At 34.2% G+C, this 72,089-nt stretch overlaps 2 long non-coding RNA genes and 1 other non-coding gene across 4 annotated transcripts in view; all 3 read right to left on the bottom strand.

Annotated features, from left to right (window-relative positions):
* Nucleotides 1-30,761: 30,761 nt before the first annotated feature.
* Nucleotides 30,762-57,306, bottom strand: LOC122213412. 2 transcript variants are annotated; one of them, XR_006199499.1, is made up of 4 exons: nt 57,193-57,306; nt 32,714-32,871; nt 32,542-32,627; nt 30,762-31,124 (listed from the first exon to the last, which is right to left on the bottom strand). It is a non-coding gene; the product is annotated as an uncharacterized LOC122213412 (long non-coding RNA). The 2 variants fall into 2 exon arrangements; XR_006199501.1 differs by having other exon boundaries at nt 32,801-32,871.
* Nucleotides 48,969-49,072, bottom strand: LOC122202785. The gene has a single exon (XR_006194881.1). It is a non-coding gene; the product is annotated as a U6 spliceosomal RNA (small nuclear RNA).
* A 14,635-nt stretch (nt 57,307-71,941) lies between the features above and the next one.
* Nucleotides 71,942-72,089, bottom strand: part of LOC122213422 — a 263,719-nt gene continuing 263,571 nt past the window's right edge. The window contains exon 4 of the long non-coding RNA XR_006199504.1: nt 71,942-72,009. This is a non-coding gene — a long non-coding RNA (uncharacterized LOC122213422). The remainder of the gene's footprint in view (nt 72,010-72,089) is intronic.

Raw genomic sequence — 72,089 nt, 5'->3', positions numbered from 1 at the left:
TAGAAAAAAATATGCATAAATATTAATATTATTTGTGTCTGGATGCCTAAGAAATTATAATGGCTGTCTATGGGATTAGTGACTGTGGAAACAGAAGATTTCCTTTTTTTTTCTTTTTTAAGTAGGCTTCATGCCCAGCACAGAGCCCAAGGCAAGGCTTGCACTCAAGATCCTGAGATCAAGACCTGAGCTGAGATGAAGAGTCAGATGCTTAATTGACTGAGCTACTCACGTGCTCAGAAGACTTCCTTTCAACAGGAACATCTATCTTTAGTAATTTTTACAGTTGGGAAATTTTATAATATAAATAGAATTATTTTTGAATTGTATAAAATTAGTTTAAAAGGCAACATGAACTTTTGGTGTAAATGAAGATGACTTTTAAAATATTTTTTAAAAGCTAGTGATGCTGAAATAGATGCCTACATATCTATAAGCACGTGTATATTGCTCATTTATATTAAAGGTAATAAATACAAGTTTATCATTAAAAATTGGAGCTTCAATTATTAGTAACAAATGTAAGTAGAGGTTTGGCAAGCTACACTGAACATTTCCTCTATTAACAACACCAACAAAACAAGCCCACTTTCTCACTTGCAATTTTCTAACCTATAAAACATTTTGTAAATTGAAAATTTGCATTTTACTTTATTTTTAAAATCTCAATAGGACTATGGGTTTTAACATATATTAGTGGCCCTTATAAATTTAAAAGTGTGAAAGCTAGGTCTTTATAGACTGTGGAATCTCAGGTCACAAATATTTTACCAGGATACTTTTGCCCAATTTATTTTTTACCAGTCTGTCTTTTTATGTGAATATATCAGCAATTAAAATGAGTTCTAAAAAAAATCACAATCATGATCACTGAAACTTTAATGACTATTATGCTTTAAAAATCCTCTTCTTTTTACAACTTGTTTTTCATGTAAACTCACAGAAGGGGAAAATTATTTTTTTTTAAAAAAAGTAATTTTGGTGGCTGCACTTTGCAGGTCACAGTTAATTATAGAATCAATATTCCACTCTCCAGGTGGTCAAGCTACACAAAGCCAAAAAGCTATTTTATCACATTAGTCAAAGTTACATTTCTGTGAAGCCCAAAGGAATGGAAAAGATTGAATTTACTTTATAAGATTGTAATTATAATGGAATTGCATGTTTTTATAGAAAAATACCATAATGGTTATCATGATATTGTTCTAAGCTCTTTAGGTACATTAATTCATCTAAAGTTCACAGACACTATCTTGATCATATCAATTGCATTAGTTTATATGTCTGTAACACTAAGAATATCTATTATTAATATATACATATTTAATTCAAATTGAAAGTTAATTTGAACATGTTATATACTCATTGTTATGTGTCTGTTTTCAGAAGTGTTAAATACATATTTATAGCAAGATAAATACATAGATATATAAATACTTTAAAATTTTCAGATTGAAAAAAATTAATAAGGATTTACTCAACAAACTTCTCCTGAATATTATCATTGTCGAAAAATGGCACCTATATATCATCTATACAAAATATGTTTATTTGCAATATCTTGAAAATAAGTGCTTTCCAAAATCATCTTCAATCCCACTGAAAGCAGTGCATTAGTTCAATATTTATTTATAGTATAGAAATTAATAAAATGCCGATCCCCTCATATGTATGTGAATAGATGCACACACATGCTCATGTATACACATCTACACATACACACACACACACACACATACTAAATGAGAAAGATGACGATGTCTATGGTACATACTGCGCATGTGCTATACTAATAAACGTCTATCTCTTCATTGTCAGTTGGTGGATTGTTAGATTTTTTTAGATTCGTTAATAAATTTTAATTGATAATTTTGAGTTTAAGATAAATTTAGCTTTCTTTATTTTTCTTAAAGTACATAATATGGAACTGATTTTCAAAATAGCATGTCTTGAACTTCTAGTTCTTGCAGTCCAATTCCTTTTTAGAAATCATAATAATAAAATTTGAAGATTTAGTGCTCTAGTTAAAGTCACAATTGCAAATGGTGGTAAAAAACAATGATTTTATATCAGTGGTATCCTTCAAGGACCAAAGGAAAGTAAAATATAATTTGCTGAAAACATAGCTAAGATCTTTCAATACTTGTGATGGTGGATCCCAAGTAGAATGCGACTGATGCGATTCCAAGATGTTCCATAATTCTACAATGCACAAGGAACATTTTTCAAAATAGGACTCAACCTTAAGGCAGATATTTTAAAGCCTCGTAAGTGTCAGTTTGACTCATTTTTTCTTACATCAATGTCACACTGAATGAGACATTTATGCTGTCAACAAAACAATCTGCATTTAAATTCTATTTGGTGTGTTGGTCAGGGAAAATTGTTTTTAGTTAGCTCTGGAATCTAGGAAAAAAGCAAACCTCAAATTATTTGGCTCTTTACATCCTGCACAATTAGAATTTTTGTACTTTACTCATCCATCACCTATTTGGCACCTTTGTCAGAGAATGTTCAATGATCCCTGAAGAAGATTGATAGGGCATGATTATTTAAAAGCTTACATAATTACTTAAATGTACATATTTAAATAGGCTCTTGTCTAAGCCTATACACAGCAACACAGGGAAATATGCTAATTTAAAACATAATGTAAAATATTTCATTAAAGTAGCGAAATTGCTCAAGTGTGTATTTTCTCTTTTTCTCCATTCTTTTTTTTTTAAGTTTATTTATTTATTTATTTTGAGAGAGAGAGCAAAGTGGGGGAGGGGCAGAGAGAGAATCCCAAGTAGATTCCATGCTGTCAGCACAGAGGCCAGGGCTTGAACTAACTAACTGCAAGATTGTGACCTGAGCCAAAATCAAGAGTCAGATGTGCAACGGACTGATCCACCCAGGCGGCCCTCTCCATTTTTATACTCAAGTAGAATACGATTTAACACAATAAAATGCTAAATATTTATCATGAATGCATTTTGTCTTTTGAGAAAATTTGGACTCGTGAATCTTGGCTTTGTCTACACAATGGAGTTCTTCTAATATCTCCCAGGATCCCTTTATTATTCTCCTACACGCTGGCTGTTAGTGTGATTTCCTACACCAGAGCAGCACCTGTATCTTTCTGGAGGCCTGACTTTAGCAGCTAGAATCCCCTTTTTTCTGGTGCGGAAAAACAACAACAACAACAACAACAACAACCACAACAACAACAAACTATTTATATTTCTCCATGCACAAATTTTAAACTGCTGCTAATGGTTCCCAGAATATAAAACTACAATAAACATATCCCTTATTGGGACAACTCAATGATGTCACCTAAACTGTCTAGAATTTTCCTGTGGAGTTGAACCCAAGTTACTCTCTGGGAAGCTGTGCTTGACACAGCACCTTTCATTGTCTTACTTTACTACCTTCCTAAAACTTACACCCAAATCTTCATTTTAGGGTTTGTTTTGGAGTATTCAAACTTAGACATAACCCTATTAGGTGTTTAATGATTGGCAACTTTACTTTCATAAATTTCTAGGTGGAACTATTGATCATTGCTTTCAAAAGCCCTTCTTCAACTTTCTATTAAGATCTCTATACATCTACCATTAATAAATATTATTTAATGATTTTTAAGCTTTGCTAAAATCTAACCTAGTTGTTGAGCTGGAAATTTAGATCATATATTTCTTTTTCAAATAGTCATAGTCTGCTCAATATTGATTTTCAAACTTAGGTGGAAATCAGTAATACGTGCCTGCACTCGCGGATCTTACACTTTAATGGGGAAAAAGTGAGTATATACAAATGAATCAATCTGTAAATGAGGTAATTCTTGAAAGAAAAAATGAAACAAATGACATACTAGAGTGCTGATTGCCCATTCTAGTTGTGTATTACAATCACTTGGTGACATTTTTAAAAATAATGAGGCCCTGACTTCATCCTCACATTTTTTTTTTAATTTAACTGGTCTGGGGAGTGGGTCCAGGCATAGGCTTTTTGTTGTTGATTTATTTTAAATTACCCAGGTGATGCTATTTTATAGGAATAATTGGTAACTGTGATAGAAATTATAGGGGTGGACAAGTACTTCAGATTTTCTAGTCTAGAGAAGACACGTTTATGAAAGTTGCATTTGAACAGACCATTTAATGATGATAAAAGGCCAACATGTGAAAATCATCTGAAAGAGCGTTGCAGGGAGAAGCAGAAGGTAGCTCAAGGCCTCTGAGGCAGGTAAGCCATGGAGAAAGAGAGAAATGGCTGGTACAGCTGGGACATGATGAATGCCGACAGCCTATGAGATGAGGTCAGACAGATCAGCAGCTAGGACACGAGGTCCTTGTAAGCCATGGTAACGAGTTTTGAATTTCTTCCCTATACGAGTGAAAGCCACTGGAGTGTTTTAAGTGAAGTGACATAATCTGATTTGTGTTTGAAAAGATGCTGGCAGTTATATGAAGAATGGACGGAAAAAGTCAAAAATGGAAACAAGAAGGCCATTTGGAGTATTGAGTATTCAAGAGGAGAACTACCTCTTTAAAACTACAGCCAGCATGCCAGCAATTGCCAGATGCACAATGGTACATGATAGCAATTTATAACAGAGCAGTCAGAAGGTCGTATGCGAGTGTTGCTGGCAAGTAGTAAAGTGGATGAGTGATGAGCTGGACACAAACAAGATGACATTTCTCTACTGGAAAACTCCTCTGGTTGGCCTCACCTTAAATTACTGCAGCATTCAACTGCAGGAACTCAGAAGAATAAAAAAAAAAAAAACACTGAACCACTTTGCTCAAATCTCCTCCCTTAAAATGTTTTATGCTCCTTTATCTAACAGACTCTTTGTACTAGTGAGGGTGTACTCTTTTGTGAAGTTATATCTTTGTTATATCAATCGAAGTAGAAACATCCAGTGACTTCACTTCGACAACTAAAAAGCTCAAATAGTATCACTTCCCACACTTTTTATTTCTAAGAGATCGTCATGGAAGGTATGTAGAAAATAGTAAAACATCCTGTAATGAAAATGTCATCTTTTGTTGTTCGGCTGAAGCTGAAACATAAAGTTAAGTATATGTTCAGGAACAATAGACATTGGATTTCATTAATAACGTAATAACAATAATAATTCTTTAACAACTAACATTTATGGAGTTTTTACTATTTGCTAAGTCCCTCCTATTCACTGAGCACTTTTTAAAACATTTTACATGTAGTAAGACATTTAACTTTTGTAAGTCCTTATTTGATAAGTATTCATTGTCTTCAAGGTTTGAACAACTTCCTCTATTAGAGAGAGGGAGAGAGAATGCCAGCAGTTGTAAGATACACAATGACATATTACAGGATGATGAGAAATATCACAAAATAACTACCATCTGTCACTACAATATTTATGCTTCAAAAAAGCAATATTTTTTTAAAAAGCAGTATTTATGTTTCATTAATTTATGCTTTAAAACATATACTAATAAGGCTATACTAACAAGGTTTTGAAGTATAATCTATTTGACTTCTTCTTATTTAACTATTCTTTTAAAGACACTCTCTGCCCTGGTAGGCTAATAGTTGTTTCAGTAAACAGAGTTTTGCAAGAAAACAGCAGAGATGAATTCTGAGGCATTAAGTTTATGTCAGGATCATTGAAATGAATGTTCTGGAGTGAGTCACCAGGAGATGGAGCCTATTTACAACCAAATGCAATTTCAGAAAAAGTCTTCAATTTTTAAAATAATTTCAGACACCAAAGCGATAATTGCAAGTAGGACAGCTCATATTACTAATTTGTTACAAAAGTAAGTGACAGTTCTACCTCCCCCGCTCTCCTCCCCAGGAAATGATGTTTCTACCTCCTTAACACTTGAGGAAAGGGATGTGTTGGTGATCAAGACAAAAGGGTCTTTTTGTGGCTCTTCTGTATCAGGAACATATTCATGACTTTATACAGGAGACTTATTCTTTTTGCTGCAGCATTGTCATTCACGAGAGAAGAAAAAACTATAATAATTTAAAAAAACCCTTAATACTGAAAAATATTACGTACATATAAGGCATCTGATTAATTTAAAAAAAAAAAGAATCATCATCATAATCATTATTTTTGCCATCACTAATTATTGTGAATAAAAAGTGTGTTAAGATCTCTTTTATACATTTCAGACATGTTAATTCTTTCAATTATTAACAATTATAATACTAGGGAAGAATTTAGTGTTCTCCCTATTTTGACACTGTAAAGTTTGCCAAGGTTACAGAGTCAGTGAGATGAATCTGTTCTCAACAACTAAACATTCTGCTTAGAAATGTAAGTTTGGAAAGATGACTTATGACTCTAATTCTGGATAAAAATAATGGTATGATAGAGACAGACAGAGATAAAAGAGATGTGAGTGTGACAGAGATAGAGATGTGTCATGAGATTAAAAATTTAATGGTTTATTTTGCTTTTATGAAGTTAAACATTTAAAACATTTACCCTTTGCTTTTATCATCTCAATAATAGTTACATCACACCAGACCATCTGTTGACTCAGTACATTATCTCTAATAATTATAAGAATAGTATATATTAGGGGAGAAAATAATAATCATCCTAGAACACATCAACCTTATGATATGAGTAGTCTCAAACATCATCAGCTTTCTCAGATCATACTTGGTTGTTGTAGAGAATGGGATACCCAAAAGTTTAAGGTCAAGAGTATATTCAAATGCTCACTGTTCTCTTATCTCAATAGAAGAAAAAAAAAACAAAACAAAAAACAAAACCAAACTCAGAATGCCCAGATTCTAGGATTGGATGAAATAGAGCAATGTTTTCTTGCTGAGCTATTGCAGGAGAACATAATAATGATTTCCTTTTCTAGAAAGTGAGAGTAATAATGAAGTCGTTTTTTTGTTTTTCTTTTTTTTTTTTTTTTTTTTTTGGTTTGTTTTTGTTTTTGTTTTTCTGCAGTCTTTTGAATATTGATGCTGGGCTATATATAGTTCACAAATTGAGAAGTGTTTTATTTACCACAAATTTTCAAACTCTCAGTGTTAATAGCCTTCTGTATCCACCCTGCACAGGAAAAAGGAGTTAACTCTTGGATCACTGGGTCAATAAAGTAATTTATGAGCCTTAATTAGTTTATTTATATTTTGAGTTGTCTCTGTTTACTGTATCATTCCTAATAAAGATATTAGAAATATTGAATAAGAGTATTTTAGGGGTGCCTGGGTGGCTCAGTCGTTAAGCCTCTGACTCCGGCTCAGGTCATGATCTTACGGTTCATGGGTTCAAGCCCCGGGTCGGGTTCTGTGCTGGCAGATGAGAGCCTGGAGCCTGTTTTGGATTCTGTGTCTCCCTCTCTCTCTGCCCCTCCCCCACTCTCTCTCTCTCTCTGTCTCTTTCTCTCTGTCTCAAAAATAAATAAACACGAAAAAAACCGAATATTTTATTACACTGTAAGAGAACTTCAAATCGTTTAACCCCCGTTATGTTCAGAAAATAAAAATAAATCTTGGACACAGGGGAAAAGTAAGCCATCAAGTTCACAAAAGGAGTAAATGGTAGAACCGAATTTAATTAAGACATTCAGCATTTTTCTTTAAGCCCAATATAAACTATATATATGGCTTTTTAAGACTTAGCTCTTTTTAATTAGCAGACAAGAAAACTAGTTTGAAAATAATGAAAGCTTATGTAAAATACACTTTTATATAGTTGCCGTCTTTTCAAGTGTTTTATCCTTAAAATATCAAAGCAAACTTATTTTCCACTGCATGAAAACTACTCCCAAACTTTCTTCAATACTGCTCTCATCAGTATTCTGGGAAACCAGTTTCCCAGATACAGTGTGTCCGGTGGTGACGTCATGAACCAGCCACCATACTTGGCAACCTGAGTGCATCGATAGGCTTTTTCTGCGCAAGTCATTTGTAGTAAACAACGCACCACATGCTCTTTGAGCCATTGACAGTTGCCTTGTTTCATATTTAAACGGCTTATAAAAAGCCAGCACTGTTACTGTGAACTACATCGAACTCTGAGCAAGACTAGCAAAAGCAACCAGTCTGCTGTTTGGAAAGGCATGTTTCTGAACTTCTGTTTGTGAAAGGCGTTTCTTCTCTAAACATAGATAGAAAAATATTATGTAAAAATATGGATGATGTTCTTAAGAGAACATTCATAGTTCACATTTGGTCACACATTATAGAAGACTGAATGAAGGTATAGATTATAGATTCAACAAACAGGAAGAAAACAGATCCTTTATTTAAGAAAAGCAGTATAAAAAGCATTCTGAAAAGTGATTTCCCTTAACTTTCTCCCATCCCAACTCCACCAAATAAATCAAGTCAATACATTTCTAAATAAAGGATCAACATTGACAAAATACATCAGATATTTATTTATTTATTTATTTATTTATTTATTTATTTATTTTTTATTAAATGGGCCCATTGTCTTCATTTAGAGGAAAGAAATAGTACTTTGCTGCTATGGACTGAATTGTATCCCCTCCTCCATTCATATATTGAAGTCCTAACCCTCAGTACCTCAGAATATGGCTGTATTTTGGAGATAAGATCATTACAGAGGTAGTTAAGTTAAAAATGAAGTGATTAGGGAGGGACCTAATTCCATACGGCTGGTCCTTATCTGTCCTTATCAGAAGAAGAAATCTGAACTTTGACACATACAGAGAAATATGACATGAAGACACAAAGAAAAGATGGCCAAAGAAAAGATAAGCAAAGGAGGGAGTCCTGAAATAGATCCTTCCATTAGTAACAACCCTGCCAAAACTTGATCTCAGATTTCTAGCTTCCAGAACCATGAGAAAGGAATTTTCTGTTATTCAAGCCACTCAGTCTGTGGTACTTCATTATAGCAGCCTTAGGATACTAATAAATTCACTACAAAGAAATATACCCTTGAATTAGATAGCAGATAAATTTGTGTTCCTTCATAGTTTTTAGTATTCCTCATTGCCATCACTGCATGAATGGAATCATACATCTAGATGCATATTTCACACATAGTCACAGACTGTATGGGTGTGTGTGTATTATGTACATTTAGATGTATAATTCCCTCATTTCATGCTATACATACATATCTGTATGTCTGTGCAGACCTCACAAAGCTAAGTTTATATTTGAAATCAAATTATCAATAAGAGCTCCGATTTAACTGCATCATGACTTCTACCTACTTAACATAGGAACTCAATTCCCATTCAAAGGGCCTCTCTCCCCAATCATTTTTAAAAGTTCTTTGGGGAATTTCATGCATAATAACAAATACTATTTTCATTTTTCTTATCTGTCTTCCATTTGGCCCCCTGTATGATGTCTGCTACTGACAAAAATGTTTCAAACCTGGCCTTGCCACTTTCGCTGCTGCTGCTATCCTCGTTAAGGGAGATTGAATTCCTGAGCTTGGAGGAGCCCAAGTGGCAGACCCTGTTCCTTCCACTCTGTGCAAAAATTTTAGAAATGTCCCTATGCCCTTCATACTTCTCAATTTCCCGACTGCTTATTCTCATGTCATAAACAAATAAGTTCATTCATTCATTCACTCATTCCCTGGTTAAACATAATCTTTAGGTTTTGTTCCTATAACCTCTTTCTTAAAAGCACTCAGAACGATTCTGTATAAAAGAGTGATCATGTTGACTCCTGTCTCCAAGTGCCCGTTTACTGATTTCTTCCATGCAGGCTTCATCTCTTCTAGAAAACACTGTTTATTTATATGGAACACTGAGGTCCAAACACCCACAAGTTTAGGCCTGTCCTGATATATCCCCATGCCTATTACCATTTTTAGTGTAACCAGAAATCCTACCATATGCCTGTCTCTCTATCCATCTTTCTACCTACATACATTATTATCACCAATCTGGTGGAAAGTATTGCATATTACATACAAGATATTCATAATATGAATCTAAAGACCCATATCCTAAATCACACTGTTTATAAACTAAATGAAATACAATTAAGCATTTGTACGTAAAAGAGAGCTATTTTAGTGTCTCAAACTATAAATATTGTTACTGATTGAGTTGTTTTATCCTGTTGCTAAAATGACATGACACATTTTGCACACAGTAGAAAATTACTTAATAATTCTCTCTTGAAAAGAAATAAACCATGTATATGCCTTGCCTATAAAAGTACTTTCTTTTTTCTTTTGTTAGGACTTTCAAGTTTTAGGTATTTAGGCAATATATACAGTTGATTGCCAAATAAAAATGACTATAGCAGATATAGTGCAAGACAAATTGACTGTACTTAGGTATTTTCCCTGGAGTGGTAAATAATTTTTCACTACCCTGTTTGGAGCAAAATATGATTTGTGGTTTGAATGAACTCTTGTTTCCTCTTATCTACTGAAGCTCTCCTACATTTGCATGGATATTCAAAAGACTACTGTACTCTAATTGAAAAAAAAAAAAGTTTAGTTAAAGTTCAGATCAATGTGTTTAAAAAAGACCTCCCATGGGTAGACAGGTGAAGTATCTATTTATGACTAGCCAAGAGGTGTAAATCAAAAAGGTGTTTAAATCTCAGAATCTCTTACCCTACATGAGGTGTTTCTTTGTTCATCTCTACATTCGATCTCAGTAGACTCTTTTAGCATGCTTATTGTGTGAAATCTTGACATATTTATGGCACATTCACTCAGCAATAATCCCATAAATTTTTAAGGCTTTCATTTATCCTGATTCAGATTGTTTTTTACTATCTAAATTAATTGGAAGGTGTCCTTCCATGTCAATTATGGTTTGATTAGAATCATCCTGAGACTATGATCCAAAATGGGAGATTTTATAAAATGAAAAGCTTTCCTTCCAATGGATAATGAAGGCCAAATTATTTTCACATAGTCTCCAGTTATGTTATATATAAAGATTTGGCTTTCAAATGTCAGTTCTCTCTGAAGGGAATGAGATGAAACTTACGCTTATCACATACATCTGTCTGAAAAATAATTGAGCATTTAAATGTCTGATCAATTATCTGCATTGTTAGGAGATGTCATCGATGATAAGATAAGACACTGCTGATTATAATACTAATGGTTTTATAAGATATTTGGGGACATATTTTTTCGGTAAGGCTTCAGCCTAAAACAAGTAACCTGTATAATTTAACACGATCTGGTTCTTATTATACAAGGATCTGATACTATTTAACTTATCTTATATGTAATGTGTTAAACATATACACAAATGGTTTAACCCAGGCCATCGTTTCTACTACAAAGCTTTAATTAAGGCACTAATGACACAACAGTGAACCTAGAATGCAACAGCAGAACAGCCATAGATGGTACTCAAGCATTTCCCCTCTGTGCAGAGGGTGTAGCAGGCCCTTTTATGTCAGTAGCAAAGATAATGTAAAGTCGGCATTTCAGGACACATTACATATCATATCCTATAATCAAATATGTGTCATGAACCATATTGAATTGTGATGATTTTTCTTAGATCTTATGCTTGGTAGAGGATAATCTGGAATACAACTGGAATAGAAGAGGTAGGCCCTCCAAAAAGCAATAGTTGTGGAAAAGACCTTTGGCTTACAGGCTGGCCAATCAGTTTACACTTGATCTGAGCTTATTCTTCACCATCGCCAAAGCTATTTTGGTGGCAATGTCCTCCTTCTCCACTTTTAATCTTTGCAAGTTGGCTTCTTTCAATTTGAAATGTTCACGTCGGGGATTTAAAAAAAAAAAGAAAAAATCACACTGAAATAAAAAAATAAGAAAGAAAAAAGCCAGAAGCATGCCAGCTATAAAATGTTCTGGTGAAAAGCACAAGTTGCAAATGTCTCTATTTTAGAGTATCCTTAGAAGTGCATCAAATCTTGAATTCTTTAGTGGCAGCTCCTTCTATTCTGTCTATATAACCTTATATTTGAATGTAACCAAGGATACAGTTGTGTCTCAACCTTAGGTAAAATGTATTAACATATTGAGCTCCCAGAAAGGCATTGAGCTCTACAAGAGAGTACAACAGGATCCCAAACAGACCCAATCATTTGATTGAGTGCTTTTAGAATTTTCAACTAATTTAAAAGACAGAATCAAAGAAAGGAAAAAAAAAACCCACCAAATAACTACAATATGTAGTATGAAGAAAAGGATAAAATTCTCATAAGAAAACATAACAATGGAATATCAGTCAGTCTTGAGATCTGGGAAAATTTCCTTAGCACCTAATCATATACCAGGAGAGAACATGCCTAGGGGTGGTGGTCAGGGCTGTCAGGAGACGGAAATGCATGGGTAAAACTGCAGTAGTGCTAGACATATGAAGGAATTTACCAGTAACAAATTTCATTTGATAAACTTTATTTGATATTAATCCAGAATTTATCATTAAAATTTTTTATTTGAAATTAATCCAGAATTCCAAAAATGTTTATGCTTCAACATAATTTATGTGTGCAAATTTGTATTAGTGATATCTGTTAAAGAAAATGATTATGTGGACAGGGACCACCCGCCTGAGGAGTGTGGAAGGGGCACACACTGCTAACGAGTGAATCTCTCATTACATAATTCTATCATGTCTTGTTAATGAAATGTTCCACAGTCGTGGGTGTAACATTATAAATAAACTGAAACCCAAAGTGTTTGGTGTTTGAATAATCCATGAATGGGGACATTTTAAATGTATGTCAGATTTGTATTAGGGCTTAACATCCATTTAAAAGCAAGTAGTCCTCATCTAAATTTATAATCAGAGCATAAGAGACAGAACAGAAGGGAATATGTTCTTGGTGTGCTACCTTATTCTATAGAAAGGAACTCATGTGTCCTCAAATTTAAATTGTGCAACATAACCTGAACTGAGACACATGGATGAAAGCCTCTACTTCTATAGGAAACTGCATTCTTTCAAAAGAAAATGTCTTTCTGGAAGGTGAAAAGTCAGATGTGTGAAGATGGTGTGTATGGCTATTGACTGTGAAGAGCTAGACTTGGGAAATCTTTCTCACTTTTATCTTGCTCCTGTATAGAATAAGTTAGCACATAAGGAACAAATTCTCTTCTGTTCTATCATGCCTGCCCTGATTATAAATATAAATGAATAGTCTGCTTTTTAATAGTTCTAAAGCTCAATTACGCCATTGCACATACACTCTGAATATTGCATTTATGGACAATTTGATTACCAAATCTCTCTGGGTCTCAGTTTATTCACAAAGTAACACTCATGTAGGGCATGCCTGCGTCAAGGCACATTGGGATTAGGTGATGGGAGATTTGTTATTTGAATTTGCGTATTTCCTCTACACCACCGGAGTGGTGATCCCTCTTCAGATAATCATTTGTTTGAGATATGTAACTAACAGAAATACATAGATGTATTTAAAGATATATTTTAAAAAATAATTATTGTTCACATGAACCCAGTTTATAGTTTATAGTAAGCAGCTTGAAATACTCATTTGGGGAATCCAAGCTGCAGAAGTTAAGCAAAATCTAATGTGAGTAATCACTGAAAACATTAACTAATGGCTGACAATTAGACTTCTTCCCAGTGCTTTAACTGAGAGAAGGAAGGAAATTGAACAAATAAGATAGAGGAGAACATGTGTGTTCAGTGGTTGGAATATACATCAAATATACGGAAAATTTTTTTGTTTCTATAATCTTGTTCCTCACATTTTGCCAAATTCACTCCGTCTTTTATAACTCAACTTAGTATTATGTAATACATCATTAATTTTTTGGTGAAATGTGATTTTCATTACAATAAAACATTCTATATGCCTGTATGATCTGGGGACAAATGTTGAGAATTTCTTCATAGATGCTCTGGCACCACACATTATGTATCAGCCAAGGCCACAATGCTTTGGGGAGCATATATCTAACTAGTCCTGAGAATTTGCTTATTAACGCTGAAGTGAAAGACAAGAGGCTTTGCCTCCATTGAAAGTCCTTCTTTCTTGGTGTGCCTGGTTGCCTCGGTTGGTTAAGCGCCTGACTTTGACTCAGGTCATGATCTCATGGTTTGGGGGTTTAAGTCCCACGTCAGGCTCTGCAATGATGCACTTACTTAAGAAAAGTAAGTCCTTATTTCTCTACCACTCTCTTTTGAGGTTCTCATTACCAGAATTTGTGTAGCTGTGCAGACGCCCTCTGCAGCCTAACCGGGGTTTGTCATCAGAGTCTTCAGGAATTAGTTATAGATGCCTGATTATTTGGAACATATCTCAAGAACATTTCAGTCAATAAGCACATAAACTGATTCAATTAAATAGACAAAGAAAAGAGAAGGAGAAAAGAAAAATGGGAAGGAAGGAAAGAGAGGAAACACTCAGAAGGCTCATTGTAAATTTTGTACAAATTCATGTGCAGATGTGTCTTATATTAAATATTGTTATACTAGGTGCTGAAAAATATGTATGCCAAATTGCAGTGGGTCATCATAATAGAAATTTGTTTTGCTCCTATGACAGCCCTGCGTGGGGTTTCCCAGGTAAGCAGGCAGCTTCTTCTATATTCTGAATCCAGAACACCGTACTTTTCCAATCTGAAACTCCACCACCTCCCATTGGTTGGTGTTTATTTATATCCAGCTGGCAAAGAAGAAAAGCTCATCAAAAAACTTGTCCCATAAATGTCATTACAAACAAATAGCGCAATATAATAAATCCCATTTGGCAAAGGAGCGCTAATCACCTGCACACCTAGGTTAAAGGGAGCAGGGAAATGGGAGTTCCAAACTGGTCAGCCACTTCTCAGGGCTAAGGTTACATCACAGAGGTTGATCGTAGAGTTGATCATCTCTGCTTTGTGTTCCTTTCCTCTGAGCATCTCAACGGGAGACTAGAAGTCTAGGCAGACATCCAAAGTATTGTCATAAAACCAGGAATTCATAAACTTTTACTAACTCAAGAATCATGTAAACTTATTTTGTGATTGTATTCCTCCTTTCTGTATTTATCAGGGATTAAATGTGGAAAAGTGGGAGCCAGAGCCAGAGAGGGTTTTCAGTGCTTGGGAGTTTATCATGTTTTAACATCTAATGCAGGCTTTAATGTAAGCCTATTTCTTTGGCCTTAAATAAGTATACATCAGAAATTACTAATATATTTACTTAAATAATCTACAAGAAGAATAATGAGTATGAACAAAATAATTAGATTGGTTTTGAATTCTAAACCTGATTGATCACCAGTATGAAGTATTGATGAAATTAAGCCATCAATTACTAATGAATGTTGGTGAGTCTTTTCTAAGAAAATGTATTAAAAAAATTAAGAATTGTGACATCTTTGGATTTGCATTGTACTAGGTTTTTTGGCATTAATCTTTTACTACTAAGTTTTCATGGTGGTTTATTTCTTCCATATGATTTTCCTACTGAAAAATTTTTCCTTCAGATTTTTCTTCTGAAAGAAAAGGACAGGAGAGGTAATAACTAGGAAGGAAAACTAATTAGAAGAGGTTTGAAGGTGGAAAGATAACAAACCTCCTTAGTGTCCATCAAAAGGGGAAGGTTTGAATAAATGATAGTGCAGCAATGCAGAGCACGGATATGTAGCTATAAACAGGAATGACCAAGGACACTAAATACTACTCTGACAAGTGCTCCAAAACCTATAGTTAGATGAAAATGCAAGGAGCAGAACACTGTCTCTAGAGTATAATTTTGCATACAAATGATGGAGGAGGGCAAGAATGTAGATTAATACATGTTTCTGTTTGCCTAAAGAAACTGAGAGAATCTATAGTATGTGAAAAAAAAAGGGGGATTATCTGTGGCAGTCGTTTTTAGAAACAAAACGAATCAGGAAACAGGAGAAAGAGCACAATTATTCACTGCAAGGTTTTTTTAATGTATTATGAATCAAAAAATAAAATAAATAATTAAAGACATACAGTGTGAATGCAGGGAAAAAATTGTGCTGGAGGAAAGAGACTAATGACAAATTGAAAGCAGTAAATCGGCCTGATTTTCTTCTTTTCCTATTGCTTTTTTTTCCCTGTTAGGTCTCATTTGGTGTCACTGCTCAAGCTCTGACCAACTCTCTCCTCTGTGGCTAGTTATAGAGCCTAAGGTTTCTTGTCTAATTCCATCCAACATACTCCTACCTTGATGACCTGTTAACTTGTCTAAACCACTTGTTCATCTTTATTTCTACCTGGTCCCTCTCCTCATTAGTCTGTTCCTTTTTTATTTCCTTTTTTTCTTTTTTTTTAAGTTTAGTTATTTTGAGAGAGACAGCGAGCACAAGTGCGAAGGGGCAGAAAGAGAGGGAGACAAAAAGAATCCCAAGCAGGCTCTATATTGCCAGAGCAGAGCCCAATACAGGGCTAGAACCCATGAAGCCTCAAGATTATGACCTGAGCTTAAACCAAGAGTCAGATGCTCAACCCACTGAGCCACCCAGGCACCACTCTCTGGTCTATTTCTATTCAGCATCCCCCTACTCCTTGTCACACAAGCTGGAAATCTTAGAGTTGTATTTCACTCTTTCCTTTTCCACACTGTTAATAAACATGGACATTCGTGGTCCTAACTTACTTTTTATATATCCTTTCATTTCATTCTTACTACTGCTTTTCCAAGTTTAGGTCCTTCTTGTCATCTAGATGGTTCTTGGAGTTAATTTCTGTATTTTAGACTTGCTTGCCTAAATTTCGTCTTCTGTATTTTAAGTAATTATCTAAAATATTATTTTTTATTATGATTCCACTTGTCCCCCCAAATCCAGTGACTACTAGATTTAGGAATGTATTATTCCTTTTAGGAATACATTTTATTAGATATTAGATATTATCTAATGTATTAGATATTATCTAATACGATAATTTATTATTAAGACTTGAAATTTTGGTTATGTTTTCATACAAACAAATCTATGCTTGTGTGTTCAAAGATACATGGGTTGTATTTATTTGTACCTTAAAATACAAGCTAATAGTTAAGGATGAATGCACAAATTTTATAAAATTGCATGTAATATACATTATATAATTATAAAAGTAACAAATTTTCACATCATGTATTTTATTTCTAAAAGAAATTGACTTTGAAACTTAAGTGAATAAAATGAACTCTATGCCTCAATCTAAAAGTATTAAATGCCTGTTATCCAAAGTACAATAATAGGTGCTATTGGGAATACAAGAATCATTAGACACAGTCTATCTTTAAATGGTTAATGAGAAGGAAAGATTTTTTCCCAGATCTTTACTTAAAACAGATTGAGATAATATGATACAGCTTAGTTGTGTGGTATACAATAGATGTGCAATAAATGTTGAATATATTAGGCTCAATGTTTCAAGCCAAGATAGCTAGGAAGACTGTAGGATCATATCATTAATAGAGTAGGGTTTCATTATGAGGGCAGGGAAAGTGTTCTTTTCTAAAATATAAACTTCAATTTTGCTTTTAGGTTTATATTCATAACCTTCAAACTTATTTCTTAACTCATTAAACAAGGAAATGTGAAGCAAAAGTTAAAATTCTCCATGAAAATAATGTAACTTCTAAGTTTGACAACATGTTGGTAGCTTATGTCAAAGAGAAATTGTATCAGAAAAATTAAAGGAGAAAGGAAGAGTTTACTAGAGTCTACAGCAATAGGGAGAGATTGATCTCAACACTATCGAAACAAAAGGAAGGAGAGTTTTTAAGCACTGGGCTGAATTAGTGGAAAAGTACCAGATGTTAGGAGGGAGGTTGGTCAGTGTGATTAGACCACTGGTGCTTCCTAATTGGCACTTATCAAAGTTAGGATCCTACTCTCCCATAGACCTTTGGAGACAGGGGTTCTATCTTTATTGATGATTATATTTACATTTCAAACATATGGTTCCTGGGCCCTTGAAAGACATTCCAGAGTTTCAAACCTGGCAAGAGGCTGGGAGATGATTTAAGTCTCAAGGGGGTAGAAAAAGCATTTCTAACTGTAAGATTTTTAAAGCAAACACTCTAAGGAAAGGAAGGTCATAGACCAGTAGTCAGAAAGAAACTTAGTCAAGCTGAGGGGAATGCTAAGGCCATCATGGTCATTTACCACGTTAACTGGTAAAATCTCATGTATAATTCAGAAGACAAAAAGGTTAGAATTGAGTGGAATGATTAAAAGAAAAAAAAAAAAAAAACTCAGAAGGGAACATATCTGCTATGATGAGGGATGGTCTGATCTAGTCCCAGAGAACAGAACTGTTTTCTATTGTGAATGGTAACTGGTACTTTGGTAAAAGAATAATTGATCTCACAGAATTTAGAGAAACTTTCTTTGAAATTACCTTAATGTATAGGCATAAGCTCAGTTTCTACAAGAAACAAAGATTCTCTCATAATTCAAATTCTGCAGTTGTTTTCACCTTGTTAAAAATTGGAAAAATACTATAAAACATGCCAAAAGTCAGTTAGAAATCAAAATAGTGCATTGCATTATTAACATAAGTATAATGGTGTTCTTGTGCAATTTGTAAGGTTGTATTTTTATATTATTCCAAATTATTCTGTAATCACATACCTTTTTCACTGTGCAAAAGATGTCAGAGACTGAAAATGATAAATGATCTTGCATTCAGTTATTCAGTAGATGATAATGTCCTATTCACAAATGAATAGCTTTATTTCTTAGTGAGTTTTAAAAAGTTTTTTGTAAAACTGAGCTTCTATAATAGAAAGTTTTTAGGCTGCTTACCACAGTTACCAAACGTGCAATGTTTCTCCTGAATCCAAAGGATGGCAGAGGCCTATCATGTTCTATTTATACTAGGCACAAACTATAATCTTAAGGTAATGACCCAAGTTTTCAATTCAGAGTAGAAATCATCCTATTGTAAAAGAATCCATTTTTTTTTCATCTTAAGTATGCTTTTTAGTCATTGATAGATAGTCATGAGATTAGTGTTGAAAAAAAAGAACAATACCATATTTTCAAGCCTAGTAATGATTCTATTTCTTTTTTATTTCACTGCATCTAACCATTAATTTCTTTGCGGAAATGTTTATAAATAAATTCAAGCAAAAATTGGAAGCAGAATTGAACTTTTTGCAGTTATCTGATTACTTTTTTAGTTAGAGATCAAGGTTCTAAAAAGAATTCTCTGAACAAAACCGCAGAAGCCATCTTTCTTGATTTTCACCCTTCTAATACTATTTGTATCTCTCTTACAACAAAACATTGTATTTTTTTAACTTTATATTTTTTAACATAAATTTCTTATGTTCCCCCCCAAAAGTATAAGGGAGTAGGATTGTGCCATATTACTTACTTGTATTGCTTTATTACCTATTTTATTCCAAAGGTTTTGTTAGGAATTGATGTAGAGAAGCTATTTAAATATTAGCATTTCCATTGTGTTGAAAATAATGAGATTTTAGCAAAATTTTCCCTATATGCTCTAATTTTCCTTTTATAATATTCGTGACCTTGATTTATGAATAAATAAACTTAGATTATGAATAGACAGAAATAAAGTAATACAATATAAATAAAAACTATGATTTTAGTGTTTTTCACTTGTCTTAGTTACAGATCTTTGTTACAATTTTATTTATATTTTAGAATTTAACTAACATTAAAATTATATAAAATAAAAGAGAATGTTGGAGAAATTTTAAATTTCAGTGACTAAAATAATACTGTACAAGAAGCATTAGAAAAGCATCTTTTTGAGGACAAGGCAAATAGATCATACAGTTCTTACTTAATATTTAAATGTACCTTGTCCCTTCCTGTTGTCTTGGCTGTAAGTCTTACTGTATGTTTATTATAGTTAATAAATATAAAACAAATGAAATACTTTCTGAGATATGTAATTGACTAGCAAGCATTCAAAATATAATGACTCAAACGTTTAATAAAAAAATTCTGTTAAATGAATAAGTATTTGTTCATTCAAATCATAAAAAGAGTATTTCCTTATAACAGTACACATTATTAGTCTTCCATTAATGTACCTGTATGTGATCAGTTATGTTAATTTCTTAAATTGTGAGAATATTGATTGCTATCTTCTACAGATACAGAAGAAATGAGAACTCTGAAAATCTGTTCCAACAACTATGCAAAGACTAATTCTTCTACCAGACCTCCAATTTAAACTGTGCCTATTTTCATAATCGTGTACTAATTTCCTTGATCACACCCATATAATTTTATGTAATTTTGATATGAAGTGCCTTATTTGCATTTATATTTAATAGAATATAATAACTTGCTTATGCTTGGTTCTCAAAATGTTCATTTCAGCAATGCAAAAAAAATGTATTTATGCTCCATGATTCACCAAACTAGGGGTTCTCAAACTTCAGCATGCATCAGACTCTTCTGAAGGGTTTGCTAAAACACAGACTGGAGGCCCTCTGCTCAGAGTTTCTGGTTCAGTAAGTTCTGGAATGGCTTTTTAAAATCTGCATTTCCAGGTGTTCTGATCTGCTGGTTTGGGATCCACACTTTGAGAACCTGTTCATTATTGTTTTATTATGAAAATGGGTTGCTTAAAAGTATTTGCTACTATATATTATTTTACAATACATAGTTTTGTCAATTTAGTTCATTGCTTTGTTAACTCATTTCTAGATACCTGCTTTATTCTAAAATAGTTGTCGCTTTCATTTATAGCATATGAGAATGATGAAGATTAAACTTTGAGCCATTGCAATACATGTTTAAAAAGATGTAAATCTAAGATTTAAATCCAGATTGATCTAATTTCTAACTTTTGAGGGTTTTTTTTTAACACCGATTTACTAAGTAATATTTAAGTTTCCACAAATTATTAGTGTTGTTTTGTTTGCTTACATTTAATCTAGCCTGTCTCATGTGAGCCAGCACTTTCTAGTTCTTACATACATTACCACAACATTCTTCTATAGTGTAAGAGCTTTCCATATTAGACCTTCCAAATGATTATACCCCATAGGTGCACTAGGAAATTAATACTTGTCCTCGGGGTGGTGGCCAGTGCCTAGGGTGGCTAGAGATTTTAGACTTGTCATCTCTGGCCACAGGGCAGAAGGTTCTGGTAGGATGGTACTTTTGAAGCAAGGTTAGATGCCATATTTTGTGGTAACTGCAGGTAGAAAGCAAGAGTGATATTTAGCACACGCTATCCTGCCAAAATGTGCTAAACATGGCCACCAAGGATCAGTTCTGTTCTGAAGATACTGACTTCAACAGCATCAGTAGAGAGCACCATAGCACATGGTAGATAAAATGCCTGTGTAGGTTCTTAGAGTTAATTCCTCAGGATGTAGAAAACAAAACACCTGGCAAAAAAATATGTCAGGAAAAGACATATGTTTATTACATATGTGAGAGAGAGTAGAGGAATTGGGCAGTGTACCTCACTGGGCATAGCTCTAGTCTATAGACCCTTGAATATCTAACTTTTCATGTACATGTACACACATTTCTCTCTTTGTGGTTGATATATCCTTTCAGTGGCATCCAAGCTGGTCACTGTAAGATTGCTTTAACAAAGAGCTTCTTAATTTTTTGAAATATTAGGTAAGAAGAATTCAACCGAAATAAAATTAATTTACAACTGCAACATTATATGAATGAAATGAAAGAGACATTTTTAAATTTGAAAATCTTACTGGCTTTCTTAAATGATTCATGAAACAGGAAGCATCTTATCTAACAGAGGGGTGCTCCTGAAATGCGGTTTTTATTAATAATATAATTTTAACTGTTGTTAAATTTTGAATGGTTGTAAAAAATATTTATTTTTTTAGCAGCTACTCATGTGAACGTTTGTAGTCAATCCTGATATCAAGAATTTGAAAAGATTGGAGCCTCTAGAGATGGCAGAGTAGGAACACTGTAAACTCACCTTGTCCCACGGATACACCTAGATAACAGCCATATCATTGCAACTAACCCAGATCATGACCTCAAGAAAAGACTTTCCATGGTTAATTTTAGAGAGGAGGTCACATAAAAAATGGTAGGAGGAGTGGAGATGCAGTCGGTAACCAAACTCCTGGTGAGATTAACCACAAACTGGAGAGTCACCAGCATAGAAAAGTCACTAGCATAGAAAAGGGAAAAGAAGAGAACCCACACCAGGCACCCCAGATACTGGGGACCTCCATTAGGAAGATAGGTCCCTGTGACATTTGGCTTTGAAAACCAGTGGGACTTAACTTCGTGAGTTTAGACAATCAGTGGGGGTTTAATTCCATGCACTTTAAAAATCGGCAAGTTCTGCTTTGGGAGAGCCAGAGGGTGATAGGAAACTGTGTCCCTGCCTTCAGGGAGATAGCATAACTAAAACCTCACTGATGTACAGCAAAGAAGCACCACTTTGAAAAGTCCCTCAGGTATATGGAAAGATTTTCTAATCTCAGAGCATGTGCTGGAGAGGTAGGGAAACTTAGACTTCTCCAAGAACAAAAGAGCTGGTGGGTACCATTTCCCTCCTCCTTTCCAACAGCCTAGATACCTGGACATTGGCAGGAACTGGCTCCAACACGCTCCACCTAGCTTGCTAACACCATGCAACCTGCCCCACATTTTCCTTCAGATCTGTCTCATGAAATCTGACCCACTCTGCAGGAGTCCCTCCAAAGTGGCTCCTGACACATCTCATTATGTAAGCAGCCCTGACAGTAACAAGTGCCACTCCAAAGTGACTCCTGCCCTTGGGAGAGGGGAAGATAAAACCACACATACCTGTCTCACTGCAAGCCCAGGAGTGGGTTGGAGGTAGATAATAATCAGACTACTGGCTCTACCCACCAACAAAAACCTCACAGGAGGCAGCACAAGGAGAGAACTCTGCCATTCCATGTGACTGCAGTCCCAGCAAATGGGATGAGGGCAGTCATCTGGTCTGACCCAACTACAACCTCAAGGCAGCCCAAGACTGGCCCCTTTACAGAAAGGGGACTAAACTCTGCCCACAACAGGCAAAGTGGGTCATGGCAGCCAATAGGACTCAAGGCAAATGTGGCTCAGCTACTATGGCAGGGCACACATAATCCACATAGGAGACACCCCTGAAGCACCAGGTTATGGTGAACAGGGGACATTACATGGCAGGGCACCATAGGACCTCTTCTTCATAAAGCTACTACTTTCAAGATCAGGAGACAGAGCTGGATTTCCTAATACATAGAAAAAACACAGAGAGTTAGACAAAATGAGGAGAAAGAGAAATATGTTCCAAATGAAAGAATAGGATAAAATCACAGCAAAAGAGCTAATTAAAACAGAGATAAGAAATATGCTTGATTGAGAATTCAAAATAATGATCAGAATGATACTTACTGGACCTATGAGTGGAGGATCTAATTGAGACTTTCAAGATAGAAATGAAAATACAAACACACACACACACACACACACACACACACACACACACACAAAGAACCAATCAGAGATGAAGAACTCAAGAACTAAATAAAAAATACAGTAGAGGGAATCAAAGTAGGTTAAAGGGAGCAGAAGAATGGATCAGTGAGTTGGAAAAAAGAGAAATGGAAAGCAACTAAGCTGAACAGTAAAATAAAAAATAATAATAAAAAATGAGAATAGGTTAAGGGAACTCAGCAACTTCATCAAACATAATAGTATTTGCATTATAGGCTGCCCATAAGGAGAAGAGAGAGAAAAGGAGGCAGAAAGTTTGATGAAATAACAGCTGAGAAACTTCTCTAATTTGGAGGAAGAAAATAGACATCCAAGTACAGGAAGCAGAGAAAGTCCCCAGCAAAATCAACCCAAGGAAATCCACATCACAGCATATAATAATTGAAATAGCAAAAAAAAAAAAAAAAAAAAAAAAAAAAAAAAAAAAAAAATAGTGAAAAAGAGAAATTTAAAAGCAGCAAGAGAAAAGAAAACAGTTACATACAAGGGAAATCCTATAAGACTATCAGTGGAATTTTTCAGCAGAAACTTTGACAGGTCAGAAGGGAGTGGCAAAGTGTTGAAAGGAAAAACCAAGAATACTCTATCCAGTGAGATTATTATTCAGAATAGAAGAAAATATAGTTTCCCAGACAAACAAAAGTAAAAGGAGTTCATCATCAGTAAACCAGCCTTACAAGAAAAATTAAAGGGAATTCTTTGGGAAGAAAAGGAGTGGAAAAATCAGGAGTAAAAAAATTAGGAAAGGAAAGATTTAACAAGTAAATACAAACATAATAAAAGTAAATTAATCACTTATAAAACAAGTATGGTGGTGAAAAGAAAAAAAGCAGCACAGAGGTTAAAAGACAAAAGCAGCAAAACAGTACAATCAATAATATCTTTAAAAAACAGTCAAGGGATTCATCCAAAATAAAAGGATGTAAAGTATGACATCATATACATAAAACATGGGAGGGGATAAATATTTAGTACTCTCAGAATGGGTTAAACTCAAGTGAGCATCACTTAATATAGATTGCTATATGCAGAAGATGTTACATATCAATCTAATAGTAACCATGAATCAAAACGTTTAATAGATATGCAAAAGATAAAGATAAAGGAATACAAGCATATCACTAAAGAAAGCCATCAAACCACAAGGGAAAAGAGCAAGAAAAAAAAGGAACAGAGAAGAACTACAAAAGCAACTGTAAAAAAAAGTAACAAAATGGCATCAGTACATACCTATCAATAATTACTATAAATTTAAATGGACTAAATGGTGACTGAATGGATAAAAAAGCAGGACCCACCTATAGGCTGCCTATAAGAGACTCAGACCTAAAGACACATGCAGATTGAAAGTAAAGGGATAGAAAAACATTTATCATGAAAATGGAAGCGAAAAGAAAGTTGGGGTAGCAATACCAATATCAAACAAAATAGGCTTTCAAACAAAGACTGTACCAAGAGTCAAAAAAGGACACAGCATAAATAAAGGGAATAGTCCAACAAGAAAATCTACAATTGTAAATATTCATGCACCAAACATGAAAGCACCCAAATACATAAAGAAACTTATAAACAGACATAAAAGAAGAAACTGATAGTAATACAATAATAGTAGGGGACATTAACATCTCATTTACATTAATGGCTATATCAACCAGACAGAAAATCAACAAGGAAACAGTGGCATGGAATGACATATTGAACAAGATGGATCTCCCAGATATATTCAGAACATTCCACCTCCAAAATAGAGGAATGCATATTCTTTTCAAGTGCACATGGATATTCCCCAGAACATATCACATATTATGCCATAATACAAGTCTCAACAAATTAAAAAAGACTGAAATCATGTCATGCAAATTTTGCAAGCACAATGGTATAAAACTAGAAATCAATTTTAAAAAATCTGGAAAGAACACAAATACACAAAGTCTAAGTATCACACTACTAAACAATTAATGGGTTAATTAAGAAATCAAAGAGGAAATAAAAAATGCATGGAAAAAAATGAAAATGAAAACACACTGGTCCAAAATCTTTGGAATGCAGCAAGAAGCTGTTCTACTAGGGAACATTATAGCAATACAGGCATACCTCAAGAAACATAAAAAATCTCAAACAACCTAACCTTACATCTAAAGGAGATAAAAAAAGAAGAACAAAAAAGTCTAAAGCCAGTATAAGGAATGAAATAATATAGAATAGAGCAGAAATAATGAAATAGGGACCAAAAGACAAAAACAAAAACAGAGAACAGATCAGTGAAACAAGAAGCTAGTTTTTGAAAAGATCAACAAAATTGATAAACATTTACCCAGACTCTTAAAAAAAAAAAAAGAAAAAGAAAACAAAGCAAGACTGAAATAAATAAATCAGAAATGAGAAAGGACAAATAACAACACACACCACAGAAATACAAAGGATAATAGGAGATTATGAAAAATTATATGCCAGCAAATTAGACAAAGTAGAAAAAATGGATAAATTCCTGGAAACATATAATCATCCAAAACTGAATCAGGAAGAAACAGAAGCTCTGAACAGACTAATCAGTAGCAATGAAATTGAATCAGTAATCAAAAAACTCATAATAAACAAAGTCCAGGACCAGAAGGCATCACAGGTGAAGTCTAACAAACATTCAAAGAAAAGATAATATCTGTTCTTCTCAAACTATTCCAAAAAATAGAAGAGGAAGGATTCTAAATTCCTTCTATGAGGCCAGCATTACCCTGATACCAAAATCACACACAGACATTACAAAACATAACAAAAAAGAAAACTACAGGCCAATATCCCTGATGGACAGATGCAAAAATCCTCAATAAAATATTAGCAAACTGAATCCAACAATACATTAAAAAAAATCATTCACTATGATCAATTGGTATTTATACCAGGGATGCAAGAGTGGTTCAATATTTGCAAATCAATCAAATGATATATCACATTAAGAAGAAAAAGAATAAAAAACATGATCATCTCAGTAGATGAAGAAAAAAACATTTGATAAAGTACAACACACATTCATGTTAAAATATCTCAAAAAGTAGGTTTAGAGAAAACATACCTCAACATAATAAAGGCCAAATACGTAAAGTCCACAGTTAACAACAACATTACAAAACCTGTGGGGGTACACCGGGGTGTTGTTTCATGATCTCATGGTTCATGAGTTCGAGCCCTGCATTGGGCTTTCTGCTGTCAGTGCAGAGCCTGCTTTGGATCCTCTGTCTCCCTTTCTCTCTATCCCTCTCCAGTCCACACTCTCTGACTCTTTCTCTCCCTCAAAAATAAATAAACATTAAAAAGAAATAATAATAAATCAAAAACAAATCAAATCCACAGCTAACACTCAATGGTAAAAAACTGAGCTTTTTCCTCTAAGATCAGAAGCAAGACAAGGATGTCCACTCTGACCATTTTTATTCAACATAGTACTGGAAATCCTAGACATAGCAATCAGACAAAAAAAAAAAAAAAGGAATAAAAGGCATCCAATGAGGAAGTAAAGCTTTCACTACTTGCAGATGACATGATCCTATATTTAAAAATCCTAAAGATTCCACCACTATCTACTAGAAATGATAAATGAATTCAGTAAGGTTATAAGATACAAAATCAATGTACAGAAATCCATTGCATTTCTATACACTAATAATGAAACAGCAGAAAGAGAAATTACTAAAACAATCCCATTAACCACTGTACAAAAAAGAATAAAATACCTAGGAGTAAACCTAACCAAAGAGGTGAAAAAACTGCACTCCAAAAACCAAAATACACTGATGAAAGAAACTGAAGATTATACAAGCAAATGGAAAGATATTCCATGCACATAGATTGTGAGAACCAATATTGTAAAATGTTGATAATACCCAAAGAAATCTACAGATTTAATGCAATCCCTATCAAAATACCAATGGAATTTTTCACAGAACTGGAACAAATAATTGTAAAATTTGTATAGAACCACCAAAGACTTCAAATAGCCAAAGCAATCTTGACAAAGAGGAACAGAACTGGAGGTATCACAATCCCAGATTTTAAGATATACTACAAAGTATATCAAAGTAGTATGGTAATGACACAAAAATAGACACTAGATCAATAAAACATAGTGCACAGTTCAGAAATAAGCCCAAGTTTTTATGGTCAGTTAAACTATGACAAAGGAATCAAGAATATATAATGGGAAAAAGTGTCTTCAACAAACGTGCTAGGAAAACTTGACAGCTACATGCAAAAGAATGAAACTGGATCCTTTTCACCATATGCAAAAATAAACTCAAAATGGATTAAAGACTTACAGGTACAATCTGAACCCATAAAATTCCTCAAAGATAACATAGGCAGTAATTTCTTTGACATCAGCCATTGAAAAATTTTTACAGATAGGACTCCTCAGGCAAAGGAAACAAAAGCAAAATTAAACTATTGGGACTACAATGAAATAAAAATCTTTTCTCAGTGAAGGAAACCATCAACAAAACCAAAATGAAACCTACCGAATGTAAGAAGGTATTTGTAAATGACATATCCAATAAAGGGTTAATATCCAAAATATATAAAGAACTTATACAACTCAACATCCAAAAAACATATAATGCAATTAAAAGTAGGCAGAGGACCTGAATAGACATTTTCCCAAAGTAGACAGATGGCCAACAGACACTCAAAAAAAGATGCTCAACATCACTAATCATCAGGGAAATGCAATTCTAAACAATAATAAGATAACACCTCATACTTGTTGGAATGGGTAAAATAAACCACAACAACAGAAGAAATAACAAGTATTGGTGAAGATAAGGAGAAAAAGGAACCCTCTGTTAGTGGGAACACAAACTGGTGTATCCACTGTGAAAAACAGTATGGCGACTCCTCAAAAAAATTAAAAATACAATTACCATACGTTCTAGTAATTCCACTTCTGGATATTTACCCAAAGAAAATGAAAACACTAATTTGAAAAGATATATGCACCCCTATGTTTATCGTAGCATTATTACCTAGCCAAGATGTGGAAGCAACTCAAGTGTCCATCCATAGATGAACAGCTAAAGAAGATGTGATATACATATAGATGATATAGATATACGTGATGTATGTGATATATATGTGTATATATGTGGTATATATATGTGGTATATATATGTGGTATAAATATGTGTGTATAATTCCATATATACAGAATATTACTCAGCCATAAAAAGAATGAAATCTTGCCATTTGCAAAAACATGGATGAATCTAGAAGGCATAAAGCTAAGTGAAATAAGTCAGAGAAAGACAAATTCCGTGTGATTTCACTCATATCTAGAATTTAAGAAACAAAACAAATGGACAAAGGAAAAAAGAGACAAACCAAGAAACGGACCCTTAACTGTAGAGAACAAACTGATAGTTACCAGAGGGAAGGTGAGTGGGAGATGGGTGAAATAGGTGAAGGAGATTAATGACATACTTATGGTGATGAGCACTGATCAATGTGTAGAATTGGTGAATCATTACACTGTGCACCTGAAACTAATGTAACACTGTATGTTAATTACCCTTGAATAAAAAAAAATAATTTGAAGTTATCATGTTTAAGAAGTATTGATCCAGAATTTTTTAGCCATTTCAGTATACTGCATGAGATCAGGCTCAACATTTATTCATTAAATATTGTATAATTATTTATATTTTATGATTTTATGTTTGATATTTGAGCATGTTATAATGCAATATTTGATGCTTTCATTACATTTTGTGTTGTTGTCCTCTTTAAAACATTTTATTTTTATATTTATTCACTCAGGCACATACAAATATATCCACTGATTTATCCAATGTGCTGAACAGATATTTTCTATTATGCCAGGCATTTGAATGGGAAACACAGTTCTAAAAGCCATTTTTCATATCAATGTTTCACTTATTGCTAAGTTTTTCCTAGCAGTCTACTATATACTCCTTCTCCCAGAGACACTAGAGCTCAAATCTAGCCATTGTCAATTTTCAGAAGTCAGCAACACATCTCCTTTTTCCAGTGTAAACCGTAAATGACCACTTCCACAAACACTTGTGCCCCTCTTTGTTCAGCGATTCTTGATTTTTGCTACGACTGCATTACTATTGGGGTCATTTTGCCTTATATTTATTGCGACATCTTATTTCTTGGACTTTCCTGTCTCCTAGGAACTCAATACAGTCACACCCCTTCTCAACACAGCCATGGTACATGTAAATTTTGTTTTCTCATATGCTTTTCCTTTCATTAAGCAATGGGCCCTAATTTAGGGCAAACATCCCCCTAGTTTGAGAATGTGGTTATCTCTTATGGTCATGTTTTATGAAAAGTAAGACCTAAGTCACATACCTAAAAAGAAGCGCAGTAAACAGAACCTTAGCAACTTACTGGTCATATGACTTAGAACCAAATAAAGATAGAAAAAAAGAAAATCGTTGGAAGCAGGTTTTTCTGTTTTGTGTGGGTCTGTTTATTTATTTGCCCTATTAGGAGAGGATATGCATACTTGAAGTGCTGTAAAGGAAGGCACTAGGTATAGTAACCATAGGAGACATGAAACTGAGGAAAATGTTTTCATGACAGGGAAGATTTAAAGAAAAAAAGCACACAATAAGATGGTTCCAGTGGCCTCTGAGGACGAAGAAGAAAAGGGGAAGAAAATGTCTTTTCCTAGTGATTCCAAGTGGTCTTTGTAATTGAGATTTTGCCAGTTAATTCAAGGCCAAATGTTTATAAATTTGAAATTTACTCTAAAATGTCTGCATATGCATATCTAGGTTAATTGTCTATGACTTTGGAAGTGGGTAATTAGCATTTGAAGGTCTCTATTAATAAGTGTACACTGTATAAATGGCTATGACCAACCGTTATCTAAATTTGCACCAGGAGGTTTTTTTTGTTTTTTTGTTTTGCTTTGTTTTTGTTTTATTTTAATGGTAGGGATGCAAGAAATAATTTCCCTGGAGAAATGGATAATGTTCAAAAAATGTGTTTTGCAAAAAAATTATATAGGCATTACCATCTTTGCATGAATAAAGTATAAAACCTGATAAACTCAGCAGGCAAGTGCTTAACGAAAAATTCTGTCATCTGACCCAGTTAGAACACAGGAGTAAACCCGTGACTCTAGGTGCTTCTCAAAATGCCCTATAATGGAGGTGGTGGGGGTGGGAGGTCATCTGCTAGCTTATACTGATAATTTATATGGCTTTTTTTGGCTTCTTGATATTTAATATTTTTATATGTAGACAATCTTTTAGTCTAACATAGCACGTGCTAGAGTGGTACTAGGGAATGAGGGAAAACATCAATATTTATTCATATAATCTGAAAATTGTTTATTTTATTTTAATAATGCAATAGTAGTTCATTTACACCTTTGATCAGTTTGTAAAACTGATATATACTTCTGCTTTCTATTAATTGAAAAGAAAATTAGTTCTCAGTAATAGCTCAGTACCAAACACATGTTAATAGTCCTATAAGGGTAATTACAGCCATGAGTAGGAGGGCTCCTTTATCATAATGGAGGCCTCAGCATTCTTGTTAATATGTAGCCAGTTGTTACAATCTTTAGGTAGAGAGTACAATTCTAGGAACAAGGTTCCTAATTTAAAATTATAATTTTTTTTCATTTGGGAATTAATTCATTAAATCATCTAAATTCTTGCCTGCTACTGTTTGCCAAGGACTGAAAATATAAAAGCAGAAAAGAAATGGTCTCTTTTTCTGAAGCAGCTTACAAGCTGTGGAAAGAAACAGACAAGGAATTATTATTATACAGTGTATAATGACATGAATACATAGGCTGAAAACCCTGAGATTCAGAAAGCACAATTCTTTCAAGAATTACAAGGTGTTTTGGTAGATCTGGAGCATAAGCAGGGAGGAAAAGAAAAGAAATGTGAGCTAAGGGTGGCTGATACCTAGAGGTCAGCTCTAGTTTGGATTTTTCCTGAGGGCACCGGTGTGAAATTGAAAAGTTTTTAAATGTGAAGTGGCATTCTCTCCATAGAGCCCTCCGCCCAACAGCTCCTTTTCATAGCTCAGTAGACAGAGAACGCCTGAGGCATATTCCAGAGTGAGACTATTGTGTCCTTTACAGAAGTCATTGTCACTGTCACCCTGGAGACTGTATCCTCCATGAGTCTCAGGGAAGCCAGAAGCACTGTCTTTATTCTCAGTGAAAAGTCATCCATAACAAGGTATCCTTCCCTGAACCTCTAAGTAGATAGTTTTTTTTTTTGATTGTTTGCTATATTTTTCTTTGACAATATGACCCAAAAAGCATTTTTCTCAGTGGAATGCACCTCATCACATCTTAAATGCCCGGAAGGGCTATGGGTAGGTGAAAAATGCAAGGCAGTCTCCTGTTCAAATTTTTGACCTTCCACATTTTCTGAAGAGAAATGGAGGTGCTGATGGAGAGGGTGATCCCAACTGGAACAGAGCTCATGCTCTAGGACCCAGAAGCCAAGGTTAAAGAGAAAATCTGGATCCACAGTTTCGTTAACGTTGAAAAGCTGCCCCAGAACAGAATCAGAACGGAGCATTGGGAACAATGTTTGAGTTCATTATATCCACTAAAGGCTGTTCTATTTATCTTTTGGCAAAGTGTGGCAAGGAAATTGTTCTTAATCAGAAAACCCTATTTTAATATCTAAAATTTCAAAATATTTTGATGAAGCTTTAAATGTATTGCCTGAAAAGATTATTTCTTTTTATACTGATCTATCCAAAACCTGAAAGATGTTCCACCCCATACTTGTGTGTGGATCACAGCATGTATTACATTGTGTGTTATTTCAGGTTTTTCTCTTTTTAGAAGATAGCTTCAACTTTCATTCTGGTGCTAGTGAGTTCATGAGGAGTCATTTAACTTACAGATAAATTTTTTAATGTTTATTTTTATTTTTGAGAGAAAGAGAGACAGAGACAGAGTATGAGTGGAGGAAGGGCAGAGACAGAGGGAGACCCAGAATGTAAAGCAGGCTCCAGGCTCTGAACTGTCAACAGAGAGCCTGACGCGGGGCTCAAACTCAGGAACCGAACCAGGAGATCATGACCTGAGCTGAAGTTGGACACTTAACCGACTAAGCCACTCAGGTGCCCCAATTTAATTTACAGATAAATAGGGTCTATTATATAATCTATTTCTCTTACCAAAATAAGGTGGTTTTGTTCTTGTTTCTCTTTCTGTCTATAATTTTTTCTCAATTGGTTAGCACAGTGCACTCTTAAAAAACAAGCTGTAAAATATTAAAGTGTATTTTTTAGGAGAGAGATTTTTAAACATCATGATTGACAAAAGAGTGTAAGAAATATAAATATGTACATCAGCTTCAGTGACTCCTGAGATGTAGGGTTTTTCACTGTGAGTTTAATATTCCTTTTATACAGAAATATTTTCATAACTTCTCACCAAGAATGGAAATGCCTTGTTATCTTTCTCTCCTTCTTTCTTATAAACGTCCTCTTTTGTTTTGTAGGTTGCTGTTGTGAGAATAATAAAAGATAAGGCCAAAAAAATCAAGTGTTATTTTAGTGTTGAACTTTGATACCTGTTGCTATAATCAAGGTGCTTTTATTTCATCTCTCAAAAATGAGATACATGTTTTCCTGACTAAAACTTTTCTTTTTCAATAAAAACTTACTCTATCATATATGTTTTAACTCTAAAGACAGTGCACCAGCATTCCCTCAAAGAACGAGAATACCAGGAAGTTCAAAATACATCTATCATTCTCAGAATGAGGAAAAAAAAACACCTTCTCAGTTTTTTGGGGTGCCTGGCTGGTTCAGTTGGAAGAGCATGTGACTCTTGATCTTGGGGGTGTGGGTGCTACACGTTGGGTGTAGAGATTACATAAATAAATAAATAAATAAATAAATAAATAAATAAATAAATAAACAAACAAACATTTAAAACAAAAACTACATCCTCTTTGATTTCTGAGAATGCAGAAAGGTAAAGGAAAAGCATTAAACCATAAAAACCAACAACAAAAAACAATATTTAGCAAAGTTTATTTTTTCAAAATAAATTATATCATTGACCTTAGTATTTTTTTAAACGTCTATGAAAGCTAAAAGAAAGCTTACTCTTTGTTAATCCCTAAAAACAGATAGTACTGGTCTTCTTTTACATTAGTTCCTGCAGAAACGTATATGGATAAATTGACATAATATTGCATATTTACACACACACACACACACACACACACACATACACTTACATGTTAAAACAAAATCTTTTAAAGGCTGTAGTACTTTCCCAAATAATTATCTTTAAATAAAAATATCCATATGTTGTGGGGTGGTTGGGTGGCTCAGTCTGTTTAGCATCTGACCCTTGATTTCAACTCAGGTCATGATCTTGCTGTTTGTGGTTTCTAGCCCCACATCAGGCTGTGCACTGACAGTGCAGAGCCTGCTTTAGATCTCTTTCTCTCTCTCTGTCCCTCCCCCCACTCTCAAAAATAAATAATCATTTAAAAAATACATCCATATGTTGGGAGACAGTTCTCCATGGACTTTCTCCATAACTAAAATCAGCTTTTTCCAGATATCTTTTCAAGGATGCTTGTATAGAAAACAGCTTTGGAAGAGAGATGTAGTGCCTCTCTTCAGGGCAAAGAATAGATACATTTCCTGAACAAAATAATACACCACCTCTTTGCAGGTGTTCTTGAATATTGTGGCAGGTTTGCTAGCATCCTGCTTACAAAATTGAGGCTCTCCTAGGCTTATGGTTCCTTAGCTATGATATAAACCTGTGGTGCACATGTAGCATCTACCTGGGCCCCTCCTCAGCTCTCCTGTTGGACTTGGGGAGCAAAGGGAACTGATGCAAGCATTCAGGTCATCCTGCCTTCCTGCATGTTATGTAATACAGGCATTTGACTCCAACCTAGAAATCCCCATTCTTCTGCCACCATCCATAAATCAGGGGTAGGCAAATTTGTCCAGTTACAAATAGGCTGAAATTTCAAATTTTTTATACTTCTCAACACCTTAATGATGTGGTTTTGGACTGAAAGGGGTCTGGAGCCATCAGCCAAGAAAGAATTCTTGAGACGTATTTGGTTCAAAAAGGTGATTTTATTAAAGCACAGGGACAGGCCCCATGAGCAGAAAGAGCTGCCCTGTCACTGTGAGGAGACTGATTATATACTTGGGTGTTGGGGGAGGTAAAGGCAAGGTAAGTTTCCGAAAGGATTTTCATATGCTGAAGAAGACTTGTGATACCGGATGCCTTGCTATTGTCAAGCTTAAGCTGTTTTTCCCTCTAGCAGAGCATTAACATTAAGACAGTAGGGAATTCCTGTTATATTCTGCCTGCCTTAAGTATTTGTCAATGGGCTGCAGGCTATAAGGAAATTTAATTTTATCTACCATTTCCTTCTACCTTTGTTTCCCATATCACTTACTATATACACAACTACACAAGCAAATAATGTAAAACAACATCTATCTTATGTATGCTTCTATTGTTGATATATGATTACTTAGGTAAAGCACACAGTTCTTTTTCTTCTAATTTTTTTTTTTTTTTGATAGAGAGAGAGCACATGCAAGCACACAAGTGGGGGTGGGGGGCCAGAAGGAGAGAGAGAGAATCCCAAGCATATTCCATGCTTAGCACCATCCCACGACCCCAGGATCATGACCTGAGCAGAAACCAAGGATCAGATGCTCAACTCAGGTGCCCCAATGCACAGTTCTTAAATGTACAAATTAATGAGTTTTGACTAACATATACCTACCATATCCCCCACAAAATATAGACAAGTTCTATAACTTTGGTGATTTCTTTTGTATCTCTTTCAACCAGCCCCTACTATGAACATTTTCAGTCAAAAATTGTTCTTATTTCTTTCCCCATAAATTAGTTTGCCTGTTCTTGAAGTTCATTTGTATTAAAACATTTGTATGGGTTCTTTTTAGTCTACTGCTTGTTCTCAAAATAATGTCCTGAAAGTCATCCATACTGTTGTGTAGATTGTATCTTGCTATCTATTGCTGAGTAGAATTTCATAGAATTTATTTGTACAATTTGTTACCCATTCTTGTTTTGATAGACACTTATATTTTTTCCAGTTTTTAGTTCTTATGAGTAAAACTGCATCAAATATTCCTTATAAGTCTCTTTGTGAACATATGTTGGGTAAATATCTAAAAGTGTTTATAATATAAAACAGGTATATGGCATACATTTAGCTTTTAAAGAAACTGTCAACTAGATTGGCAAAGTGGCTCTACCATTGTATACTCCTACTAGGAAAGTATGAAAGTTCCAGTTATTCTTCATCATCGCCAACGTTTTGGTTTTTTAATTGTACCCATCCTAGTGAGTGTAGAGTTTGTTTTGCATTTCCATAATGAGAAACAATGTTGAGTAATTTTTCATGTGCTCACTGGTTATTGGTATATATTCTTTTGTGAAATGTCTGACCGAATTTTGCTTATTAAAAAAAATTGTGCTATTTATCTTATCACTGATTTGTAGAGATCTTTTATATATCATTTTTCAGACACACATGCATAGACACATATACTCATATATTATATGTGTACATGTATTAAATACTTCCAATCTATAGCTTTCATTTTTATGTTCTACTGGTAAATTCTGATTAATGAGTTTTATTTTTTGTGAAGTTCTATTTATCTTTTTAAAAATTTTTGATAAGGGCACTGTGGGTTCAACCCATTTTAAACTAATTTTTTTTATGGTTTGAGATATGGGTTAAAGTATATTGTTTTTCTCTATAGACACTGTTTTTCTTAAAAGATATCCAGTTGCAGCACGACTGACAATAGCCAAAGTATGGAAAGAGTCCGAGTATCCATCGACTGATTAATGGATAAAGAATATGTGGTATATATACACAATGAAATATTACTTGGTGATCAAAAAAGAATGAAATGTTGCCATTGCAACAACATGAATGGAACTACAGTGCATTATACTAAGTGAAATAAGTCAGTCAGGGAAAGACAAATATTACATGACTGTGGAATTTAAGATACAAAACAGATGAACATAAGGGAAGGGAAACAAAAATAATATAAAAATAGAGAGGGATACAAACCATAAGAGACTCTTAAATACAGAGAACAAACTTAGGATTGCTGGAGGGGTGCTGGAGCGGATGGGCTAAATAGGCAAGGGGCATTAAGGAGGACACTTGTTGGGATGAGCACTGGATATTATATGTAAGTGAAAAATCACTAAATTCTATTCCTGAAAACATTATTACACTATATATTAACTAACTTGGATTTAAATTAAGAAAATAAAGATATCCAGCTGTTCTACTATTTTGTTGAAGACTTGCCCTTCTCCAATGAACTGCACTGATGCAATTCAACTGCCTATGTATGTGTGTATCTTAACATATTACATGCCTATAGTATCCCAAAGCTGAACTCAATAGTCATTTCCAGGTGTGTTGGTATTTATTTGGTATTTGTAATTTTGATTAATAATTAATTTTTTATCTGTACCTGAATATAGTACTTATATATCAGCCCCAAAGCTATTTCTGCATGAAAAAATAAAGTTTTCCAAATAAAAATTTCAGTTTTGGTCTAAAATACCATGTTCAGATTAATACCTTGATTGTCTCAAAATATAAAGAATATTTTACAAAAGCAGCATATAGATAGCTTTAAACAGATGTTTATGAACTATTTTATAGACCATATAAGACCATTAACAAAAAGGCTAATGTTTATTGGCTGTCTAATTCTCAAATCTCTTATTTTGAATCAAATTTGCATAGGTTCCCAGTGCTCTTCAATATAAAACATACTATTTGTAAATACATACTATAGAAGAAATCCATTGAGAATGTGAAGTAGTAAGATATTCTCCCTCTGGGGGCACCTGGGTGACTCAGTTTGTTATGCATCTGACTTTGCCTCAGGTCATGATCTCACAGTTCAGGAGTTTGAGCCCCACCTCAGGCTTGGTGCTGACAGCTCAGAGCCTCCAGCTGGATTCAGATTCTGTCTCTCCTCTCTCTGCCCCTCCCCCACTTGTACTCTGTCTCTGTCTCTCTCTCTCTCTCTCTCTCAAAAAACTAAACATTAAAAAAATAAATAAATAAAGTAAAATAAACATTTTTTTAAAAAGATATTCTATCTCTGTACATATACAAGAAATAATAATATCTGCCAACAGAAATACAATTTATAATTCTTCAAAGAACTATAGAGAGCTTTTAAGACTCATTTTAGTACAGCATAGTTATTACTTCCTGAATGAAACCTTTAGGATAATGGATTTTTAAAATTCTCTTTTCTCAAGCCATTCAATCCAAACTTCCTGAAATATTTTGCAAAAGCCTAGAAATGTTACTAATGTTAATGTACAGTTTCATATTTAAAGTCCCTATAAATGATAGTTTTAGATGTTATACATCTCTAATAGATAATTTCCATTACATTTTAGTAATGTACACACCACAGGAGATGATAATAGACATGGAAACCAAACTTAACGTTAATGAACTTTCTACATATTAGACACTTTGGGTAGAGTTTTTGCATGGTGTGCAAGGGAGTGGAAGTACAACTCTAATTGGCCTTAATTGGAGATGCATAATTAATTCTCTTCATACTGTGCTAAAATCCCAGTGTCTGTTGTTTCAATTGGCCTCTAAATATGAAGATGAAAAAATGTGGTATAGTAATAATGTTTATGAAATAAACTTTGAAATATAAAATACTTCTTATAAAATAATCATGGATCTTTTTATATTGATATGTGAATTATTTTTCCTTTCGTTTAAGACTACAAACTAATATTTAAATATATGTGTTGGAAAGATGATTGTATGAATTCTCCTTATACAAACTAGCAGTTTTAAAAGTCACTTATAAAAGAACTCACCAAACTCCACACCCAAAAAACAAATAATCCAGTGAAGGAATGGGCAGAAGATATGAATAGACACTTTTCCAAAGAAAAAACCCAGATGGCCAATAGACACATGAAACGATGTTCAACGTCACTCATCATCGGGGAAATACAAATCAAAGCCACAGTGACATACTACCTCACACCAGTCAGAGTGACTAAAATGAACAACCCAGGAAACTACAGATGCTGGCGAGGATGTGGAGAAACGGGAACCCTCTTGCACTGTTGGTGGGAATGCAAATTGGTGCAGCAGCTCTGGAAAACAGTGTGGAGTTTCCTCAAAAACTTAAAACTAGATCTACCCTATGACCCAGCAATAGCACTGGTAGGAATTTACCCAAGGGATACAGGAGTGCTGATGCACAGGGGCACTTGTACCCCAATGTTTATAGCAGCACTTTCAACAATAGCCAAATTATGGAAAGAGCCTAAATGTCCATAAAGTGATGAATGGATAAAGAAATTGTGGTTTATATACACAATGGAGTACTACATGGCAATGAGGAAGAATGAAATATGGCCTTTTGTAGCAACGTGGATGGAACTGGAGAGTGTTAAGCTAAGTCATACAGAGAAAGACAGATACCATATGTTTTCACTCTTATGTGGATCCTGAGAAACTTAACAGAAACCCATTGGGGAGGGGGAAGGGAAGGGGAAAAAAAAGTTACAGAGAGGGAGGGAGGCAAACCATAAGGGAAACCATAAACTCGTGAATGCTGAGAACAAACTGAGGGTTGATGGAGGGTGGGGGAGAAGGGAAAGTGGGTGATAGACATTGAGGAGGGCACTTGTTGGGATAAGCACTGGGTATTGTATGAACACCAATTTGACAATAAATTGTATTTAAAAAAAAAGTCACTGGGGAGCCTGGGTGGCTCTGTCTGTTAAGCATCTGACTTCGGCTCAGGTCAGGATCTCACAGTTTGTGAATTTAGGCCCCATGTCGGGCTCTGTGCTGACAGCTCACAGCCTGGAGCCTGCTTTGGATTCTGTGTGTCTCCCTCTCTCTCTGCCCCTCCTCTGCTCACACTCTCTCTCTTTCTCTCTCTCAAAAATAAATACACATTAAAAATGTTTTAAAAAGTCATTTACAAGAGTATGGTATAGTGGAACTTACAAATAAATAAATAAAATTAAGGTTTGAGATTAAACTTTCAAAAAAAGTACTAAAATAAATCAGGAAGAATTCTGAAGTAATATAAATTACTTCAGGATTGATTGCCAGTCTTAAATAAATTCATAAAATAATAATTTGAATCCTCTATTTTATTATTCCCCCAAACACTACATCATGAAAATTTATATTACTGTCATAATGATATGAGAGAATTTTTAAATGCAGAGAAGAAAGCACGATTATGGAAAAGAAACAGAAAAACAAAACATGATGTTGCAACTATGAAACCATTTTAATTTTGTTTCAAATCCATTTAAATGCATTTTTAGTTCAATAATGGATTGACTATAATCAGATCACATTATGCTATAATTGACTCATTGAGTTTAATGTGACAAGAGGTTGTTAAGAGGCATGTCTTGTATATTATTTATTTGAAAGATCAATTTTTGGATGATCTTATTGATGTCTACAGATAAGCTGATGATGCAATCCAGAATTGGGAATTGGGGATACTGTTATTTCTTCCCTGTGAGAGTACTTATAGTTAAAATCTTTGTCTTTATGTTAAAATAATTATATATGTCTTTATCTTCAAAATAACCAAAAACATCTGTACTTTGCCGATAAACCTCCATGAAGTTTAAAAATAACTGAATTACTGAAGGCAAAAATGCAGTTTCCTCCTGTGCAGTATGTTTCTATCAATACTGCATATGTCCTTTGTTATGACTTAACACATGATGTAATTTACAAGTACTTGAAAAATTACCAAGTATATTTTATCAATAGAGAGGACTATTTTCATTGATTCATTCAAAGAAGATGTTTTAATGTTTTAACTATTCTCAATTCCTCACATATGGAAGAATGGTTATTATTATTGCCCAATATTCCTGGATAATTGCTTGAACACTATATAATCCAACAAAACTGATAACTATAAAAGTTTAGAGAAAATATGTCCATCATTCTAATTTTTCTGTGACAATGGTTCACGCATATGGCTTATGATGAAACACAACTGGAGATTAAATTCATTGAGTTACAAAGTGTATCTATATTAACTCCACAGATGATATGAAATACTTCCAGTATTAAAAAATGAGAAAACCCTGGGGTGCCTGGGTGACTCAGTTGGTTGAGCATCTCACTTTGGTTCAGGTCATGATCTCACAGTTCGTGAGTTCCAGCCCCAGGTGTGGCTCTGTGCGGACAGCTCAGAGCCTGGAGCCTGCTTCGGATTCTGTGTCTCCCTCTCTCTCTGCCCCTCCTCCACTTGCTCTCTGTCTCTCTCTCTCAAAAATAAATAAACAAATTTTTTTAAATGGGAAAACCCTAATGTTTAATATTGGAAAGGAGCTAAAAACCTGAAATTTTGTTCAATGTATGGGAGAATGCCAGTTTTATTCACTGCTATAGATGGAGTATATTACAGTGCTGCTTCTTACAAGGTGCTCACTAAATATTTGTTGAATGAATGGATGGATGAGTAATGGCTGACACAGATAAATCAAATCAGTCAGGTTTAGAACTAGATATTTCAGTGAATACCAGTTTATTCAAATATATTTATGAAACCATCAATATCTCGGTAACAGTTTCTTTGTTGTTGTTGTTGTTGTTGTTAAAATTAATACAATCATTTTCTAAATGTTTTAAGGAAATTCAATGCAGATTGAGTAGAAACTGCCAAATAAATGATGCCTTTCCCACTTTCGCAAAAGCTGTCAGAGTAATCTGGTTTAATCATTTCCTGCTATGATAATAGCACCCTTCTTGACCAGGAAAAAAAACAAAACCAAAAACACAACGGAACTCCTGAGCGCTAAGGGATGAAATGGAGGTGCCTAAAAAATCACAGCAGACTTTGGGGCACCTGGGTAGCTCAGTCAGTTAATCATCCAACTCTTGATTTCAGCTCAGGTCAGGATCTCATGATTTGTGGGTTCAAGCCCTGAGTCAGGCTCTGTGCTGACAGTGTACAGCCTGCTTTGGATTCTCTCTCTTCTCACTTTCTTTTTTTTCCCTTCTCTGCTCTCTCTCTCTCTCAAAATAAATAAATGAACTTAAAGAAATTTTTAAAAAATCACAATAGACTCTTTTTTTTTTTAGTAGTGGTTTCAACTACTGCACTTGCAGACTATAGTAGATACTCACATTTTGACCAGTACAAACACACATATAAAGATCTATTTGCCCTGACTACAAAAAAAAAAAAAAAAAAAAAAGCTAAATCTACAGTACATATTACAGGTAAAAATAGGACATTCATATTTGATCAGGTCTGATTCCAGTATACATATTGTTTAATCCTAATTTACTAAACCGCATGCCCAATATCTTTTTTGATGTATTATAACATATCATTCTGTAAGTGCATTTTACACCAACAGTCTTAAAATGAGCTTTCCTTTACTATATTTTTTTTACTGATGTAAATTATTAAATATTTATCTACTACTACATAGATACGAAAACAAAAACAGAATCCAAAAGTTGTGAAATTACTAGGTAGTCATTTAAGTTATAAGAAATATTGAAAAATATTGAAGGTTTTATCATCACAGAATAAAACAAAATCTTTTTTGAGTTTATGCATTAAGGGTCAAACACCCTCTATGGTGTTGATGGGTTAAACCAATTTCCTCCTTTTCAGAATATATGTAGTTTTCTTGGATGATTAGACTGAATGTCTTTTTAACCCCATTAAATACACCCAAATATTCATGTATCCAATAAGGAGATCAAATAATACATGCATATATCACTTCACAGTTCTTTTCTTGGACACAGTATTTGTGTGGTTCTATTCTCCTATGATACTTATTTTTGTTATTTCTTTAGTTACCATTCCAGACTGAATTAAACCACAGTTTGAGCTTTCAGTTTATGCGATGATGATGACACTATTCTGCATATAATGGTCCCTTGTCTCTTTTTTTAGTTGTCTATTACTGATAGAATATGAGTAACAAGATCATAAACATTCCTAATTAAGCCATAAGACATGACAGGTTGTGAATTGTGTTGTAATATTTCACACCTAGTGTTCTGCTAAGCATGAGGCTGAAGGCTCCGAGCCATCAATGCACCTAAGCGTGAATTAACTCTGTGCAATTCGTGCCCTGGAGTATCTGCCTTTGATTATGAAACAGTGAATTTGTTTGGCAATTAAGAAAATAACTTTGTTTTGTGTTTGCCCTAATTTAATTTTATGCATGCAGGTTAGACAATATCAGTTTGTTTGGAAAAAAGATTTTTCAAATAATTTAAAATAGACTATGTAATATAATATTCTACAATCAAAGAGAAACACTATTTAAATTTATTTCTTGGATACACTATAGCAAGATTCTCACTTTTGATTTCAACACATTCACTTTTGATGACGATTGACACAATTCTGTGGAAATCATTTTAAAGCCTTTGAGGGTAACTATTGCCTGATGCCCACCATACCATAATGAAATACAGTCTGAATGGTTTTGTCTCACTCAACTATTACCTTAATGCTATAAATGCATGACAGGTAAAAAAGAGAGGGTCATGTTTCAAAGGAAACACCACAGAGGCAGGTGACTTTTCAAATATAACATAGCTAACATTTAGAAAATAATATAGCAGTATATTTTGTGCTCCTCAGACAGTACCCCTTATTACACATGTACTTTGAAATAAAATCATTGAAGATAAAATAATAGCTGTAACATAGAGCTAAACCTTATTTTTAAGTTACTAGGAATTATATAAATGTATAATGTACCATAAAAATTGATAAATTGGTAATCAGGAGAATAATGGCAGGCCACTTAAACAAAGCTATTTAAATGGAAGTATATTATTTTGATAAAACAAATGTTTCTTTGAACACTATTTAATGTCATCTTGCTTTTCCTAATAGTCCTGTGTTCATGATAGAATCAAAAAAGGTGTACCATAAACTTTGCTAGATTGCAAAGAAAATATATCATTAGTTTTAACAACATAGGTTTTGATGTTAGCTAAAACTCAGTTTGTTTTCATGTTACTAATCAAAATCCTTTATGTTAGCATAAAGAACTCCCTTTAGCATTTCTTGTAAGGCAGATCTAGGGGTCATGAGCTCCCTCAGTTTTTGTTTGTCTGAGAAAGTCTTCATCTGTCCTCTATTTTGGAAGACTTACTGGGTAAAGTATTTTTGTTTGATTTTTTTTTTCTTTAAGCACTTTGAATAGATCATTCTACTCTTTCCTGGCCTGCAAGGTTGCTGCTGAGAAATGTGCTGATAGCTGCAGTGGGTTTCCTTGTATGAGATGAGTTTCCTTTCTCTTTTTGCTTTCAATATTCTTTGTCTTTGATTTTTGACAGTTTTATTATAATGTGTTTTGATGTAGTCATTTTGGGGTTGAATTTGCACGGAGACATATAAGCTTCAGGTACCTGCATGTCTGTATCTCTCTCCAGCTTTAGGTAGTTTTCATACATTTTATTTTTAAATCAGTTTTCTGTCTCTTTTTCCACTTCGGGCATCCTCATAATGCAAAAATTGTTTTTGTTGACAATATCCCATAAGCCATATAGGCTTCATGTGCTTTATAATTATTGTGTTCACTTGGTAGTATCATGTTTCCTACAGTCTTGTGTTGGTGGCTCCACGTTTGATGGAGCAGTCACCTGTTCTAGACTTTACATATTGGTTTTGGTGCAGAAAGATCTTTACCTGTGGGAGAGTGTGAGGGTGTCAGCTGGCTGAGGTGTGGCAATTCCAGCTCCAGGAAAGACCCAAGGGTGTTGTCTCCATGCATCTCCATCGGCTGAAGTCAGCATTAGCAATGGGTGCAGGGGTTCTCAGTGGCCAATGCTGCGGGTAACTGTAGTGGTGGTAAGGGCTATTAGGGTCTTCTGTGTCAAAGGCTGGTGGGGGACCTCTTGATCTCTTTTTTTCCCACAGGGATGTGGTGGCTGAGAGAGACCCTCGTGGCAGCAGGTCTGGCTTGTGGGCACACTAGGCACACTAGCGGTGGTAGGAGCGCTTCACCTGGTGCGTGGTGCCTGTGGAACAGCCATAGTGCTGGCAACTGGAACACAGGTGCTCCACAGAATGAAAGCAGCTCCAGGGTCCAGGGCACTGGGTAGCCCCCCACACGGTGGCTCAGGTGCCTAAGCAGCTGTAGAGCAGGGTCTGAAGTACTGACACACATGGTAGAGCCAGGGTTCTGAGGTGTGAGGTGTGTGCGAGGTTGGGAGAGAGACTGGACACCCTGGTCCTGGACAGTGCGACAGCACTCCTTCTGAGGGGCACACAGCAGCCTTCCCTCTCCATATGTCTGTGGCAGCAACAGCTGTTGGTTACCTCAGTGGCAAAAACTGCCGGTGTCCTCTGTGGAGCGGGCTGCAGGGGTCCACAATAAACTCTACCAGTAACTTCATCCTCTTGAAGTTAGACACAGTGAATTGCTCTGGTGATATTTAAAAGCTTACCTCCCCTGGAGCCATTTGCTTCCACTGCAAGGGTAATAAACCTAGAGATATTTTTTTTCCTTTTTACCCCAGAAATATTTGATGATTATTTAGAGGTGAACAAGGTTAGGGGATCTCAGACCTTTGGGGTTTCTCTCCTCTGGTGCAAAATCTGCTGCATGTTCAGATAAATATCTAGCCCTCATTACATCATCATTTAGGGAACTGGAGCATGAGGAATGACTATAGGAAGTATGTACTCTTTAGTTTAGAATGATACATTATAGAATTCTGGAACTGTATACACAAGTCTGGAGTGTGGTAATTAATAGTTATAGGACCACTGGAAAGTAATTTACTGACTTATTTTCTAATCTGTCTTATCATCTCGATTAAATATTTGAATTACTTGAGGAATACTTTTTATTTTTTCCAAGATAGAAGTTACATGTTTAATATGAAATAATAAAGACAACAACACATTGTATATGAACAATGTACACACAGTCTTTGTACATACTGGCCTGGCCTGGCTGACAATCTCTGGGTTTTCTACACACCTTTGAGGAGAACTTTTTAATTGTCTTTCTTCATATATCTTATTGCATGACTTTTAATACTCTATCACCTAACTAATTAATTACTTAATTTCATCCAGAGATTGAGACAGAATATATTGCCTGTATATTAGGAAACTTTACAACACACAGTGAGAATACATGCATTACAGCAACGACATTAGGAATAGAAATAGAAAGGATAATTTTAATTTAGCAGTAGAATAAATAGAATTAGTCATTCATTAAATGTATCAAACATAAAATAAAATAAATTTTAAGTCTACTGAGTATTGATTGTGATTCTTATTTCCTCCCAAATGCCTTTGTTTATTTCTAAAATTGACATAATCTAAAACTTTGCTATATTTGTTCTTTTTTCCCAAATAAAACATTTTCCAAATATGACATGAGGGAAGAGACTACATCTTATTTACGTTAATGTGTCCAGTGCCAAATGTACTATTTAGAATACAACGTTTGAAAGTAAAAAGAACATAATAGGAGGAGGATGAGACGGGAATAGAAAATTACTAGAAGTTTAGCTGTAAAATGGGGGTTTTAGAATACATGGGTACTCAAGTTAATAATGTTGCACAATAAACCACTTCAAATTTAATGGTTTAAACTTAAATCATTATTTTTAAAGATTCTGTGGGTCAGAAATAGGGGCAGGGTTTGACATGAAAGGAACTTATTTAAGATAAATATGGAAGCCTACGATTTTACTTCTCATTTCATTATCTATGGTGGCTCATTGGTATTCCACTAGTGGTTTTATTAATTGATTTGAATTATTGATTTGAATCGTATTCATCTACCCACCTGTTTCATGCATAAGCAGAGATAACTGGAAGTCTGGAAATGTTACACTTGGAAATATTAAACCTAGTGGTAGTTTCAGGGTAGTGAGACTTCTGGCCAACTAGCTTTGCTCAGAATGGTGTTCCAACAGAGCAGAGTTAAAGCTGATAGCCTCTTTTGACCTACCTTTGGAAGATATATAGCTTCCTTCCCACATATTCTGTTGGTCAAAGCAGTTATAAACTTGTCTAGATTGAAGGAGAAGGAAATTAAATTCTACCTCCCATTGGGGAAATGACAGGTTCACACTGAAAAAGAACATTGGGATGGGAAATGTTGGTATCTCTTGAAAATAAAATTGTTTACCTGGAAATTGGTGAAATTGCCAAAGTAAACTAGGAAAAATATAAGACTGTTGTCTTAATTTTGAAAATGCATTCATTTACCAAATGGCAATAAAAGGGGAACCCATGAGTCAGACATAAGAAAAGTGTCTAAATTAGGAAGAAAATTAGAAAATTCAATGAAATGGAAAATGAAACAGGCCAATAAGAGTAAACAATTGTGCAGCGGTATCTAGGAGGAGAAAACTACCATGATTATTTAATTAAGGGGATCAGACATTTGGTAATAGTCTCATGGTAGGTATGGTAATAGATTCATGAAGGGGAGAAAGTCTCAAGTTTACTGACAACAGTAAGAATCCCTCCCCAAATGCCAGATTCTAATCCCAATTACTCTGCTCACTAGTTAGACAAAATACTTAAATGTCTATTCAACTTGTTCTCATCTCATTGGCTTGTTATGAAGATTAACATAGGTCATAAATGCTTAGAACAATGCCTGGAAATATTAATTAAATTAATACATTTTAAAAGACTTTTAGTTCAGTCAGTTGTATTCACTACTTGGACCCACACTGGCAGAGTAGGAGTTTGGATGTAACAACACAAGATTTTTAATTCCCAAGAGGCCAAGAAGGAGTTCCTATGCTCTTACCTACTAGTGAAATCCTTTGCCCCACCTCTGAGGATGAGTCATCAAATATACATCACAATGTATATAATATAGCTATTGTTAAAATCGTTGACTTTTTGTTAGTTGCATATTTAGTTCGAAGAGCATGCCACTTCTATCAATCCATCAAATACTTTTCAGACATCTGCTTTAATGGGCATCAATTATACCTTGTTACCTAACAGGAGAGTAAAATATGCTATGCCCAAACTATACCCTCTTCTCTATCCCAGACAAGACTATGTTCTGCATCATTTCAACAAAGTTACTGTTTATTTGCTATTACAAATACATTAGTAGGAAATTTGGCATAATCACACAGGTTGCACCTTTCATTAATACTAAAATCTTGCATCAACCCTTCCACCCGAGAAGGATAAGTGGAAAGGACCAGATAAAATTTAAAGCACAGTTCCATAAAAGAAGCCCAAATTCTTCTGGGCACATCCCATACGCTGTGATTTAATTTAACTGCCACCCAACAGTGCAACTGCAAAAATAAAAGTGACTTTGGTTTATTCTCTAAAGCCATCCATTTCTCTTGTGCTTGATTATTAAATGAGATATAGAAAATAGTGGGCATGATAAAAACACTGGATATTTTGACTGAAGTAAAAACCATACAATATGGTTATATACAGTAAGGCAATGGTTGTTGAAGAGTAGGGTTTAGACCAGAAGCATCAGCATCACCTGGAAAATTGTTAAAAAATGCAAATTCTCAGTCCCCATCCCAGAGGTCCAGGAATCTTTGTTTTACTAAAAGGCCCTTCAGGCGATTTTGATTAAACATAGTAAGGGGATAGTTTTGACTGGGATATGGAACCACCTACAGAGCTTTTAACAACCTAATTACAAATTTAATGTGCATTAAATTTACACTTCTTTGAATCAGGTGTGTAAAGAATACCTATCTTTATATCTCTTTTAAGTACAAATGATGGGACCTAGTTTTTTATTGATTGTAGGATAGTTACAAACTGTCCATTAAAGAAAGATAAACTTGGTGTTATTCCATTTGGAACTGAATTACTTTTGTCATGACTCTCTATTCAATCAAGGCTCTCTGATTTCTCTCCCTTCACCTTTGTATTTTATTTCTTCCTGGAGTGAGTGGGTTCACATATGTTCTTTAATTCAAGGAGGAATGGAGCAAGAAGCCTCATAACTATTCTCTGTCTACAGTGACCCACAAGTGGGATCAGTATACTTCATCTTCAAAGCTGTATATGTCAATCATAATTGATACCTTGGACCTGCTATGTCCTCAGGTAGCCTGCTGCAAATACTCTACCTCTACCTTGTCCCTCTCCCAGAGTACTTAGGGGGCTCTATTTATCTAACCCACACTTTTATCCCTCAGAGGAGACGGAAAGAGTTAGAGAAGCCTCCTTTACTGCACTGGGGTGTGCTGGAGGCTGCCTTTGGGTGTGAGACCTGCCTGAGCAATTCTAACCGCATTGTTACTCTTCTTCTCTGACAATGTGCTGCATGCAGCACTATTCTTGGTAGGGTGCAACTCTAGCTTCTGAAAGCTTTTTGTTGTTGTTTTTTGCTTCCCTTTCAACTACAACCAGAGAGTGAGGCATTGGTTCCCTTCTCAAGAATCTACCTCACATAGATTCCTCAGATCATCCTCCCACCAGCTCTTAGACTAGGGAAGGGATTACTCCAAAATCAGTTTGCATACCTCTCCTGTCCTTTGCCTACATCATACCCTCTACGCACCTGATCCTTCATGAGTCTGCGTGTCATCCTGACACAGGGACCATGCTAATGTCTGCACCTTTCCAATTTTAGTATGTGTGCTGGTGAAGCAAGCACTGGACCTAATCCTTCACGTTGTAGTATGTAACAGGTGTATCCAAGCTTTTGGAATTGCCTTAACTACACCCTAACCCTATCTTTAAAGTTTTTACTTTTAATAATCTCAGCTTTTTTTGATATAAAACATACATTTTCAAATAAATACATAAGTTAAATGGTTGGATTATACAATGTTAAATGTTGCCTTATAATTATTTTCTCCACATTGGATTTGAAAAATAATCTATAAAGAAAATCCACTGACTTTTTTATTCTATGGGTATTCTTCCAAACTTTGACATAATGCATGCCATGGACTTACTAGCATCAAGGACTGTTGGGAATAAAATGCCTAAAAAATTGTCTTTTAAATTTTTAAATTTGGTTGCAGTGCTTAAAGAAGTAACTCTGGATTGAAGAGCAGAGAATAAGCAACAGTAAATGTATTTACTTAATTATTTAGCACAACACATATTGATCTGAAGAGACCATTTTAAGTACTGGTATTGGAAACTAGAAATATAACAAAATACAATTAGTAATATAACTAGAAATATGAACAAACATTAAAACAAGTAAGAATCCTCCCCCACAAGTAGCTTTCAACTTAATAAAACCTGAATTAAAGAACGTTGACTCTTTATGTCACTGAGAAGTCATTACTGTTAACTTCTAAAGGTCTTATGTAACTTTGAAACATGTTTTTGACCATACTTAAAGGAGGCAGATCTGTTTCAAAGTCATTGTTGTATTATTTTTCTCCATGTAGAAATATGTATTTCAAATAGAAAACCAGGCCTTGGTCAGTTTTAACTCCCTAATAAGATTGTATAGATATGCCATGATACAATGCGTGAATATAATTTATACATAACTTTTATTTATAATAGGGACTGCATATAGCCCAGTATATGAAAATCTATAACAGTATTACAGGGGAAGCTCAGACAATTTAGAACTAACTTTCAAGTTTTTCAGTCATGAATAAAATATAGTCATAAGAGAAATAAAAAGCTACCTATTGAATTATGTCACCATCATGCTATGAAAGTATGTATGTCTAAGAAAAAATTATGGAGAAAATATAAATTATATGATTTTTTACCTTGTATCATATAGAAATAGAAATGGTACATTAAATGATAAAATGTGTCTTATTTTAAAAGTTTTGAATCATAGCAAATATGAATAAAAATTAAATCATATCAGTAAAAATACTCTTATCTAAACAGCCTTGAGGTATATCTTTTAATTTTACAAACATATGTGTTTCTAAATACTGTCATGTATTGCAAATATTAAGCAATTTTCTAATAAGCTTTCATTATTTACTTTGAAAACAGCTTATATTCCATTCAATTTAGAAAAAAACAAACTGAAATTTACCTCATTGCAAAGTTTAAAATATTTGATTTAATGCCAACCAGTTGCTGTATTTCAAAGCCTAATTTCAAAAGTGGGTATGGAGAGGAGGAATCAAACATAAACTGTGTATTTTGCTAATGGTGCAAACTGGTCTGAATGAACAGACAGGCTGGAAATAGAAAAGTCGATGAGGTAATCAATAAACTCAAAGAAGGATGAAATAGAGGATACACAAGTCCCATGATTAGTAAGCAGACAAGAATTCATAGCAGCGTCCCCCCACAAAATACAATCTATTTCTCTAATATTTGGTGAAGGAATTAATCTGGAAACTGAACATAAATTCAGGCTCTCAATCTAAAAGGTACATTATTGAGAAAATGGAATTAAATACGTAATCATATTTAAAAATTGTGTCCAGGTGCAGGATGTTACTTGAATTCATAATTATTATCTTTATTCTTTAAAAAATATATGCTATTTTATAAATACTTCAAATAATTTAGCACTTTGAAAATCTCTACTCCTCGTGCTCAATTAAGCTTTAAAATAAAAACTGTTAAATATTCTTTCTATATGGCACCACTGTGATTTTCCCTCTCATAACTTTACAGTTATAGATTTTTGAATTTAACAAAGAACAAAAAGGAGTCAAACATAAAGCCAAAAAATGTGGGAGACCATTTCTAACGAGTTTAATATATTTTGATTAAACACTATATATATATATATATATATATATATATATATATAAAATCTATTCTTAAGATGACCAGCATCATATAATTAAACATTATTTTGTCCACTAAAATACATTTGAGTTGAGATCACATATATATGCAAATTTATATGCAAAACAGAAAATAATAACAGTAAAGTCATAAAATCTAATTATGTCTAAATCACATGGCTCTATTATTACAGACATTTCTGTATCTTTGCCCACTTAACTGTCTCTTTCTTGCTCTTTCTACAGATTTATTCCTTCAAAAAAAGAATCAGAAATGATTGATGACTAAAGAATATTTAGTTCTACAAATAAATATATTTCATCTGAATGTCAGTCCTGGAAAGAATTAGCAATGGGGGGGATTCCTATTCCACACATTCATACTTCTCTCTCTGTAACACACCACCCTAGGAAATGTTTCAAGCCTCATCTTTTTTTCCATCTTTGCCTCTTTTCCTAATCAAAATATATTTAGAGGAAATTATATTTTTATCAGTCTTTTATGCATAAATGTACAGTGTGTCGAGGTTACATGTAATAGCCTGTCAGTCTGCTTAAAAAGATAAAAATCCATTCAGTAGTACACAGGTGGGAGATACACTGTCGTGTGGAAGTTTTTTATTAGCACCAACTTACTCTATCAGTGCACAACTTCCCTGCTAAAATGAGGTTCTATAATCAAAGTGTCCACTATTGTAGTAGACAGTGCTTTTGCCTCTCTAGCAGTTGCTCCCCCTGCTTCGTTTCTACCAAATACTCATTTTACATCTGTCTCTTCTGAATTCCATAGAACTAAATAGATCTGGGGAACTTCCCTCAGTCCCCTGCTCCTGACTCCAATAGGGGTAAGTGCAGTTAATTTAGCCATTTGGTGCACAGAGCAGGTGAACGAGAAATGACTAGTTTGAAGGGAAAGACTCTTATTCCATGCTTGAGAAAAAAAAAAGGTTTTCACTTTCTCTGGGTGTGAACCAGGACCCAAAATGTTTCAGTGTCTCTGTCTGACATCTTATGGCAATGAGGGAAAGACATGCATTGATTAAATATCCAGAGAGAAAGAAAAAAACAAACAAAAAACCTGGATGGTCTTCCTATCTACCGCTATGTCAAATAATACACTATTTTACTTATTGTTTACATTTTTAAAGTTTGATTTAGAGTTTCCGTTACCTGCAGCAAATAGCAAGAGCCATGATGGCCCCTGAAATGCAAACCTTTAACATCCCCCTTTTAAGTTAGCAACTTAGTTCCAAAGGATTCAGTATAGGGGTGCCTGGGTGGCTCAGTCGGTTAAGTGTCCGAGTTCAGCTCAGGTCACGATCTCACGGTCCGTGAGTTTGAGCCCCGCGTCGAGCTCTGGGCTGATGGCTCAGAGCCTGGAGCCTGCTTCAGATTCTGCGTCTCCCTCTCTCTCTGCCCCTCCCCCGTTCATGCTCTCTCTCTGTGTCTCAAAAATAAATAAACGTTAAAAAAAAATTTTTAAAAAAAGAAAAGGATTCAGTATAACTTTCTTATCAAAATACATTTTGGATTTTATGTATATTTTTGCTAGTTTTTGTGGTATAAGGTAATGGTTGATGTTGATTTGAATAACTGTTTCATGTCAGCACAAGCATGAATACTAATTGAACTAACCTATTTAATTTTCACAATAAAGAGGTGTTTTTATTCTCACACCACTTTTCAGAGGAGATCACCCCAAACAACAGAGTGATTGAGTGAGTTTATTAAGCAGCAGCTCCAGGATTGAACCCAGCCTGTTTAAGTTCAGAATCCATTCCTTATATGTCTACTCAAACAAAAATACTCCATAAAAGTTATCCAATAACTTCCATGAAAAATTAATATTATGATGGATATTATTCCATCTTGGTACAGACTATATGTTTCTAATAATCCTGATTGGAGCTTATTTCTGCATTTGTTTTACTGAATAACAACAGATAAAAAGTGATGAAAGAAATGGAGAAACACTATGCTTACTCTCACGGTCTTCCTCGTCTAATATCTATTTGTTGTCACAGTGCTTTTCACTTCATTAATTTTGGCTGACATAGTTCTAATTTCATTTTCTGGCAAATTTATGGCATTATATTTCTTTTATTCTGTAAATGTAAATATTGGGTAGAAAGAGAAATCAAAACTAGAAAGGAAAACAAGATTCCTTCTACGTTCTCGAGAGAAAAAGGAAAACAGTAATTAGAATGTAATCAAGAGAGAAACTGGTTAACATTACATATGTTGCACAAAAATAAAGAGCATTTTCTGAGTGTTTCGTGACTCCTAATGAGAGAGAATTTAATTAACATTTTAAAAATGAGGATAAGTCGTAATTTGTAACGGTTTTCTTCAATCCATGACCCTGTGTCATTTTAAACTTGAATTTTAGAGCATTTAATGCCACTTTATGCTTTCACCTTTCTCTAGATTTATATTTCTGTTAAAGAAAACAGTTATAACAAAGAATTAGATTATTAGTTATTCATTATGTTTGCTTTGGTTATTCCCACTCTGACCCCATACCATAGTACCAGGAACTGGTTTTAAATCACTTGTGGTAAAGTCCTTGTCTCTTTCTCATTTCTCACATCTGAGTTTCCAACTTAATCCATGTTTTCAAGTATCTACCCAGTTCAAAACCCACTAGTCCAATATCTCAAAATTGTCATTTAATTCTTATTAGATTGTGACTTAATTAAAATATCTTATCAAATAAGATATTTTAAAATAAATTAATTTTATTTTAATTTTAAATATTTAAATTTTTAAATATTTAAATTTTAATTTAAAATAAATTAAAATATTTATCAAAGTCAAATATCACTGTGTCCATCCCTCACACTTATAGCCAGACTATTGCTGAAGGTGTGGTGTGAGTGTCTAGTGGGATCTTTTCCCAATCCTCTTGCTATATCTCTTTGGAAGTAACAGCTGAGCAACCAGAACTCTATCCTGCTACCTGCTGCTAAAAAGTCCATTGGTATGGATCATAGAAAGCTCAGTATTATTCCCTTGATCCAACCAACCAAACTCCATTCAAGGAAAAACTGTCACAGAGAATAACCTCTTCACTGCCAGATCTGAAACAATTTCAATTCACTCATTGAAAATTTCCAGGGGTAGCCAGTTATAGGGAGGCTCCCACATTTTTGTGAGCCAGTAGAAATGGCTATAGATACAAAAAGTCATATTTACGGGGTGGGAGGGAAAGGAACCATTGTTTCATCACTCAGTCCGTAATGAAAGGAAAATAATGTTAATATTAATATTTAAATGTAAATAATAGTATTAAAATATCCTAACTTTAGATCTTATAGATAAAAGTTTGTATTTGTATCAAATGAAGACCAATGGACAAAACAATATATTTAGAAATTAAACCCTTTCAAAGAAAAGAGAGGGAATATAATAGATAAAATCCTAACATAAATATATATGAAAGCCTATTAATATTAGCAATTATATATTTGGAATTTTTTAATGTATATTTATTGTGTTTACTTATTTATTTTGAAAGAGAGAGAGAGAAAGAGAGGGAGCAAGTGAGGGAAGGATGGAGAGAGAGGGAGAGAGAGCTTCCTAAGCAAGTTCTGTGCTGTGGGCACAGAGCTCGACTCCGGGCTTGATTCCCTGACCCATGAGATCATGAACTGAGTAGAAACCAACAGTAAGATGCCTAACTAACTAAGCCACCCAGGTGCCCCTGGAATTTTTAGTAGATAAATTAAAGATTCCAATTTTGACATTGGATAATAGTAAACATACTTGCTTCAGGGTACAACCAATCAAATAATTCAAACTATATTTTGAATTTATGATTATAACTTTTTTTATTCATCATGGCAGGTGTCACCGAATTTTGTCTGTAATTAAGAAGATAATATCCCAGGCTTTGTGGGCCATATGATTCTCCAGTTTTCTTGCAACTACTCAAGTTTGCCATTTTAATGCACAAGCCTCCATAGGGCAATACATAAATGAATGGGCTTGGCTGTGCTCCCATAATCTTTATTTATAAATGAGAGGTGCCAGACCAGATTTAGATGGTGAGTAACAGTTTGCAGCCCTCTGACCTATTAGAACTATTATGGAACTTATAGGAGCAACAGTTGAACATTATCTAAAATAAAATTTAATAACATTTCTTCTTAATCATATTTCATAGTACCTACTTTGCTTTTCATCCTTATTAGATTGCTCTTTCCTATGTTTCATCTGTTTCTAATATGTGAAATATGTAGATATACTAATTTAGTAAGATGCACAATTGTTGACAATAATGAGAGTCTATCTCTACATTATTTAATAATGCATTCCACTATACACTTCCTCAATAGCATTAATTAAAAACAAAAACAAAAACAAGAACAGACTTTGATTTATTTCTGTTCAGATATTTTTTAACACTTATTGAGCCACTACTATTTTTGGGCACTACATGTGCACTAGGGATAAAAGGTGATTAAGAGAATTCACATGCTAAAAGAAATTTACAGGGGCGCCTGGGTGGCTCAGTTGGTTGAGCGGCCGACTTCGGCTCAGGTCATGATCTCGCGGTCCTTGAGTTCGAGCCCCGCATCGGGCTCTGTGCTGACAGCTCAGAGCCTGGAGCCTGTTTCAGATTCTGTGTCTCCCTCTCTCTGACCCTCCCCCGTTCATGCTCTGTCTCTCTCTGCCTCAAAAATAAATAAACGTTAAAAAAATTTTTTTAAAAGAAATTTACATTGAGTGGGATCTTTATCTCTTTTTGGAGGATGGGACAAGCAGAAAAGCACTGACACAAAGGTACAAACAGTTGGTGACTGTGCAGTAAAGGATTAACTCAGCTGTTCTGGGCTGCCCAATACTGTACTTCTCCAAAGAAAGTTAAGGCCTTTGCCTAACTTCTGGGACACAATTTCTAAATCCTTGGATCCTGCCTGTTCCCTCCCTCCCTCCTTTATTCCTTCTTTCTTTCTTCTTTCCCAAAACAAACAAACAAACACAAAAAATAGGACTTCCAGTTTCCAGTTTCACATGTAAGGAACTTTGATGTTCCCACCCTATCCTGTCAACACTAAAAAATTGAACAGACTGAAAGTTCAACTGTTCTTGAATCTGTAAGGGAGGACAGAGGGGAAACTGTTGCCTCTCAGAGTGGAGACAGAGGTGAATCCAGGAGTTCTGGCTTACCAGAGAAGAAACTCAGGAGCAGGAACTGCCATGAGAACAGGTGCTGGGGTTGAAGACCCTGGACTGCGAATGACAAATTGCCGGAGGCTCTGTGTGGACAATTCTGAGTGAAAATTTCCAGGGGGAGCTGGTTATACGGAGGCCTCCACATTTGGGTGAGTTTTGTCTCCAGGAGCTTGTCTAGGCTTTCACAGTAAATACTGGAGAAAAATCCCCTCATGCTTCCTTGCAGTAGGGAGAGGGAAAAAGGAGCCATCTTAAAATACACCAGAACACCGCTCTTCTCCACAAGGCCTGCCCTTAGAGGGAACTAGTTATTCTGAGACTAACCTGCTGGGGTGTTATCTGAGCCTAATTGACCTGGGGAAAGGGAATGCCCAACTCCAGTCCACTCTAGTCAAACACCATCCCCAAAACAGAGGTTTATGAAATCTCTGGCAGAGGTTCTATTCACGTCTCATGAATTCTTGTAGTGATATCTTGAAATATCATTTGGAGTCAATGGGAGACAGTGTTATTTTGAAATTAATGTAGTTATGGAACCACCACAAAATCTTGTTAAAAAAGAAGCATATATATTTCCACATCACAAATTTACTTTTTCAATATTTTATAAGCTATATTTAAATACAATTATTTCCTTAATAATTCTATAAATTATTTAATTTAAAAGAATTATTCTCAGAAGAGATCCTTTGATTTAATCAGACTACCAAAAGGGTCCACATCATTAAAAGATTAATCACCCCGTTTATTATACGCTACGTGTTTTGGAACTTTGAGTTTAGGGTGGTTGCCTTGGTTACCTGAAGCCTAGGCACTGGGGTCAGAACCAGGAGGATACCCTGAAGCAGGAAGTACAGATACTTACAAGCTCCCAGAGCATCTACAATCCATAAGAGGCAGCAGAGTGAACAGCAAAGAACATGTCTTCTGGAATCAGAGTGCTGAGTTTGAATCTTAACTTTAACCCTCATTCTCTACTCTTTATCTGAAAAATGGTAACAAAAATACCCATAGCAGAGTTGGTTTAAAGATTACATTATTCACTATGTGCAAGACACTGAATACATATCTGTCCTATGGTAATCATTCACTAAACACTTACCATTATTAATTTTTGAAGTAGAATGTTTACACAATTTCCATTAAAAAAAATTTTTTTAGAATGTTTATTTACTTTTGAGAAAGACAGAGAGACAGAGGTGTGAGCGGGGGAGGGGCAGAGAGAGAGGGCGACATAGAATCTGAAGCAGGCTCCAGGATCCCAGCTGTCATCACAGAGCCTGACACTGGGCTCAAACCCATGAACCGCGAAATCATGACCTGAGCTGAAGTCAGACACTTAACCAACTGAGTCCCCCAGGTGTCCCTGTACAATTTCCATTTTATTAACAATCATGATTCCTTCTTCAAAATTATCAATATTTGATGTTTTTATGAAAGTAAAAAAGTTAAATTTGAGATCACATTTTAATCTGAATTTCAGAAGTAATGAAACCATTTATTGGTTTGTGAATTATGTTTCATGTTATTTCCTTATTATTATATTATAAAACTGACCTCTGGTCTTTTTTATTTATAACAATTTTTTCACATGTTGTTTTCTTGCGAATTCTCAGAAAGCAGAGCCTGAGACAAAGATTTATATGACGACACTGTGTTGAGAAAGTCTAAATAGGAGAAGTGGAAGCGAAGGACAAGGGAATAGGAAGGGCAAGAAGAAGAGACAGTGCAAGGATGCTTATCATTTGGTACTAAAATGTACCGACTACTTGATCTCATGACAGTACTCTAAGTAGCAATAAAATGAGTGCATCTCAACAAGGACTATATGAGAGAGGAAAGGTTAAGAACTTATGTGACTGGCTCCTAAATCTCATTAGTCAAAGATTTGCAGTCCTAGAGTTTAACAGAACCTCAATTTGAGTTGCTCATGCAAATGAGCTGAAACATTTATCAGGCCTCAAGGTCAACAGAGAAGTCCCAGATTTAGAGGAAAAAGTATATGGAGTGGGGGTGGTCAGGGTCCACCCATATGAAATCAGTTGCAAGCAGTAAAGGGTCAGCTGCTATACACAATCTCTGGGCTGGAACACCTGGCCAAAACCGGGGAGACAGGGCAGGATCTGAGGTGGTACTTATGAGATGCTTCATACAGATATCCAGATGTTAATCCTTTGTTGTAGATGTAACTTTTTCTTTTTTCTTTTTTTAATAGTTTAGGGTATAGAGATATTTAAATGTATATAGCCTGATATCTCTGTTTTAAAGATACTTTATTGGGTTGAATTTATGTCATACCTAGTTGTATATACTATATTTGATTAATCTGAATAATCCTATAACTCTTCCTTAATGTCAATTAAAAGAGATTACTCCTCTGTCTGTTAAGATTATATTTCTAATATATTTAAACAGACTTAGATCCAAGCAGTATTGTTTGGGTCAATACAATACAACAATACCTCTTGGTATGTTCCTCTTGAAATGGAGCTAAACTGAACACTTCCTAACTACCTGTAGTTATGAATTAAGAATGACTTATAAGTTTAGTTAATTAACAAACATTTTTTGTAGTTATTTTTCTTATACTGTCAAGCAGGCATATATTTTTTTTACTTTCCTTTCTTTCTGGAACACATTTTAAAATAAAGTGCTGATAATGATCACAAAGTTATGCCTCAAAAATAGCTGAAATGGTAAGAATTTTTAAAGAAAAATAATTATTTCCCCCTATGAAGGGCTACAGAATTACCTATTCCTTTGTTATACATGGCATTAGAAATGGAATTAAGTACTAAAATTATCGCTATAAATTCTTGTCTTTTATAGGAGGGATATTTTATAGTTGATTGCAAGCTCAATGTCCCATATTAGCAATTCATCATTTTACAATATTAATATTCATTTTTACTAAATATGGAAACTTCACATAATCAGCAATTTCCTCATCAATTTGGGAAAATCAAATTCATTATTAAGAGTTAGTATAATATTAACAGCAAAATGTCATTCCTGGTTTAAAAATAAACAAGTCTTGATTTACTTATTATATCTAGTTTTGCATGTTATAAGGAGAGAAAAAATTTATAATGTAATTAATTTATAAATTATTTTAAAGGATATCTTACTCATTCAACCTATGGGTAAATGAGAGAAAGAAAAGATAAAATAAAAAAAGAAAAAGAAAGTTTATTATTTCTTTTCTTTCTGAAATTACCAACACAAATTGCAAATGCACTTCTCATAGTCTAAACATAGACTTCATTCTTAGTCAATATCAATCTTTTCTTGGCCAATATAAATGCAAAATTAAGACTTAATTGTATCTATTTATATCAGAGAACTATTTAGAGGTTCTGGGCAAAACTACTGATCACAGAGAAATATCTGTTTCTATTCCAAGAGGAAATATGGCAAGGAAGGGTACAATTACATATATTAGAGTAAAAGGAAGGGTCTTGTGTTGCTAAGACAAATAAAGAATAAAGTGGTTAGAAATCTTTCACAAAAACTTCGTGGATATATTAATATCTTATTGCTATATTCTTTGATTACTGAATACACAGTTAAATTATAGTTTACATTAAAAAATATAATCTTTATGTTTGTTCACAAATTGGGCCCATTGCTTACATATGGGACTTAAAATAGCCTTTATTCTTTCTGAAAGAGGCATGCAAGGATCTTTCAAATGAGAAAATAATTGTAATTCATAACAAAGATTTATATTGTCTCTGATATTTTTTTAATAAATAGAGTTAGGAAATAGTAAGAACAGTATTTTATAAAACAATCAAACATGAAGTAAATAAAGTGAATCAAGTGCCATGCCTATAATATTATATAAATTCTCAGTAATTCCTCAGACTATTGTAATATGATTTGCTTTTATCTGCCTTAGCTACTAAACTTCCAAACTTACACATATATAGACAACTAATATTTTACAAGGGAGTCAATTCAATGGGAAAAAGATAAGTCTCTTCAATAAATGCTATTGTTAAATATGCATAATTATGTGCAAAAATTTTAATTAGACCTAATGTCTTAACAGCATTCAAAAAAAAAAAACAACTCAAAATGGATTAAATACTTAAATAAAATACCTGAAACCATAAATCTCATAGAGGAAAACACAGGAAAAAAGCCCTTTGACTTTAGTTATGGCAATGACTATTTTGGATAGGACAGCAAAAGCACAAACAACAAAAGCAAAAATAAATAAGTGGGACTACCAGACTGAAACTTCTGCTCAGCAAAAGAAATAAAAAAATAAAATGAAAAGATAACCTACAGGAGAAAATATTTGCAAACCATATATCTATAAAGAGTTACCATCCAGAATATAAAAGGAACATAGAATGTAATTACAAAAGCAAACAAACAAAAAATCTGATTAAAAAATGGGCAGAAGAACTGAATATACTTTTTTCCAAAGAAGACATCTGTATGGAGCCTGATCCATTAAAAGATGAATGATCTCACTCGTATGTGCAATCTGAAAAAGCCAAACTCATAGAAATAGAGTAGAATGGTGGCTGTCAGGGGCTGAGGAGATGGAGGAAATGGGAAAATACTGGTTTAACAGTATAAACTTCCAGCTATTCAATGAATAAATTCTGGATCTGTATATCATAGTAACTACAGTTAACAAATCTCTATTATGTACTTGAAAGATGCTGAGAGAGTAGATCACCACAGGAAAACATGATAATTATGTGAGGTGATGGAGGTGTTTACTAACCTTCTTGTGGTCATTCATCATTTTGCCATATATATGTGTATCATAACATCACATTTTATACATTAAAATAACTCAATATTATATGTCAATTATATCTCAATAAAGCTGGAAAAAATTAAAACTATATTGCTTAAGCTGAAAATGAATAAATAATATTGCTATGGTCATGTGATTTACGATGTTATCAGTAGAACAAAACAGAAAGCATAGAATTAGCTCCACAAATATACTGACATTTGCTAGAGTTAGCATTACACAATCTATATAAAAATAATAATTCAGGGGGCACCTAGGTGGCTTCAGCTCAGGTCATGATCTCATGGTTTGTGAGTTTGAGCCCCACATCAGGCTCTGGACTGACAGCTCAGAGCCTGGAGCCTGCTCTGGATTCTGTATCTCTTTTTCCCTCCCTCTCCCCTGCTCATGCTCTGTCTCTGTCTCTCAAAAAATGAATAAACATTAAAAAAAAATTTTTTAATAATAACAATTCAGTATGTGACTTCAGATAATACCCTATCCATAAGGAGAAAAACGAAACTACAACACTACTCAGAGCATATCTCAAAGCAAATATAGGTCTTCCTTGACTTACAATAGGATTACATCCTGATAACCCATCATAGTTGAAAATGTTTTAATTCGAAATGTATGTAATACACATAACCTATCAAATATCATAATGTTCTCAGAACACTTACGCTAGCCTACAGTGGGCCAAATCATTTAACACAAAGGCTATTTTATTTTTTTTTAAAAGTTTATTTATTTTTGAGAGGGAGACAGAGTGAACAGGGGAGGAGCAGAGAGAGAGAGAGAGAGAGAGAGAGAGAGAGAGAGGGAGAGAGAGAGAGAATGTCAAGCAGGCTCTGTACTGTCAGTATGGAGCCCAATATGGGGCTTGAACTCACAAACCATGAGATCATGACCTGACCCAAAACCATATGTTGGACGCTTAACTGACTGAGCCATCCAGGCACCCCCACAAAGCGTATTTTAAAATAAAGTGTTGTTGACAGTGCTGCTATAAATAGCCAAATTATGGAAAGAGCCTAAATGTCCATCAACTGATGAATGGATAAAGAAATTGTGGTTTATATACACAATGGAGTACTACATGGCAATGAGAAAGAATGAAATATGGCCCTTTGTAGGAACATGGATGGAACTGGAGATTGTGATGCTAAGTGAAATAAGCCATACAGAGAAAGACAGATACCATGTGTGTTCACTCTTATGTGGATCCTGAGAAACTTAACGGAAGACCATGGGGGAGGGGAAGGAAAAAAAAAGTTAGAGAGGGAGGGAGCCAAAACATAAGAGAGTTGTAAAAACTGAGAACAAACTGAGGGTTGATGGGGGGTGGAAGGAAGGGGAGGGTGGGTGATGGGTATTGAGGAGGGCACCTTTTGGGATGAGCACTGGGTATTGTATGGAAACCAATTTGACAATAAATTTCACATTAAAACAAATAAAGTGTTGAATATTTCATGTAATTTCTGGAATACTATACTGAAAGTAAAAATGAGAATGGCTATATAGGTAAAGGTTGGCTGTAAATGTGTTGGTTGTTGACGCAGGTGATCCTGTGGGTGACTGGGAGTTGTGACTGGCTACCCAGCATCATGAGACATTATCACACAAGATATCACTAGCTCAGGAGAACATCACAATTCAAAATTTGAAGTATGGTTTCTACTGAATGTGCATCGCTTCTGAACCATCATAAAGTCAGAAAATCCTAAGTCAGACCATTGTTAAGTCAGGGATTGTCTGTACCGACATATTAAATATGTTTAAAGTTTTAACATATTTAATAGAACTATTAAATTCCTCAGAGTATGGAGGAATTTAATAGTCAAATATTGAGAAAATTAAGACATATCTTTAAGAATTGGTATAGAAAAGGTCTTTAGAAAGCATAAGTAGCACAAATCATACAATAGGTGAATTTTACTACATTTAACAAATAAATCCTATTTAATAGGCATAATATATTACCATAAGCAGAAAAGAAATATGTGTCCACAATGTATAAGACAGTCCTTTTGAAGTGATAAGAATAAAAATGTTCCAATAAAATTGGACAAAGCTGATAAATGGGAATTCACCCAGAAATAGATAAAAATGGGTAAAGCAGGTAAAGCACGTGAAAACAGTGCTCAGATGCACTGTCATCAGGAAACTAAAATTAAAACATGTCACAATTATCAGATTGGAAGAAAAAATATTAAAGCATTCTAATGCTCAATGTTGGTGGTGGTGTTGTAAAATGGGAACTATGATAATCTATTTTTGGAAATGTTATTTTGTATAACCATTTGGGAGATTAATTGGTACTGTCTTGTAAAATTGTAAAGTAAAAGATACACACTCTTGAATCAGTGAATATTTATGCATATATGAGAAATTCTTGTTTATTTACACTAGGGAGTGTTCAAAGAAGTACACTTCAGCATTAATTTTTTTTTTTTCTCACAGCAAACTTGGAACTAACCTAAATAGTCATCAGTAGGGAAATGAATAAATCAGTATGATATATTCATGTAATTTTATTCAAATTTAGGAATAAAATAAATGAAGTAGTTTTATGTGTGTCAAAAACAAAGAACACAAAAACAAAGGCAGTTTTGTATGAAACAAAAAGTGGAGTAAAAAATGTAAGTCTTAGGATATATCAGATGTGTAACTTTTAAATGTATACATGATTGCATACATATCTTAAAATGTACTTACATGTGTAGATTGAAGATGTTTTTAAAATTCTCATTGCTAATTGTAGAAAAGAAGAGGAATGGGAATTAGTAAAGATACAACAGTACATTATGCCTGAATTAAATACATATAAGTACATCAACATGAAAGTTACACCCTAAATATGTTTATATATATATTTTCCCTTCTTTTTTCCTTCTTCTTTTTTTCTTCTTTCCAAAAAGTTTTACTAAGTGTATGCATATTACAAGTGCAAAGGATTTAGCAGTGAATGAAATCTCTTCCCTCAAGAATTTCATATTTTGTGAGAGTAAAAACACAATATGCATATAAACAAAATATACAGTATATCAGATATAACAAGTACTGTGAAAAAAAAATTCAGTGGGGAAGGAGATAGAGAATGCTGAATGGGAAGCGGGTATTTGACATTTTATTGTTGAGTGAAGGCTTTGATTTTAAGGGGGGAATTTGCACTAAGTTGTAGCTATTTTTCTTAAATCATCTTAGGAAAATATTTTTGTAATTTTTAAAACATTAACAAATTTTATAATTGAGCAATTATAATTTGGTTTGTTTTCAATAATTCCAAGTGCCTAAGTAAACTAAGTTATGCCCCAAGAAGGAAACATTTATTGATTCTTGATTAATGGCAGTTTTTGATTGATAGATGCATGTGAAGATTGCTCATGATACACTAGTAATATATTCAATAGGAAATTTTTCTAATCCACTTATGAAATGTTCTCATTATGGTTTCCTTCCAACAAACAACTGAAGAAATTTTATTCCACTCCACTATCACATCAAGCCAGGGTTATTTGAAGGTTATATTGTATTTTCTACAAGGTTGATTTGAAAGCACTTATAAATCTTTAAGCCTTGTGTACCACTAAGCTTATTAAAATTTGGCATGTTAATAGTTGGTGTTTGAAAATTTTAATCTGTTGGAAAGTTACACGTTGATTTCTATTTTTTGTTTGTTTGTTTGTTTGCCAACCTGGGAATGGTTAGTGAATGATGAGTAGCATAGTAGAAGACATCACCCAGCTCATATTAGAACAATTTCCCACAAACTTGCTAAAGTGTATGCTTTTATTTATGTTTTTTAAAGCTTATATATATACATACATATATGCATATGTATATATATACATATATTTGTGTGTGTGTGTGTGTATATATATATATATATATATATATATATATATTACATGTTTATTTTCAAAAGAAAAAGTAGTATTTCATTAACTACCACACTGTTATAATACACTTTAAACGTACAATAAGGTAGCTTTTAAATTTGAGGTGCTCTTAAGGATAACAAATGAACAGAATTCCAAATTTTTGAAACAGGTGAACTGCTGCAGTTATAGGGATACATTTAGGAAAACTGTATAACTCTTACAAGAGCAGCAATGAAAGTTTATTTTGTATACTTTTTAATAATTGAAAATATAAAAGGTAATTAAAAAAATACAAGGAAAATTTAGCATAATAAAAAAAGATACAATTAAATGTACTGGATACATATAAATTTTAAGGGAAGAAGTGAAAAAGGAAAATAGTTGATATTTAAGTACACTGACTACCTAGACAAAAAAATACTTAAAAAAATCATAAACCTCTAGTTTTCTATGACGAATATCCATATTGTTAGAGTATCACCACTATGGAAGTGATTTTGTTATGTTTGAATATGTTATACTTTACTGGTAATTTACATGATGGCTTTTAAGGCTGTGGCAGGCATATGGTTTTTCCAAACAAGACTGGATAAAAAAAATCACTGTTAAGACACAACATACCTTATTTTTTTGGTCTTTCCATATTCAAGAAAAGGGATAATTCATTGTAACATTTTCTTACCACCCAAATACCTCAACCTATACATTTTAAACTTTTTTTTTTAAACATTGGTTATATGCTCAACTTCGTTATTGAAAGAGTATTAACAAGACATTATTTTGGTAAATTAAATATTAAATGTGGCTTATCAACAGGATTTGAAAGGTGACTATCCTTAGAGTTCCAAGTTAAAATGTAGTTTTCAAAGTCTAACAAGAGTAATGCTTAAAAGTAATTAAAATAATTAGCTTCAAAATGACAAACTGATAAACTAAGTAAAGTGTGCATACACTATGTAACATTCGCTTGGAAACTTGATTTGTCAGTTACACCTAGAAATTACAGTCATCAAGAAAATTACAAAAATTTTTTTTTTATCATAACATGATTTATTTGACCCCCACAACATTTTTTTAAAAAATCCTACAACAGATAAATATCAACATGTTCTAATTTTTTTAATATTTATTTACTTTTTTTTGAGGGGGTGGGGTGGGCAAGGGACAAAGAAAGGGAGGCACAGAATGCGAAGCAGGGTCCAGGCTCTGAGCTGTCAGCACAGAGCCTGACATGGGGCTTAAACTCATGAACATGAGCTTATGACCTGAGCCAAAGGCTGATACTTAACTGACTGAGCCACCCAGGAGCCTCCAACATGTTCTCATTTCTATTCTAAACCAAAGCATTGATGCATTTAGTTAGACTACCATTCACATTGTTATATTCAATTTTCTCTTTATATAACTTGGCAAAATTTCATTTCTTCTAGATTCCAAAAGTACCTACAAAACCCATGCAATTTTACCATTTTTAATATGCTATGGAATATCATACAAAGTAAGGCATTTCAGTGTCATGTATAAATAACCAAGTTACTGTCAATCCAAAAATTTTTGCACATTAATAAAAGGAGATCTAAAAACTTAAGAACAATATTCTCACCACTGTATAAAAATAACCACAATGAGTAAGTCTTTGTGTAATACTTACTCCACTATCTCATTTCCAGAGACTGTGACAAGCTATAAAGGTATTTCAGTGTTGGTAAGGGTATCTTGATTGCTAGTGGTGGACGTATTAGTGGTTCCTATATCTGAAACAGAACTTTGTTGAATATTCGCAAGGATAAGTGTGTCCTCCGGCAGTAATCAAAGCATCATCTCATGCAGCTTCCACAGATGCCAGGACTGTACTGCTAGAGTGAATACCTTGTTTTTATTCTGGTGTGTTTTAATATGTTTGGCAAGGTGGTCACTTCTCATAAAGCGTTTTAAACATTCTGGACAAATTTCTTCTTACCTGTACATGTTCTTCTGTGCTTCTATAATTCAAGTAAATAATTCAAGTAAATCTTTTACCACTGAACATCCAGTTACAAACAAAAGGGTGCTCCCCAGAATGCCAATGCAGATAAGCTCTCAGATGTGAGGTATTCCCATGGACTTTACCACATCCTGGCATAGGAAAAATGTGTTGCTTCTCTTTTCCAAGATTGCTACCTCTCCACCACATTCTTTACGGTTGGGACAGGGGCAAGCTACTCTCCAAAAAGTCTTTTTCCTTCTTGTTGCTGGTTCCCTTTTAGTGTATGCTTTTATATTTTTTCAAAGGTTATTTATTTATTTTGAGAGACAGAGAAAATGTGAGTGGGGGAGGAGCAGAGAAAGGGAGAGAGAGAGACAGAGAGAGAATGAATGAATGAATGAATCCCAAGCAGGCTCCATGCTGTCAGCGTAGAGCCCAACATGGGGCCTGATCCCACCAACTGTGAGATCATAACCTGAACTAAAATCAAGAGTTGGATGCTTAACTGACTGAGCCATCCAGGTACCTCAAAGTGTATGCTTTTAAAAGTCACCTTTTCCCTAGACTATTGTTTTACATAATGTGCTTTTGGTGACTTCACTCTTAAATATGGCGATCGACTCATGGTGGTGAATTGTCTATATTCAAATGCTATTATGTTATTAAATTGCAATCAATGTTAATTTGTTGAATCATACAAGAGAATCATCCTTACTAGTTCTATTACTAGTAACAGTAATACTAAAAGTACTATTAGACTACTAAAAATACTACTACTACTAAAAGTAAGACAAAGTCTAATAACAACTAGTTGACTTACAAAGAATAGTGCTTCCCATATTCCAGACATTACTGGGGAGAGGATGTTTTATAGCTGTTAACTCTCATTTTTCAGGTAGGCTGAAAAATTGTTGCCCAAGCATGCTACTACTCAACATTGGTGGTGGTCTAGTAAAACGGGAATTCTTTAAATCTGTTTTTGAAAATATAACTTTATAAAACCATTTGGGAGATAAACTGGGCATTATCTTGTAAACTTAGAAAGTTGTGATGATGTTTGGATTGCACCCAGCCACCACACGTTTCAACACTATGTACGTTTTTTTAAAAGAAATAATATGAGCTTAAAATACTTAGTGTAGTTCCTACAAATCCAACATAATTATATTTAGAACCTGATATATCAACAAGAGACTGAACAGGAGAGAACTCAGCAAATGTCTCCACTTATATCACCTCCACAGACTGGCCTATTCAAGTTACATGATTTTATAAAGTTTTTAAGATACGGTGATTTTAATTATGTTCTTGAAAAAGCTCTTATTCTAATCAATGTGTACACTATTGGAATCTCTCTAAAACAGAATTTAGTTTTCAGCAGTTTAATAAGAACATCAGCCAAAAAAAAAAAAACAACAACAACAGGTGAGATGTTTACACACTTAAATTGTCATGATTTTAAACAGCTTTATTGAGATAACATTCACATGCCATAAATTCACCCATCTGAAGTGTAGAAATAAGTTTTTAGTACACTCACAGGAGGTGTGTAGCCATCACAACTATCTAATTTTAGAAAATATACATCTTCCTAGAAGAATCCCATACCTGTTAGCAGTCATTTCCCATTTCCCTAACCCTAGCTGCCAGCAACCACAACTCCATTTGCTGTCACTTTGGATATGCATATTCTGGGCATTTTATATAAATGGAATCATACACTATGTAGTCTTTTGTGACTGGATTTCAGTACTTCAGTACTTCATTTTTTTATTGCTGAATAATATTCCATTGTGTGGATATACCACATTTGCTTATGCATTATTATTTGATAGACATGTGGGCTCTTTATACTTTTTGGCTGGTATGAATAATGCTAATAACTTTCATTTACAAGTTTTTGTTTGGACATATACTTTCTATTGGCTTTATACCTAGAAGCTGAATTGATTAGTCATATGGAAACTTTATGTTTAACATTTTGATGAACAGCCAGGCTGTTTTTCAAAGAACTGCACCATTTAATATCTTCATAAGCAATATAGGGGTGTTCTAATTTCTCCACATCCTGACCATTATTTGTTATTATCTGTTTTTTTTTTTTTGTGACAGTCATCCTAGAGAGTGTTAAATGATATTGATTTCTCAGATGGCTACTGAATTAGAGCATCTTTTCATGGTACTTTGTATGTATTTTTGAAGAAATGTCTATTCAAATCATTTAACCAATTTTAATTAGGCTATTCATCTTTTTTTTTAGTAGTTGTAAGAGATTTTTTTGCTACTTCTGGATACAAGTAGTCAAATACATGATCTGCAAACATTTTGTCTTATTCTATGAATTATCTTTTCACTTGATGGTGTCCTTTGAAGCACAACAGTTTTTAGTGTTGATGAAGTCCAATTTATATAATTTTTTTTGTCACTTATTCTTTAGGGACCATATCTAAGAAAAAAAATGTATTGATATGGGGGGGGGGTACCTGGTCAATTAGTCAAGTGTCCAACGCTTGATTTCAGCTTAGGTCATGATCTCTTGGTTCGTGAGCTTGAGCCCCACATCAGGCTCTGCACTGACAGTGCAGAAGCTGTTTGGGATTCTCTCTCTCCGCTCTCTCTGTTCCTCCCCCACTGTGCTCTCCCTCCCTCAAAATAAATAAATAAACTTAAAAAAATAATAAAAAAGTAAAATGTATTGATATGGATAGAAAAAAATACCTTTCCTTTACTGAACACCTTTAGAATCTTGGTGATAATTTTAACAATTGAAATCACTCCTGTTGGGCAATGTAGATTCACAGATCATCATGGCCTTTAGAAAAAAAAAGTGATAAATGGACTTAACAGTTAAAGCAAACCCAAAGAAAATTAGCTTTTGAGTTCTTGATATTTTAAATAAATACCCAACAGAGGTGGGCATATTACTAGCTGGAATTTTAATAAGAATGCACAACTCATAATGTTATAAGAAATTAAAATAATTTTGTCAAATAATAAGGATTAAAAAACTTCTCATTGCTTGCCTCAAAAGTGATCATTTGTCAATAGTGGAATCTAGGGAGTACTCAAACTGTTACTCTCTCAAAAGAGGAGTAGAAATCACTCTAAGAATCAGTTTTGGAATTTCAGCTATGTAATTTACGTAGTTCCTAAAATTGAAAGGCATCCTTAAAAAAAAAAACTTTTTATTTATAACTCCTTAACTCCTTCATAAAAAAATGTACTTTATCAATATGTAAAACAGAAAGAACAATAGATATATTAGAAGATTGATATGTAACTTTAAAACTTACTCCTTATCACATATTTCAAAATTTATGCCTATAAAAATAGACTAATTACCATTATTAACTGGCTTTATGGGCTGAAGTAGTCATGATTTTGAACTAATAAAATAGACTCATCTTAAGAATATCCCCTATGTTATGGACTGAACTATATTCCCCCAAAATTAATATGCTGATGCCCTAACCCCCAATGTGGCTGTATTTGGAGACAGGGCCTTTATGGAGATAATGAAAATTAAATGAGGTTATAGGGTGCGGTCCTAATCCAATAGGACTGGTGTCTTTATAAGAAGAGGAAGAGAGACCAGAAATCTGCGCATTTGCACACAAAGGAAAGACCATGTGAGCACACAGTGAAACGGCAGCAGTCTTCAAGCTGAGAGTCTCTTCACTGGAAACCAGCCCTGCTGACACACCTTATATTGGACTTCTAGCCTCCAGCAACGTGAAACAAGAAATTAAATTTCCATCGTTTTACGAAGTCTGTGGTATTTTGTTATGGCAGTCCATGCAGATTAATTCAACGATGACCTTACTCATAGGTTGGGCCCAACATCCAATTTAACTTGATACAACATATGGGAAAAGAACATTTGCAGAAAAATCACATTATCTGTTGCATTTCTTATTTTCTAGCTACTGGTGTATGTCAGTCAATGAGATCCCTGGAAGGCAGTCAGCCAGAAGTAGGACAGTGAAGTGAGGGCATTTCTTACTCTGGCTCCTTCCCTACAGGGTTACCCTCCTTCTGGAGTAGGGTAGGTTGAATGGAGGTGGCTGTGCCTCCCAAGCTATCGTCCTTTTCTTTCCTTTCCTTTCGGTAATTGCTCCCTACCTTCCTTCTTTTAGTCCTAGAAGTGGTCTTAGCTTTGCCATTATTAGCTCCTTAGAATCATACCATCCTTTCTGATATGCTATACTCCGTTCACACTTTCATAAATATTCTCTTTATTAAAAACTCCCTGAAGTATTCTAATTTGACTGTGCCATCTGTTTCATGCTGATACCCTGCCTGAAACTGAGATCTAACTTCTAAAACAGATACTTTCAATTTTGAAGAAACTTGTGTAAGTTATGTTAGTAATATGATGCTAATGTAGTCAAATTAAAGCATCACAAAAACATTTATTTAAACTGATTTTCTCCAAATTATCTATGTGCCAGCTTAGAATTACTAATCTTAGTAATCACAAAGTATGAGTCAGATTTCTGTAATGAGCCTTGTAGACCTTTCCTGGTACTGAAAAATTACTTGGAACCCTAAAAATGTCACAATATGAAGCAAAGCAATTAAAGATCATGACACAGATTCATGAAGTTTAGAATTCTATTGTGGTGATCAAACTGGTGATTTTTTTAATATTAAGAATTGATCTGAGCTCCCTATATTATGAAAAGAACAGTTTGTGAACCAGAGGAAGTAGAACATTCTTTTCACAATATAGAAAGATGCATAAAATGGAGATACTATATTTTCAGCAAACATAAAATGCAGAGTACTATATTTGGCAAGTCTCATTTCATGGGTCTAGGATGAAAACTGGTGTTTATACTTGTAAAAAAAGAAACTTGAGATTTTGATGAGCCAGTTTTGGAAATCATTACTCTATCCAATCTTTCTATCCTGAGAAAATAAAATGTTCATCTTTCAAGTCTGAGCTTACATTCTGTCGCTTTTCCATAACTTCCTATAAGTAACCCCAACTTAAACACATTTTCTTGGGAACCCAGTCTTTCATTCTTATGCAGACCTCATTCTGTCTTCTGTCCTGCTCTTTCTTCTTTTCTACCAAAAGGAAGAAAAAAGGAAAGAAGTTAGGAAGGAAAAGGGAAGAAGTTAAAAGAGAAATCATTATAATGTAATGT

The sequence above is a fragment of the Panthera leo genome, chromosome A1 (assembly GCF_018350215.1).
Source record: "Panthera leo isolate Ple1 chromosome A1, P.leo_Ple1_pat1.1, whole genome shotgun sequence".
Classification (NCBI taxonomy): Eukaryota; Metazoa; Chordata; class Mammalia; order Carnivora; family Felidae; genus Panthera; species Panthera leo.
The sequence above is the reverse complement of the archived record's forward strand: the minus strand, read 5'-3'. Positions and strand labels throughout refer to the sequence as shown.